Source organism: Tachyglossus aculeatus, chromosome 15, assembly GCF_015852505.1.
Source record: "Tachyglossus aculeatus isolate mTacAcu1 chromosome 15, mTacAcu1.pri, whole genome shotgun sequence".
Classification (NCBI taxonomy): Eukaryota; Metazoa; Chordata; class Mammalia; order Monotremata; family Tachyglossidae; genus Tachyglossus; species Tachyglossus aculeatus.
This window is the reverse complement of record NC_052080.1, coordinates 14,743,808-14,796,490: the sequence shown is the minus strand read 5'-3', so window position 1 is coordinate 14,796,490 and position 52,683 is coordinate 14,743,808. Positions and strand designations below refer to the sequence as shown.

The 52,683-nt window shown below is 48.2% G+C and overlaps 1 protein-coding gene across 2 annotated transcripts; it reads left to right on the top strand.

Annotated features, from left to right (window-relative positions):
- The first annotated feature begins 240 nt into the window (after nucleotides 1-240).
- On the top strand, nucleotides 241-43,603 carry MGAT4A (alpha-1,3-mannosyl-glycoprotein 4-beta-N-acetylglucosaminyltransferase A). Of its 2 annotated transcripts, none has more exons than XM_038757210.1 (16): nucleotides 241-266; nucleotides 4,872-5,129; nucleotides 7,320-7,487; nucleotides 10,614-10,754; nucleotides 13,228-13,361; nucleotides 18,294-18,340; nucleotides 19,352-19,465; nucleotides 19,943-20,018; nucleotides 23,059-23,173; nucleotides 30,674-30,804; nucleotides 31,506-31,613; nucleotides 34,495-34,688; nucleotides 37,905-37,983; nucleotides 41,144-41,210; nucleotides 41,424-41,536; nucleotides 42,956-43,603. In XM_038757210.1, the coding sequence occupies exons 2-16, from the start codon at nucleotides 5,036-5,038 to the stop codon at nucleotides 42,980-42,982; spliced, it is 1,608 nt and encodes a 535-aa protein (XP_038613138.1). In that variant the 5' UTR covers nucleotides 241-266; nucleotides 4,872-5,035; the 3' UTR covers nucleotides 42,983-43,603. The 2 variants fall into 2 exon arrangements, with proteins under 2 accessions (XP_038613138.1, XP_038613137.1); XM_038757209.1 differs by lacking the exon at nucleotides 241-266 and adding an exon at nucleotides 1,353-1,427.
- The last annotated feature ends 9,080 nt before the right edge of the window (nucleotides 43,604-52,683 follow it).

Sequence of the window (52,683 nt, the reverse complement as noted above, 5' to 3'; positions counted from 1 at the left end):
GGCGGCGGGCCAATGGCGGGGCGGGCGCGTGACTGATGGGGCCAAGAGCCAATGGCGGGGCGGGGGCAGGGGGGCGTGACGAATGGGGCGGCGGACCAATGGCGAGGCGAGGTGGGGGCCGTGACGGATGGGGCGGCGGGCCAATGGGTGCGCGGCGTCCGGCGCGGGGGGCGGGGCCCGAGGCGGGGTTCCGCCCGCTGAGGCGAGGCCTGGCCTGACGGCGGAGGCGGCGGCGGCGGAGCGGAGCCCGGAGCGGGCCCGGTGCGGTGAGTGTGCGGGGCCCGCGGGGACAGGCGGGCGGCGGTGCTTTCCTTCGACCCTCCGGGCCCCGCCCCCAGGGGGAAAAGCTGCCCCGATGACGTCATCCCACCGATGGCCCCTGGCCCCGCCCCATGACGTCACCGCCACATAGGGCCACCAGCCGCGCTCCCGACGGCACCGCCCCCGCCGGTCACGTGCTCCGCGCGGGCACGCGCTCCCAGTGGCCCCGCCCCCCAACGATCCATCGCCCCCTCGGGCGACGTGCTCCGAGTGGCCACGCCCCCAACGTTCGCGTGCTCCGGGCGGGCACGCCCCCATTGGTCCATCGCCCCCTCTGGCCACGTGCACCGGATGGACACGCCCCTAATGGTCACGTGCTCCGGACGGGCACAAGCCCCAACGACCCCACGCTCCCATTGGCCACGCCTCCAACTACCACGTGCTCGGAATGTCCACGCCCCCAGTGGACATGCGCGTCCGATGGCCCCGCCTCCAACGGTCACGTGCTCTGGGCGGGCATGCCCCCATTGGTCCATCTCCCCCTCTGGCCACGTGCTCCTAGTGGCCACGCCCCCAACAGGCACGTGCTCCGGACGGGCACGCCCCCATTGGTACATCGCCCCCTCTGGCCACGTGCACCGAACGGACACGCCCCTAACGGTCACTCGGTCACGCCCCCAACGGCCCCGCGCTCCCATTGGTCACGCCTCCAGCTACCACGTGCTCGGAATGTCCACGCCCCCGGTGGGCATGCGCGCCCGATGGCCCCGCCTCAAGGGGGAACGCGCGCCCAGCGACCACGCCCCCATTGGCCCAATCGCCCGATCTGACCACGCCCACAACGGCCGCGTGCTCCGAACGGCCACGCCCCCCACGGCCCCTCGCTCCCATTGGTCCGCTGCCCTTCACCGGCCACGCCCCCAACGGCCCCTCGCTCCCATTGGTCCGCTGCCCTTCACCGGCCACGCCCCCAGCGGCCTCGCGCTCCCATTGGCCACGCCCCCGATGACCACGTGCTCCGAATGACCACGCCCCCAATGGGCATGCGCGTCACGTGGCCACGCCCCCAATGACCACGTGCCCAGCACTGTACTAAACGCTGCTACCGACACCCATGAAGGACGTCGTCCCCTGCTGTGCTCCCCCTTTTCACCCCCATTTTCCAGGTGAGGTCACTGAGGCCCAGAGAAGAATAATACCAACAATGATGATGCATTTCTTAAGCGCTTACTACGTGCCAAGCACTGTGCTAAGCGCCGGGGGAGACACAGGGTCATCGGGTCGTCCCACGCAAGGCTCCCCCTTTTCACCCCCATTTTCCAGAGGAGGTCACTGAGGCCCAGAGAAGAATAATGCTTGTAACCTCCCCAGCGCGTAGAACGGTGCTTTGCACAGAGTAAGCGCTTAATAAATGCCATTATTATTATCATTATTATTCTCTGGGCCTCAGTTCCCTCATCTGGAACTATCCCTCATCTATTCTATTTATTTTATTTGGTTAATATGTTTTGTTTTGTTGTCTGTCTCCCCCTTCTAGACTGTGAGCCCGCTGTTGGGTAGGGACCATCTCTAGATGTTGCCAACTTGGACTTCCCAAGCGCTTAATACAGTGCTCTGCACACAGTAAGCGCTCAATAAATACGATTGATTGATTGATTGATCCGGAAAATGGGGATTAAAGACTGTGAGCCCCCACCCCCCGTGGGACAACCTGATCACCTTGTAACCTCCCTGGCACTTAGAACAGTGCTTTGCACATACTAAGTGCTTAATAAATGCCATCATGATTAGTATTATTATTATTATTTCCCAAGCGCTCAGTACAGTGCACTGCCCACAGTAAATGCTCAATAAATACGATTGATTATTGATTGATCTGGAAAATGGGGATTAAATGCTGTGAGCCCCCGGTGGGACAACTGATCGCCTTGTAACCTCCCCAGCACTTAGAACAGTGCTTTGCACATAGCACTTAATAAATGCCATCATTATTATTATTATTATTTCCCAAGTGCTCAGTACAGTGCTCTGCCCACAGTAAGCGCTCAATGAACACAATTGATTGATTGATCTGGAAAATGGGGATTAAAGACTGTGAGCCCCCCGTGGGACAACCTGATCGCCTTGTAACCTCCACAGCGCTTAGAACAGGGCTTTGCACATAGTAAGCGCTTAATAAATGCCATAATTATTATTATTATTATTTCCCATATTATATATTCCCATATATAATATCATTTCCCCTATTATATGTTGCTAACTTGTACTTCCCAAGCGCTTAGTACAGTGCTCTGCACACAGTAAGTGCGCAATAAATATGATTGATTGATTTCCCAAGCACTCTGTCAATCAATCAATCATTCGTATTTATTGAGCACTTACTGTGTGCAGAGCACTGTACGAAGCGCTTGGGAAGTCCAAGTTGGCAACATCTAGAGACGGACCCTACCCAACAGCGGGCTCACAGTCTAGATGGGGGAGACAGAGAACAAAACCAAACATATTAACAAAATGAAATAAATAGAATGGATATGTACAAGTAAAATAAATAAATAGAGTAATAAGTCTGTACAAACATATCAATCAATCAATCAATCATATTTATTGAGCACTTACTGTGTGCAGAGCACTGTACTAAGCGCTTGGGAAGTCCAGGTTGGCAACATCTAGAGATGGTTCCGACCCAACAGCGGGCTCACAGTCTAGAAGGGGGAGATAGACAACAAAACCAAACATACTAACAAAATAAAATAAATAGAATAGATATGTACAAGTAAAAGAAATAAATAAATAGAGTAATAAATCTGTACAAACATCAATCAATCATATTTATTGAGCGCTTACTGTGTGCAGAGCACTGTACTAAGCACTTGCGAAGTCCAAGTTGGCAACATATAGAGACGGTCCCGACCCAACAGCGGGCTCACAGTCTAAAAGGGGGAGACGGAGAACAAAACCCAACATATTAACAAAATAAAATAAATAGAATAGATATGTACAAGTAAAATAAATAGAGTAATAAATCTGTAGAAACATATATCAATCAATCAATCGTGTTTATTGAGCACTTACTGTGTGCAGAGCACTGTACTAAGCGCTTGGGAAGTACAAGTTGGCAACATATAGAGACGGTCCCGACCCAACAGCGAGCTCACAGTCTAGAAGGGGGAGACAGAGAACAAAACCAAACATACTAACAAAATAAAATAAATAGAATAGATATGTACAAGTAAAAGAAATAGAGTAATAGATCTGTACAAACATCAATCAATCATATTTATTAAGCGCTTACTGTGTGCAGAGCACTGTACTAAGCACTTGCGAAGTCCAAGTGGGCAACATATAGAGACAGTCCCTACTCAACAGCGGGCTTACAGTCTAGAAGGGGGAGACAGACAACAAAACCAAACATATTAACAAAATAAAATAAATAGAATAGATATGTACAAGTAAAATAAATAAATAAATAGAGTAATAAATCTGTACAAACATATCAATCAATCAGTCATATTTATTGAGAACTTACTGTGTGCAGAGCACTGTACTAAGCGCTTGGGAAGTCCAAGTTGGCAACATCTAGAGGCGGTCCCTACCCAGCAGCGGGCTCACAGTCTAGAAGGGGGAGACGGAGAACAAAACCAAACATATTAACAAAATAAAATAAATAGAATAGATATGGACAAGTAAAATAAATAGAGTAATAAATCCGTACAAACATATATCAATCAATCAATTGTATTTATTGAGCACTTACTGTGTGCAGAGCACTGTACTAAGCGCTTGGGAAGTACAAGTTGGCAACATCTAGAGATGGTCCCTACCGGACAGTGGGCTCACAGTCTAGAAAGGGGAGACAGACAACAAAACCAAACATATTAATAAAATAAATAGAAAATGGATATGTACAAGTAAAATAAATAAATAAATAGAGTAATAAATCTGTACAAACATATGAATCAATCAATCGTATTTATTGAGCACTTACTGTGTGCAGAGCACTGTACTAAGCGCTTGGCAACATATAGAGACGGTCCCTACCCACCAGTGGGCTCACAGTCTAGAAGGGGGAGACAGAGAACAAAACCCACCATATTAACAAAATAAAATAAATAGAATGGATATGTACAAGTAAAATAAATAGAGTAATAAATCTGTACAAACATCAATCAATCAATCATATTTATTGAGCGCTTACTGTGTGCAGAGCACTGTACTAAGCGCTTGGGAAGTCCAAGTTGGCAACATAGAGAGACGGTCCCTACCCGACAGTAGGTATATATACAGTAAGCGCTCAATAAATACGATTGAATGAATGACCCAAGGAGATCTCCCTCCCGGATCAGGTGCTGAATGGATTTTCTCTATTTATTTATTTATTTATTTATTTATTTATTTTACTTGTCCATTTCTATCCTATTTATTTTATTTTGTTGGTATGTTTGGTTCTGTTCTCCGTCTCCCCCTTTTCGACTGTGAGCCCACTGTTGGGTAGGGACGGTCTCTATATGTTGCCAATTTGTACTTCCCAAGCGCTTAGTCCAGTGCTCTGCACATAGTAAGCGCTCAATAAATACGATTGATTGATTGATTGATTGATTCTCCCCGCGCAGGAAGAAGAGCGGGCCCCGCCTTCGGCTCCGGGCATCCCGGGAAGCCACGCCGGGATGGGGATTCCTCCCGCGCGGGACCGTCCGGACTGAGGGCGTCCCGCAAGCGGCCCGACCCCGATGTCGTCGCCCCCGGCCGCCGCCCGGCGTGAGATGCTGGGGCTGAGATGAGGCTGCGAAATGGCCCCGTGGCCGCCGCCTTGGTCTTCGTCACCTCCTTCCTCAGTTTCTCCTGGTACACCGCCTGGCAGAACGGGAAAGGTGAGGAAGGTGCTTGGCACACAGTAAGCGCTTAATAAATGCCATTTCTAGACTGTGACCCCGTTGTTGGGTAGGGCCCGTCTCTATGTGTTGCCAACTTGTCCTTCCCAAGCGCTTAGTACAGTGCTCTGCACACAGGAAGCGCTCAATAAATATGATTGAATGACTGAATGAATAATTATTATTATCATTATTATTATAAATACGATTGAATGACTGAATGAATCATTACTATTATTATCATTATTATTATTAGAGGGAGACGATCCCTATCCGACGACGGGCTCACGGTCCATGAGAGGGGAGACAGACGGCAAGACATCAAACAGTAATCTAGGTTGGATCCACGGAGCCATTTAGGTAGCGCCCTTTTCACGGCCCGGCCAAAAGAGCCCCGGATTGGGCATCGGAGGCCGCGGATTTCGATCCCGGCTCCGCCTCTGGCCCGTCGCGCGGCCTCGTGTTTCAGGCTCATTCACTCATTCACTCATTCAGTCGTATTTATTGAGCACTTACTGTGTGCAGGGCACTGTACTAAGCGCTTGGGGAAGGACAAGCTGGCAGCTCGGAATCCCCCGCGGGAGATTTCCGTGGCGGGGAAAGGCGTGCCTCGGCGGTTCCACGGAATCCAGCATCTCGTAATAATAATAATAATGATGGCATTTATTAAGCGCCTACTATGTGCAAAGCACCGTTCTAAGCGCCGGGGAGGTTACAAGGTGATCAGGTTGTCCCACGGGGGGCTCACGGTCTTCATCCCCATTTGACAGATGAGGGAACTGAGGCCCAGAGAATAATAATAATAATGATGATGGCATTTATTAAGCGCTTACTATGTGCAAAGCACCGTTCTAAGCGCCGAGGAGGTTACAAGGGGATCAGGTTGTCCCACGGGGGGATCCCAGTCTTCATCCCAATTTAACAGATGAGGGAACTGAGGCCCAGAGAATAATAATAATAATAATGTTGGCATTTATTAAGCGCTTACTATGTGCAAAGCACAGCTCTAAGCACTGGGGAGGTTACAAGGTGATCAGGTTGTCCCACGGGGGGCTCCCAGTCTTCATCCCCATTTGACAGATGAGGGAACTGAGGCCCAGAGAATAATAATAATAATAATGTTGGCGTTTATTAAGCGCTTACTATGTGCAAAGCACCGTTCTAAGCGCTGGGGAGGTTCCAAGGTGATCAGGTTGTCCCACGGTGGGCTCCCAGTCTTCATCCCCATTTGACAGATGAGGGAACTGAGGCCCAGAGAATAATAATAATAATAATAATGTTGGCATTTATTAAGCGCTTACTATGTGCAAAGCACTGTTCTAAGCTCCGGGGAGGTTACAAGGTGATCAGGTTGTCCCACGGGGGGCTCCCAGTCTTCATCCCCATTTGACAGATGAGGGAACTGAGGCCCAGAGAATAATAATAATAATAATAATAATGTTGGCATTTATTAAGTGCTTACTATGTGCAAAGCACTGTTCTAAGCTCCGGGGAGGTTACAAGGTGATCAGGTTGTCCCACGGGGGGCTCACAGTCTTAATCCCCATTTGACAGATGAGGGAACTGAGGCCCAGAGAATAATAATAATAATAATAATGTTGGCATTTATTAAGCGCTTACTATGTGCAAAGCACCTTTCTAAGCGCCGGGGAGGTCCCAAGGTGATCAGGTTGTCCCATGGGGGGCTCCCAGTCTTCATCCCCATTTGACAGATGAGGGAACTGAGGCCCAGAGAATAATAATAATAATAATAATATTGGCGTTTATTAAGCGCTTACTATGTGCAAAGCACCGTTCTAAGCGCCGGGGAGGTTCCAAGGTGATCAGGTTGTCCCACGGGGGGGCTCCCAGTCTTCATCCCCATTTGACAGATGAGGGAACTGAGGCCCAGAGAATAATAATAATAATAATAGTGATGGCATTTATTAAGCGCTTACCATGTGCAAAGCACCTTTCTAAGCTCCGGGGAGGTCCCAAGGTGATCAGGTTGTCCCACGGGGGGCTCCCAGTCTTCATCCCCATTTGACAGATGAGGGAACTGAGGCCCAGAGAATAATAATAATGATAATAATGTTGGCATTTATTAAGCACTTACATTGTGCTTAATGCCCACCGCTTCTCATCCCGCCGCCCCGGCTTATGGACGGCTCAAAACGGCGCCGCCGCCGCCGGCGGGCTTATTTCCCGCAGAAAGGCTGGTGGCTTACCGACGGGAATTCCACGCCCTGAAGGAACGGCTGCGGATAGCGGAGCACAGGACGCTGCAGCGCTCGGCGGAGCTCAACGCCATCTCGGAGCAGCTGCGGAGAGCCGTGGCAGAGGCCAACGGCAGCCGCGGTGCCCTGAACGGCGTTTCGGGTGAGAAAATCCGCGCGTCAGGCAGAAACTCCTCACCCTGGGCTTCCAGGCTGTCCATCCCCTGGCCCCCTCCTCCCTCACCTCCCTTCTGTCCTTCTCCAGCCCAGCCCGCACCCTCCGCTCCTCCACCGCTAATCTCCTCCCCGTGCCTCGTTCTCGCCCGTCCCGCCATCGACCCCCGGCCCACGTCATCCCCCGGGCCTCGAATGCCCCCAATCCCTCCGCCCATCCGCCAATTTCGCTCTCTTCCTCCCTTCAAGGCCCTGCTGAGAGCTCACCTCCTCCAGGAGGCCTTCCCAGACTGAGCCCCTTCTTTCCTCTCCCCCTCGTCCCCCTCTCCATCCCCGTCTTACCTCCTTCCCTTCCCCACAGCACCTGTATATATGGATATATGGTTGTACATATTTATTACTCTGTTTATTTATTTATTTATTTATTTTACTTGTACATTTCTCTCCTACTTATTTTATTTTGTTGGTATGTTTCGTTCTGTTCTCTGTCTCCCCCTTTTAGACTGTGAGCCCACTGTTGGGTAGGGACTGTCTCTATGTGATGCCAATTTGTACTTCCCAAGCGCTTAGTACAGTGCTCTGCACATAGTAAGCGCTCAATAAATACGATTGATTGATTGATTGATTGATTGAGCCCCTTCCTTCCTCTCCCCCTCGTCCCCCTCTCCATCCCCCCATCTTACCTCCTTCCCTTCCCCACAGCACCTGTATATATGTATATATGCTTGTACATATTTATTACTCTATTTTACTTGTACATATCTATCCTATTTATTTCATTTTGTTAGTATCATCATCATCATCATCAATCGTATTTATTGAGCGCTTACTATGTGCAGAGCACTGGACTAAGCCCAAATTGGCAACACATAGAGACAGTCCCTACCCACCAGTGGGCTCACGGTCTAAAAGGGGGAGACAGAGAACAAAACCAAACATACCAACAAAATAAAATAAATAGAATAGGTATGTACAAATAAAATAAATTAATAAATAAATAGAGTAATAAATATGTACAAACATATATACATATATACCTCTTCCTGTGTATGCTCCTGTGTATACAAGTTTCTTCCTGTGTCTGTCAATGCCACTAGATCACACACTCCTTGAAGACCCAGACCTTTATCTATTCACTCTATTCTACTCTCCTGAGCACTTAGGTCTCCACACAAAGTAAGCGCTCAATGAATATCATTGACTGACTTAATGCTCGTGAACTGTACTTTGCCTACTTAGTATGTTTGGTTTTGTTCTCCGTCTCCCCCTTTTAGACTGTGAGCCCACTGTTGGGTAGGGACTGTCTCTAGATGTTGCCAATTTGGACTTCCCAAGCGCTTAGTACAGTGCTCTGCACATCGTAAGCGCTCAATAAATACGATTGATGATGATGATGATGATGGAAATAACGCGGCGCCGGCTTCCCCTCCGGCCCGGAAAGCTCGTCTTGGGCGGCCGGCGCGCCGCGTCCCCTCCCGAGCCCTTAGTCCGCTGCTCCGCGCACGGCGTGGCGATTGAATCGGACGAACGGTACCGTCGGAAGCGATAGAATAATAATAACGGCGTTTATTAAGCGCTTACTATGCACCGTTCGTTCCTTCAGTCGTATTTATTGAGCGCCTGCGGTGTGCAGAGCACTGGGCTAAGCGCTTGGGAAGTCCAAGTTGGCAACATAGAGAGCCCGACAGCGGGATCACCATCTAGGAGGGACTTGGGAGGATACAAGGCGATCAGGTTGTCCCACGGGGGGTTCACGGTCTTAATCCCCATTTTACAGATGAGGGAACTGAGGCCCAGAGAAGTGAAGCGACTCGCCCAAGTCACACAGCTGACAGTTGGCGGAGGTGGGATTTGAACCCATAATAATAATAATGATGGCATTTGTTAAGCGCTTACTAGGTGCAAAGCACTGTTCTAAGCGCTGGGGAGGATACAGGGTGATCAGGTTGTCCCACGGAGGGTGTCGCGGTCTTAATCCCCATTTGACAGATGAGGGAACTGAGGCCCAGAGAAGTGAAGCGACTCGCCCAAGTCACACAGCTGACAGTTGGCGGAGTCGGGATTTGAACCCATAATAATAATAATAATGATGATGGCATTTGTTAAGCGCTTACTAGGTGCAAAGCACTGTTCTAAGCGCTGGGGAGGTTACAAGGTGATCAGGTTGTCCCACGGCGGGGTTCGCAGTCTTACTCCTCATTTTATAGATGAGGTAACTGAGGCCCAGAGAAGTGAAGCGACTTGCCCAATTGGCGGAGTCGGGATTTGAACCCACGCCCCGTGACTCCAAAGCCCGGGCTCTTTCCACTGAGCCACGCTGCTTCTCCCGGCGTGGAGAGGAAAGTGCCGAGATTTATTTGGAAAGACGCTCGTCGGGATTTCCTGGTAAATCTCGGAAGCCCCGAGGGCTTTCAGACTGTGAGCCCCCCGTGGGCCAACCTGATCACCTTGTAACCTCCCCAGCGCTTAGAACAGTGCTTTGCACATAGTAAGCGCTTAACAAATGCCATCATCATTATTATTATTACATGTAACGAAGCAGGATTAACGTTCCATTAATTGGGGACGATTCATTCGCTCCGTCGTGTCTGAGCGCTTACTGCATCCAAAGCACTGTACTAAGCGCTGGGGAGAGTAATAATAATAATAATAATAATGATGGCATTTATTAAGCGCTTACTATGTGCAAAGCACTGTACACCATTACAATCAGAGAAGCAGCGTGGCTCGACGGAAAGAGCCCGGGCTTTGGAGTCAGAGGTCGTGGGTTCAAATCCCGGCTCCGCCAACTGGGCAAGTCGCTTCACTTCTCCGGGCCTCAGTTCCCCCATCTATAAAATGGGGATTTTAAGACCGCGAACCACATCTACAGACGGTCCCTACCCGACGGCGGGCTCACAGTCTCGAAGGGGGAGACCGACAACAAAACGAAACAGATTAGCAAAATCAAAGAAATGGAATAGTAAATCTGTGCGAGTAAAATAGAGTAATATTCTCGACCGATGGGAATGTTCCATTAACAAAATCAAAGAAATGGAATAATAAATCTGTGCAAGTAAAATAGAGTAATATTCTCGACCGATGGGAATGTTCCCCGCCGCTTTCTGTGTCGCAGACGATACCTTGAAACTTTTGAAGGAGCTGACGAGCAAAAGATCCCTTCAGGTGCCAAACATTTATTATCACCTGCCTCATTTATTGAAGAATGAAGGGACCCTCCGACCGGGCGTGCAGATCGGCTTCGGGAGGACGGGCGGTAAGTTCGCACTCTCGTACGTGTGGGCGCGGGGTGGGCGTTAGCTCCGTAATAAGCAGCGTGGCTCAGCGGAAAGAGCCCGGGCTTTGGAGTCCGAGGTCACGGGTTCAAATCCCGGCTCCGCCGCTTGTCGGCTGGGTGACTTTGGGCCTGTCACTTGACTTCTCTGGGCCTCAGTTCCCTCATCTGGAAAATGAGGATGAAGAGCGTGAGCCCGTCGTGGGACAACCTGATCGCTTTGCAACCTCCCCGGCGCTTAGAACAGTGCTTTGCACATAGTAAGCGCTTAATAAATGCCATCATAAAATCCCGGCTTAGCCACTTGTCAGCTGTGTGACTTTGGCCCGGTCACTTCACTTCTCTGGGCCTCAGTTCCCTCATCTGGAAAATGAGGATGAAGAGTGTGAGCCCCCCGTGGGACAACCCGATCGCTTTGTAACCTCCCCGGCGCTTAGAACAGTGCTTTACACATAGTAAGCGCTTCATAAATGCCACCATAAAATCCCGGCTCCGCCACTTGTCAGCTGTGTGACTTTGGGCCAGTCACTTGACTGCTCTGGGCCTCAGTTCCCCCATCTGGAAAATGAGGATGAAGAGTGTGAGCCCCCCGTGGGACAACCTGATCGCTTTGCAACCTCTCCGGTGCTTAGAACAGTGCTTTGCACATAGTAAGCGCTTCATAAATGCCACCATAAAATCCTGGCTTCGCCACTTGTCAGCTCTGTGACTTTGGGCCAGTCACTTCACTTCTCTGGGCCTCAGTTCCCTCATCTGGAAAATGGGGATGAAGAGTGTGAGCCCCCTGTGGGACAACCTGATCGCCTTGTTACCGCCCCGGCCCTTAGAACAGTGCTTTGCACATAGTAAGCGCTTAATAAATGCCATCATAAAATCCCGGCTTCGCCACTTGTCAGCTGTGTGACTTTGGGCCAGTCACTTGACTTCTCTGGGCCTCAGTTCCCTCATCTGGAAAATGAGGATGAAGAGTGTGAGCCCGTCGTGGGACAACCCGATCGCTTTGTAACCTCCCCGGCGCTTAGAACAGTGCTTTGCACATAGTAAGCGCTTCATAAATGCCATCATAAAATCCTGGCTCCGCCACTTGTCAGCTGTGTGACTTTGGGCCAGTCACTTGACTTCTCTGGGCCTCAGTTCCCTCATCTGGAAAATGAGGATGAAGAGTGTGAGCCCGTCGTGGGACAACCCGATCGCTTTGTAACCTCCCCGGCGCTTAGAACAGTGCTTTGCACATAGTAAGCGCTTCATAAATGCCATCATAAAATCCTGGCTCCGCCACTTGTCAGCTGTGTGACTTTGGGCCAGTCACTTGACTTCTCTGGGCCTCAGTTCCCTCATCTGGAAAATGAGGATGAAGAGTGTGAGCCCGTCGTGGGACAACCCGATCGCTTTGTAACCTCCCCGGCGCTTAGAACAGTGCTTTGCACGTAGTAAGCGCTTAATAAATGCCATCATAAAATCCTGGCTTCGCCACTTGTCAGCTGTATGACTTTGGCCCAGTCACTTCACTTCTCTGGGCCTCAGTTCCCTCATCTGTAAAATGGGGATGAAGAGTGTGAGCCCCTTGTGGGACAACCTGATTGCTTTGTAACCTCCCCGGCGCTTAGGACAGTGCTTTACACATAGTAAGCGCTTAATAAATGCCACCATAAAATCCCGGCTCCGCCACTTGTCAGCTGTGTGACTTTGGGCCAGTCACTTCACTTCTCTGGGCCTCAGTTACCTCATCTGGAAAATGGGGATAAAGACAGTGATCCCCATTTGGGACAACCTGATCACCTTGTAACCTCCCCAGCGCTTAGAACAGTGCTTTGCACATAGTAAGCGCGTAATAAATTGTTAATAACAATAATAATAACGTCGGTATTCGTTAAGCGCTTTCTGTGTGCCCAGCACCGTTCTGTGCAACGCGAACGTGCTTGCCGACTCTGTGATAGTGTCCTCTCCCTAGCGCTCAGCACAGCGCTCTGCACGCAGTAAGCGCTCAAGAAGTACCGTTGATGGACTGATCGATTGGCTCAGTGGGAAGAGGCCGGGCTTGGGAGTCCGAGGTCATGGGTTCTAATGCCGGCACCACCACTCATCAGCTGTGTGGCTTGGGACGAGCCACTTCACTTCCCTGTGCCTCAGTTCCTTCATCTGGAAAACGGGGATGAAGACTGGGAGCCCCCCGTGGGACATATCTATTCTATTTATTTTATTTTGTTAATATGTTTCGTTTTGTCGTCTGTCTCCCCCTTCTAGCCTGTGAGCCCGCCGTCGGGTAGGGACCGTCTCTAGATGTCGCCGACTTGGACTTCCCAAGCGCTTAGTACAGTGTTCTGCACTCAGTAAGCGCTCAATAAATACTATTGAATGAATGAACCCAGTCACCTTGGATCCCTCCCGATCACCTCCGAGATCGTTTACTACCCTGGGTGGCGTCCGCCCTGACGATCCTTTCGTTTCCTTTCAGTTTCAATCGTCATGGGGATTCCCACCGTGAAGAGGAAAGTCAAATCATACCTCACGGAGACTCTCCATTCCCTGATCGATAAATTATCTCCCGAAGAGAAGTTGGATTGCATTATTGTAGTCTATATTGGAGAGGTAAGCGCTCCCTCGTTTTGGGAACTGATTCCTTTTGGTTCTTTTTAGCGAGTTGAGATGATGTGCTTTTATCGGGATCGAATAGATTGAGGCCGAGTGATTTTGAAGACGGATAAAAAACCAGTTCTAAAAATCGGTGAGGTAAGCGCTCACTCGTGTTTGGAGCTGATTTCTTTTGGTTCCTTTTAGCGAGTTAAGAACAGGTGCTTTTATCGGGATGGAATAGATTGAGGACGAGCCATTTTGAAGACGGTTAAAATACCAGTTCTAAAAATCAGTGAGGTAAGCGCTCACTCGTTTTGGGAGCTGATTTCTTTTGGTTCCTTTTAGCGAGTTGAGAACAGGTGCTTTTATTGGGATCGAATAGATTGAGGATGAGCCATTTTGAAGACGGTTAAAATACCAGTTATAAAAATCGGTGAGGTAAGCGCTCACTCGTTTTGGGAGCTGATTTCTTTTGGTTCCTTTTAGCGAGTTGAGAACAGGTGCTTTTATCGGGATCGAATAGATTGAGGCCGAGCGATTTTGAAGATGGATAAAATACCAGGTCTAAAAATCGGTGACGTAAGCGCTCACTCGTTTTTGGAGCTGATTCCTTTTGGTTCCTTTTAGCGAGTTGAGAACAGGTGCTTTTATCGGGATCGAATAGATTGAGGCCGAGAAATTTTGAAGACGGATAAAATACCAGGTCTAAAAATCGGTGAGGTAAGCGCTCCTCGTGTTTGGAACTGATTTCTTTCGGTTCCTTTTAGCGAGTTGAGAACAGGTGCTTTTATTGGGATCGAATAGATTGAGGACGAGCGATTTTGAAGGCGGATAAAATATCAGTTCTAAAAATCGGTAAGCGCGCACTCGTTTTTGGAGTTGATTTCTTTTGGTTCCTTTTAGCGAGTTGAGAAGAGGTGCTTTTATCGGGATCGAATAGATTGAGGCCGAGCAATTTTGAGGACGGATAAAATACCAGTTCTAAAGATTGGTAAGCGCTCACTCGTTTTTGGAGTTGATTCCTTTTGGTTCTTTTTAGCGAGTTGAGAACAGGTGCTTTTATCAGGATCGAATAGATTGAGGACGAGCGATTTTGAAGACAGATAAAATACCAGTTCTAAAAATCGGTGAGGTAAGCGCTCACTCGTGTTTGGATCTGATTCCTTTTGGTTCTTTTTAGCGAGTTGAGAACAGGTGCTTTTATCGGGATCGAATAGATTGAGGCCGAGCGATTTTGAGGCCGGATAAAAAACCAGTTCTAAAAATGGGTGAGGTAAGCGCTCACTCGTTTTTGGAGCTGATTTCTTTTGGTTCCTTTTAGCGAGTTGAGAACAGGTGCTTTTATCGGGATAGAATCGATTGAGGCCGAGCGATTTTGAAGACAGATAAAAAACCAGTTCTAAAAATCGGTGAGGTAAGCGCTCACTCATTTTTGGAGCTGATGTCTTTTGGTTCTTTTTAGCGAGTTGAGAACAGGTGCTTTTATCGGGATCGAATAGATTGAGGCCGAGCAATTTTGAGGACGGATAAAATACCAGTTCTAAAAAGTGGTGAGGTAAGCACTCACTCGTTTTTGGAATTGATTTATTTTGGTTCTTTTTAGCGAGTTGAGAACAGGTGCTTTTATCGGGATCAAATAGATTGAGGACGAGACATTTTGAAGACGGATAAAAAACCAGTTCTAAAAATCAGTGAGGTAAGCGCTCACTTGTGTTTGGAGCTGATTTCTTTTGGTTCTTTTTAGCGAGTTGAGAACAGGTGCTTTTATCGGGATCGAATAGATTGAGGCCGAGCGATTTTGAAGACGGATAAAATACCAGTTCTAAAAATCGGTGACGTAAGCGCTCACTCGTGTTTGGAGCTGATTTCTTTTGTTCCTTTTAGCGAGTTGAGAACAGGTGCTTTTATCGGGATCGAATAGCTTGAGGACGAGCCATTTTGAGGACGGATAAAATACCAGTTCTAAAAATCGGTGAGGTAAGCGCTCACTCGTGTTTGGAGCTGATTTCTTTTGGTTCTTTTTAGTGAGTTGAGAACAGGTGCTTTTATCGGGATCGAATAGATTGAGGCCGAGAGATTTTGAAGACGGATAAAATACCAGTTCTAAAAATCGGTGACATAAGCGCTCACTCGTTTTGGGAACTGATTTCTTTTGGTTCCTTTTAGCGAGTTGAGAACAGGTGCTTTTATCGGGATCGAATAGACTGAGGGCGAGCGAATTTGAAGACGGATAAAATACCAGTTCTAAAAATCGGTGAGGTAAGCACTCACTCGTGTTTGGAGCTGATTTCTTTTGGTTCCTTTTAGCGAGTTGAGAACAGGTGCTTTTATCGGGATCGAATAGATTGAGGACGAGCGATTTTGAAGACGGATAAAAAACCAGTTCTAAAAATCAGTGAGGTAAGCGCTCACTCATTTTTAGAACTGATTTATTTTGGTTCTCTTTAGCGAGTTGAGAACAGGTGCTTTTATCGGGATCGAATAGATTGAGGACGAGCGATTTTGAAGACGGATAAAATACCAGTTCTAAAAATTGGTGACGTAAGCGCTCACTCGTTTTTGGAGCTGATTTCTTTTGGTTCCTTTTAGCGAGTTGAGAAAAGGTGCTTTTATCGGGATCGAATAGATTGAGGCCAAGCCATTTTGAAGACGGATAAAAAACCAGTTCTAAAAATTGGTGAGGTAAGCGCTCACTCGTTTTTGGAGCTGATTTCTTTTGGTTCCTTTTAGCGAGTTGAGAACAGGTGCTTTTATCGGGATCGAATAGATTGAGGCCGAGCGATTTTGAAGACGGATAAGAAACCAGTTCTAAAAATCAGTGAGGTAAGCGCTCACTCGTGTTTGGAGTTGATTTCTTTTGGTTCCTTTTAGCGAGTTGAGAACAGGTGCTTTTATCGGGATCGAATAGATGGAGGCCGAGCGATTTTGAAGACGGATAAAATACCAGTTCTAAAAATCGGTAAGCGCTCACTCGTTTTTGGAGCTGATTCCTTTTGGTTCCTTTTAGCGAGTTGAGAACAGGTGCTTTTATCGGGATCGAATAGATTGAGGCCGAGCGATTTTGAGGACGGATAAAATACCAGGTCTAAAAAGTGTTGAGGTAAGCGCTCACTCGTTTTTGGAATTGATTTATTTTGGTTCTTTTTAGCGAGTTGAGAACAGGTGCTTTTATCGGGATCGAATAGATTGAGGACGAGACATTTTGAAGACGGATAAAATGCCAGTTCTAAAAATCGGTGAGGTAAGCGCTCACTCGTGTTTGGAACTGATTTCTTTCGGTTCCTTTTAAGCGAGTTGAGAACAGGTGCTTTTATCGGGATGGAATAGATTGAGGCCGAGCCATTTTGAAGACGGATAAAATACCAGTTCTAAAAATCGGTAAGCGCTCACTCGTTTTTGGAGCTGATTTCTTTTGGTTCCTTTTAGTGAGTTGAGAACAGGTGCTTTTATCGGGATCGAATAGATTGAGGCCGAGTGATTTTGAAGACGGATAAAATACCAGTTCTAAAAATCGGTGACATAAGCGCTCACTCGTGTTTGGAGCTGATTTCTTTTGGTTCCTTTTAGCGAGTTGAGAACAGGTGCTTTTATCGGGATCGAATAGATTGAGGGCGAGCGATGTTGAAGACGGATAAAATGCCAGTTCTAAAAATCATCTGGCCTCTCCTAATTCAAGCCTTTGAGTTCTTAACTCCTGTATCTTGGTTCCCGTTTTGTCTCTGCTTCCTTTTCTTTTTTTCTGTTTTTTCTTCCTTGGTTTCTTTTTTTTTTCTGCCTTTTTTTCCCGTTTATTCTTCATGTCTTCGCCTTCGGGTCGTACGCCTTCCATTCCTTTTTTTTGTTATGGGATTTTTTTAACACAAATCCTTTCCCGCCCGGGGCTCACGGTTTTCCACGTGCGGGAACCGAGGCGCGGAAAAGCTAAATGGCTTGCCCAAGATCACACGGCAGACCAGGAAGCGCTTAATAAATGCCGTCCCTATTAATAACGATAATAATAACGACGGTATTCGTTAAGCGCTTACTGTGTGCCCAGCCCCGTTCAACGGGAGAGTGCTCGCCGACTCTGTAATAGTGTCCTCTTCCTAGCGCTCAGTACAGCGCTCTGCATGCAGTAGCGCTCAAGAAGTACCGGTGATGGAGTGACCGATTGGCTCAGTGGGAAGAACCCGGGCTTGGGAACCAGAGGTCGTGGGTTCTAATCCCGCCTCCGCCGCTTATCGGCTGTGTGACTTGGGGCGAGTCGCTTCACTTCTCTGTGCCTCAGTTCCCTCATCTGCAAAATGGAGTTAAGACTGTGAGCCCCCCGGGGGACAACCTGATCACCTTGTAACCTCCCGGCGCTCAGAACAGTGCTTTGCACATAGTAAGCGCTTAATAAATGCCATTATTATTATTATTATTTTCTGTGCCTCAGTTCCCTCATCTGTAAAGTGGGGATGAAGAAAACTGTGAGCCCCACGTGGGACAACCTGATCACCTTGCATCCCCCCCAGCGCTTAGAACAGTGCTTGGCACGTAGTAAGCGCTTAACAAATACCAACATTATTATCATTACTTCGCACGGCACTTTGGTACAGATTTGTCGATTTGTCCGTCCCTTGCTCCCATTTGGAAATCGGGATTCCGACTTCCGTTTTCAAAATAGACGCCAACACTCTTGGGTTCAGGTAAAGTTTTAATGATTAAAAATACCACGGCCCACGCATAGTTACAGTATATGATATTTATTTTCCTTGTACCTATTTATTCTATTGATTTTATTTGGTTAATATGTTTTGTTTGGTTGTCTGCCTCCCCCTTCTAGGCTGTCTTGTAGGGACCGTCTCTATATGTTGCCAACTTGCGCTTAGTACAGTGCTCTGCTCACAGTAAGCGCTCAATAAATACGCTTGAATGAATGAATGAATGAATTACAACAATCCTTTCTCCCTTTCGTCTTCCCAGACGGACCTCGATTACGTGAACAGCGTGGTAGCCGTTTTGGAGAAAGAGTAAGTCCCGCGAAACCGGCCGGGGCAGTTGAAACATCGTCATTGCCATTTCTCCGGGCGATCTGTCTTTTCCTTCGGAAAAAAAAAAATCCATTTTTCACGTAGGGAAATGAAAGCCCTCCCCTGACAAGTCTCATTACTGAAATTACAATTACCCGTTACTTAAAACCTGGAAAAAGAAGAGGCAGCTTTTGTGAGACAGGGAGCTATATATATATTTTTAAAGCGTACGCATCCCTTCACTGAGCCGAAGGCAGAAAAGCAATTTTGAACGCATCACGGCCGCCGGACCATCTGGGGCAAAAATACCATTCATTCACTCATTCAGTCGTATTTATTGAGCGCTTACTGCATGCAGAGCACTGTACTAAGTGCTTGGGAAGGACAAGCGCTCTCCCCCTCATCCCCCTCTCCATCCCCCCGTCTTACCTCGTTCCCTTCCCCACAGCACCTGTATATATGTATATATATTTGTACATATTTATTACTCAATTTATTTATTTTACTTGTCCATATCTATTCTATTTATTTTATTTTGTTAATATGTTTGGTTTCGTTCTCTGTCTCCCCCTTCTAGACTGTGAGCCCGCTGTCGGGTAGGGACCGTCTCTACACGTTGCCAACCTGGGCCTTCCAAGCGCTTAGTCCAGTGCTCTGCCCACAGTAAGCGCTCAGTAAATACGATCGATTGATTGATTGATTGATTGACAAGTCGGCAACAGATAGAGACGGTCCCTACCCGACAACTTGACACCTGTCCACATGTTTTGTTGCCTGTCTCCCCCTTCTAGACTGCGAGCCCCTTGTCGGGTAGGGACCGGCTCTATATGTCGCCGACTTGTACTTCCCAAGCGCTCTGCACACAGTAAGCGCTCGATAAATACGATCGATTGATTGATTGATTGATTGACAGCGGGCTCGCGGTCTAGAAGGGGGAGACGGGCGACAAAAAGTCGAGCGACCGGATGAACGGCAGCCCCTGCGGCACTTGACTACCTTTTCTCCCGCTAGATTTTCCACGGAAATCAGTTCTGGCCTGGTAGAAATCATATCACCTCCTGCCGCCTATTATCCCGACTTGACCAACTTAAAGGAGACGTTTGGAGATTCCAAGGAAAGAGTCAAGTGAGTTCTTCGGCCCTTGGCGTTCCTGTCGCCCGTCTTTTGGGTAACTCTCTGGAGACGGGCGCGCGGGGGACGCGTTCAGCAAACACGTTGCGTAGGAGTCTCCCCGGAGCACAGTAGACGGGACTGATAAGTGGAAGGCCGCAGCCTCTCCGGACCGAGTTGGGCGAGTACCGTTCAAAGAAACCGACAGACGAAGGAAAAACCCCGGTCATCATCATCATCAATCGTATTTATTGAGCGCTTACTATGCGCAGAGCACTGTACTAAGCCCTTGGGAAGTACAAATTGGTCGTTGGAGGCCGAGGCGTGCTTTTTTCCACCGCCCTTTCTTCCTCGGTTTTCCGGGCCTCCGCCTTGGGGCCCGTTTTCTCCGTTCCGATGCTGCTTCCGGCAGCTGCGCGGCGATTCCCCGATTCACCGGATACCGGCTCTGACTCCGCACGCCCGGCTGTGACGGTCTCCTTTCCGTTTCAGGTGGAGAACGAAGCAGAATTTGGACTACTGCTTTCTGATGATGTATGCCCAGAAAAGGGGCGTTTATTACATTCAGGTAAATGCTTCGGTTGAGCGTCGTGTGGCCGTAATACCCAAGGGGACGTTTGTTCGGCTCTTACTCCGGGCCAGGCATTTTAAGAGCCAGAAAAGAGAGGATCTAATAATAATAATAATAATAATAATGATGGTGGCTTTTATTAAGCGCTTACTACATGCAAAGCACTGTTCTAAGCGCTAGGCAGTTCCCACCCACGTGGGGTTCCCGGTCTAAAAGGGAGAGCCTTTTAGACTGTGAGCCCACTGTTGGGTAGGGACTGTCTCTATGTGTTGCCAATTTGTACTTCCCAAGCGCTTAGTACAGTGCTCTGCACCTAGTAAGCGCTCAATAAATACGATTGATTGATTGATTGATTGAGAGAGAACAGGTATCGCATCTCCATTTTGACAGACGTGGAAACTGAGGCACCGGGAAGTTAAATGACTTGCTCAGAGTCACACAGATATGTATATATGTTTGTACATATTTATTACTCTATTTTACTTGTACATATCTATTCTATTTATTTTATTTTGTTATCATGTTTGGTTCTGTTCTCCGTCTCCCCCTTTTAGACTGCGAGCCCACTGTTGAGTAGGGACCGTCTCTAGATGTTGCCAACTTGGAGTTCCCAAGCGCTTAGTGCAGTGCTCTGCACACAGTAAGCGCTCAATAAATACGATTGATTGATTGATTAAACGGTGGAGCCGGGATTGGGATCCAGCTCTCCCGACTCCGGAATCCGATAAACACCTGCTATGATGTCCATTCATTCATTCAGCGGTATTTAATGAGCGCTTACTGTGTGCAGAGCGCTGTACTGAGCGCTTGAAAAGTACAATGCGGCAATAATAAAGAGAGACAATCCCTGCCCTCGCTGGCTTCCTGTGACAAAACTAGGAGAAATAAGAGCAAGTCAGAAAGGGAAAATTAACTAGTAGAAAAATCAGATTTAAAAGCCTTTTGAGGTGGAAAGAAGAGTTCTTCCAGGGGGATGGACAAAAAAATCTCCATTACAAGAACGCTTGAAACCCACAAGAGAAAATGCTTGCGCGTCCATTCATTCAGTCATATTTATTGAGCTCTTACTGTGTGCAGAGCACTGTACTAAGCGCTTGAAAAGTACAATACGCCAATAATAGAGAGACAATCCCTGCCCTCGCTGGCTTCCTGTGACAAAACTAGGAGAAATAAGAGCAAGTCAGAAAGGGAAAATTAACTAGTAGAAAAATCAGATTTAAAACACTTCTGAGGTGGAAAGGAGTTTTTCCAGGGGGACGGACAACAAAATCTCCAATACAAGGAACGCTTGAAACCCACAAGAGAAAATGCTTGCGCGTCCATTCATTCAGTCGTATTTACTGAGCGCTTACTGTGTGCAGAGCACTGTACTGAGCGCTTGAAAAGTACCATAGGGCAATAATGAAGAGAGACAATCCCTGCCCACGCTGGCTTCCTTTGACAAAACTAGGAGAATTAAGAGCAAGTCAGAAAGGGAAAATTAAGTAGTAGAAAAATCAGATTTAAAAAACATCTGAGGTGGAAAGAAGAGTTTTTCCAGGGGGACGGACAAAAAAATCTCCATTACCAGGAACGCTTGAAACACACAAGAGAAAATGCTTGCGCGTCCATTCATTCAGTCGTATTTATTGAGCGCTTACTGTGTGCAGAGCGCTGTACTGAGCGCTTGAAAAGTACAACAGGGCAATAATAAAGAGAGGCAATCCCTGCCCACGCTGGCTTCCTTTGACAAAACTAGGAGAAATAAGAACAAGTCAAAAAGGGAAAATTAAGTAGTAGAAAAATCAGATTTAAAAAGCTTCTGAGGTGGAAAGAAGAGTTTTTCCAGGGGGACGGACAAAAAAATCTCCAATACAAGGAACGCTTGAAACCCACAAGAGAAAATGCTTGCGCGTTCATTCATTCAATCGTGTTTATTGAGCGCTTACTGTGTGCAGAGCGCTGTACTGAGTGCTTGAAAAGTACAATAGGGCAATAATGAAGAGAGACAATCCCTGCCCACGCTGGTTTCCTGTGACAAAACTAGGAGAAATAAGAGCAAGTCAAAAAGGGAAAATTAACTAGTAGAAAAATCAGATTTAAAAAGCTTCTGAGGTGGAAAGAAGAGTTTTTCCAGGGGGACGGACAGAAAAATCTCCAATACAAGGAACGCTTGAAACCCACAAGAGAAAATGCTTGCGCGTTCATTCATTCAGTCGTATTTATTGAGCGCTTACTGTGTGCAGAGCACTGTACTGAGCGCTTGGAAAGGACAGTTCGGCAACGGATAGAGACGATCCCGACCCCACGACGGGCTCGTCTAGAAGTGGGGAGACAGACAACGAAACAAGTAGACAGGCTCAGTCGGTGGTATCTTTTGAGCGCTTTCGGAGGGCCGAGCGCTGTACTAAGCGCTTGGGAGAGGACCAAGAATAGAGCTGTCTGGACACGTTCCCTGCCCAAAGCGAGCCACCATCATCATCATCATCCTCAATCGTATTTATTGAGCGCTTGCTGTGTGCAGAACACTGTACTAAGCGCTTGGGAAGTACAAATTGGCAACATATAGAGACAGTCCCTACCCAACAGTGGGCTCACAGTCTAAAAGGGAGAAGAAATCCTGGGAATTTTCAATTCCCTCTTTTCGATTCTCCTCTCGTCCTGGAATATATGTATATATGTTTGTACATATTTATTACTCTATTTTACTTGTACATATCTATTCTATTTCATTTTGTTAATAATTTGGTTTTGTTGTCTGTCTCCCCCTTCTAGACTGTGAACCCACTGGTGGGTAGGGACCGTCTCTAGATGTTGCCAAGCGCTTAGTCCAGTGCTCTGCCCACAGTAAGCGCTCAATAAATACGATTGATTGATTGATTGACCGATTGGAATTTTTGGCCCCGGTGTTTCCCGCGCTTCTTAAACCCTAATGTGTAATTTTTGTTTGATGCGCGTCGAAGTATTTCTCTTTTTTCAATCTATCCCTCTTTTTTCCTGCCTCTTTCTCCCCGCCGCGCGTCGCCGCGTTAATTCAGCGATTCCCTTTTCCCCGCAGCTGGAAGATGACATCGTTGTCAAGCAGAATTACTTCAGCACGATAAAGAATTTTGCCCTTCAGGTCTCCTCTGAAGACTGGATGATTTTAGAGTTTTCCCAGCTGGGATTCATTGGTAAGAAAACCGCCAAGCCAGGGAGTTTTTCCACAGTGCAACCCTCAAACTCGTAAATCGTTTAACTTTCGCTGTCGTCATCCTCACCTTCGTGCTGAAAATCAATCAGTCGTATTTATTGAGCGCTTACTGTGCGCAGAGCACTGGACTAAGCGCTTGGTGGGAAGGACAAGTTGGCAGCATATACGGAAAGGCACGTGAGCGGCTTTTCGAAGCTTTTGGAGCGAACTACGCTCCGTGGAAAGTGGGAAAAAAAATCCAAAGTGAGTTTTGGGTAGCCCTTTGAAGAGCGCTACGCTAAAGTTATACCGTGTTTTTCACTTAATTGGATCTAATTAACCAGCCAGAAGGGTGTTTTTGAAACTCACGTGGCGAAGGACATCCTGAAACCGAAGAAAATCCGGAAAGGCGGATTCAAATCCCTTTTCTTTCTCGTTTTGCGATATTTATTGGGCGCTTGCTACGGGGCAAACCCCGTCCTGAGCCCCGGGGTTAGATACGAGGTAATCAGGACGGATTCCATCATCATCATCATCATCAGTCGTATTTATTGAGCGCTTACTGTGTGCAGAGCACTGTACTAAGCGCTTGGGAAGTACAAATTGGCAACATATAGAGCCGGTCCCTACCCAACAGTGGGCTCACAGCACTTAGAACAGTGCTTTGCACATCGTAAATTACTCTATTATTACTCTAAATTACTCTACTACTCTATTAATTTATTTTACTTGTACATATCTATTCTATTTATTTTATTTTGTGAGTATGTCTGGTTTTGTTCTCCGTCTCCCCCTTTTAGACTGTGAGCCCGCTGCTGGGTAGGGACCGTCTCTAGATGTTGCCAACTTGGACTTCCCAAGCACTTAGTGCAGTGCTCTGCACACAGTAAGCGCTCAATAAATACGATTGATGATGATGACTCCCAGGCCCGTGCCCTAACCCCATGCAGCAGACAAATGGCAGCAAACCATGTGACTCCCAGGCCCATGCCCAGACTGTGAGCCCACCGTTGGGTAGGGACTGTCTCTATATGTTGCCAACTTGTACTTCCCAAGCGCTTAGTACAGTGCTCTGCACATAGTAAGCGCTCAATAAATACGATTGATGATGATGACTCCCAGGCCCGTGCCCTAACCCCATGCAGCAGACAAATGGCAGCAAACCATGTGACTCCCAGGCCCATGCCCAGACTGTGAGCCCACCGTTGGGTAGGGACTGTCTCTATATGTTGCCAACTTGTACTTCCCAAGCGCTTAGTACAGTGCTCTGCACATAGTAAGCGCTCAATAAATACGATTGATGATGATGACTCCCAGGCCCGTGCCCTAACCCCATGCAGCAGACAAATGGCAGCAAACCATGTGACTCCCAGGCCCATGCCCAGACTGTGAGCCCACCGTTGGGTAGGGACTGTCTCTATATGTTGCCAACTTGTACTTTCCAAGCGCTTAGTACAGTGCTCTGCACATAGTAAGCGCTCAATAAATACGATTGATGATGATGACTCCCAGGCCCGTGCCCTAACCCCATGCAGCAGACAAATGGCAGCAAACCATGTGACTCCCAGGCCCATGCCCAGACTGTGAGCCCACCATTGGGTAGGGACTGTCTTTATATGTTGCCAACTTGTACTTCCCAAGCGCTTAGTACAGTGCTCTGCACACAGTAAGCGCTCAATAAATACGATTGATGATGATGACTCCCAGGCCCGTGCCCTAACCCCATGCAGCAGACAAATGGCAGCAAACCTTGTGACTCCCAGGCCCTAACCCCATCCCTGTGCAGCAGACAAATGGCAGCAAACCTTGTGACTCCCAGGCCCATGCCCAGACTGTGAGCCCACTGTTGGGTAGGGACTGTCTCTATATGTTGCCAACTTGTACTTCCCAAGCGCTTAGTACAGTGCTCTGCACACGGTAAGCGCTCAGTAAATACGATTGATGATGATGACTCCCAGGCCCGTGCCCTAACCCCATGCAGCAGACAAATGGCAGCAAACCTTGTGACTCCCAGGCCCTAACCCCATCCCTGTGCAGCAGACAAATGGCAGCAAACCTTGTGACTCCCAGGCCCATGCCCAGACTGTGAGCCCACTGTTGGGTAGGGACTGTCTCTATATGTTGCCAACTTGTACTTCCCAAGCGCTTAGTACAGTGCTCTGCACACGGTAAGCGCTCAGTAAATACGATTGATGATGATTACTCCCAGGCCCGTGCCCTAACCCCATGCAGCAGACAAATGGCAGCAAACCTTGTGACTCCCAGGCCCATACCCCAACCCTATGCAGCAGACAAATGGCAGCCAACCTTGTGACTCCCGGGCCCGTGCCCCATCCCTATGCAGCAGAAACCTTGTGACTACCTTTTAGACTGTGAGCCCACCGTTGGGTAGGGACTGTCTCTATATGTTGCCAACTTGTACTTCCCAAGCGCTTAGTACAGTGCTCTGCACAGAGTAAGCGCTCAATAAATTTGATTGATGATGATGACTCCCAGGCCCGTGCCCTAACCCCATGCAGCAGACAAATGGCAGCAAACCTTGTGACTCCCAGGCCCGTAGCCCAGCCCCATGTAGCAGACAAATGGTAGCCAACCTTGTGACTCCCAGGCCCATGCCCCATCCCTATGCAGCAGAAACCTTGTGACTACCTTTTAGACTGTGAGCCCACTGTTGGGTAGGGACTGTATATGTTGCCAACTTGTAGTTCCCAAGCGCTTAGTACAGTGCTCTGCACAGAGTAAGCGCTCAATAAATATGATTGATGATGATGACCACCAGGCCCATGCCCTAACCCCATGCAGCAGACAAATGGCAGCAAACCTTGTGACTCCCAGGCCCATGCCCCATCCCTATGCAGCAGAATACTTGTGACTACCTTTTAGACTGTGAGCCCACTGTTGGGTAGGGACTGTCTCTGTGTGTTGCCAACTTGGACTTCCCAAGCGCTTAGTACAGTGCTCTGCACACAGTAAGCCAAGATTGCCAAGATCCGCCCTTTCCTCTCCTTCCCAACCACTACCCTGCTCATTCAAGCTCTCATCCTATCCCGTCTGGACTACCGCATCAGCCTTCTCTCTGATCTCCCATCCTCGTGTCTCTCTCCACTTCAATCCATACTTCATGCTGCTGCCCGGATTATCTTTGTCCAGAAACGCTCTGGGCATATCACTCCCCTCCTCAAAAATCTCCAGTGGCTACCAATCAATCTGTGCATCAGGCAGAAACTCCTCACCCTGGGCTTCCAGGCTGTCCATCACCTCGCCCCCTCCTGCCTCATCTCCCTTCTCTCCTTCTGCTGCCCAGCCCGCACCCTCCGCTCCTCTGCCACTAATCTCCTCACCGTTAGGCCTCGCTCTCGCCTGTCCCGCCATCGACCCCCGGCCCACGTCATCCCCCGGGCCCGGAATGCCCCCAATCCCTCTGCCCATCTGCCAAGCTAGCTCTCTTCCTCCCTTCAAGGCCCTGCTGAGAGCTCACCTCCTCCAGGAGGCCTTCCCAGACTGAGCCCCTTCCTTCCTCTCCCCCTCGTCCCCCTCTCCATCCTCCCCATCTTACCTCCTTCCCTTCCCCACAGCACCTGTATATATGTATATATGTTTGTACATATTTTTTTACTCTTTTTATTTATTTTTTTATTTTATTTGTACATGTCTATTCTATTTATTTTATTTTGTTAGTATATTTGGTTTTGTTCTCTGTCTCCCCCTTTTAGACTGTGAGCCCACTGTTGGGTAGGGACTGTCTCTATATGTTGCCAATTTGTACTTCCCAAGTGCTTAGTACAGTGCTCTGCACATAGTAAGCGCTCAATAAATACGATTGATGATGATGATGATGATGATGAGTAAGCGCTCAATAAATACGATTGATGATGATGACTCCCAGGCCCGTGCCCTAACCCCATGCAGCAGACAAATGGCAGCAAACCTTGTGACTCCCAGGCCCATGCCCAGACTGTGAGCCCACTGTTGGGTAGGGACTGTCTCTATATGTTGCCCACTTGGACTTCCCAAGCGCTCAGTACAGTGCTCTGCACACAGTAAGCGCTCAATAAATACGATTGATTGATTGTAATATATGCCATTATTACTATTAAACCGTCCGTGTCCCGCATTCGTCGCGGTCGGGGAATATGTCTCCCAACTCGGTTCCGTCGGTCTCTCCCCCAAGTGCTCGGTGCGGTGCTCCGCGCACGGGAAGCGCTCAGGAAATACGATGGGTCTGAGCGGGAGGGAAGACGAGTGGCGAGTCCCCATTCTGCAGCCGAGGAAACCGAGGCACAGGGAGGCTGAGTGACTTGCCCGAGGTCGCACAGCAGGTCGGTGGTGGAGCCGGATCAGAACCCAGGTCAATCAATCAATCAATCATATTTATTGAGCGCTTACTGTGTGCAGAGCACTGTACTAAGCGCTTGGGAAGTCCAAGTTGGCAACCAGGGCCTCTGGTTCTCAGGGCCAGGACACCCTGATGCGTCTCGTCGGCCGCACGTGTCGTCTGGCGTATCCGCCCTTGCGCTCAGAACGGATTTGCGCTCAATAAATACGATTGATTGATTGATTGACTGATTAACAAATCCTATTACAAAAAACCCCGTAATAATCAGGCGTTATTCCTCAAAAAGTGCCATTGGCTCCTTTGGAGGAAGGCTTCTCCCCATTTTCCTTCCCGTGCTCTGTGCAAAATCGGTCTGCTTTGGGGAATAAGGTGTACCTTGTACTTCCCAAGTGCTTAGTACAGTGCTCTGCACACAGTAAGTGCTCAATAAATACGATTGCTTGATTGATTAACAAATCCTATTACAAAGAAACCCGCAATAATCAGGCGCTATTCCTCAAAAAGTGCCGTTGGCTCCTTTGAAAGAAGGCTTCTCCCCATTTTCCTTCCCGAGCTCTGTGCAAAATCGGTCTGCTTTTGGGAATAAGGTGTACCTCGTACTTCCCAAGCGCTTAGTACAGTGCTCTGCACACAGTAAGCGCTCAATAAATACGATTGATTGATTGATTAGCAAATCCTATTACAAAAAACCCCGCAATAATCAGGCGTTATTCCTCAAAAAGTGCCATTGGCTCCTTTGAAGGAAGGCTTCTCCCCATTTTCCTTCTCGTGCTCTGTGCAAAATCGGTCTGCTTTGGGGAATAAGGTGTAACTTGTACTTCCCAAGTGCTTACTACAGTGCTCTGCACACAGTAAGCGCTCAATAAATATGATTGCTTGATTGATTAACAAATCCTATTACAAAAAAACCCGCAATAATCAGGCGTTATTCCTCAAAAAGTGCCGTTGGCTCCTTTGAAAGAAGGCTTCTCCCCATTTTCCTTCCCGAGCTCTGTGCAAAATCGGTCTGCTTTTGGGAATAAGGTGTACCTTGTACTTCCCAAGCGCTTAGTACAGTGCTCTGCACACAGTAAGTGCTCAATAAATACGATTGATTGATTGATTAACAAATCCTATTACAAAAAAACCTGCAATAATCAGGCGTTATTCCTCAAAAAGTGCCGTTTGCTCCTTTGAAGGAAGGCTTTTCCCCATTTTCCTTCTCGTGCTCTGTGCAAAATCGGTCTGCTTTTGGGAATAAGGTGTACCTTGTACTTCCCAAGCGCTTAGTACAGTGCTGTGCACACAGTAAGTGCTCAATAAATACGATTGATTGATTGATTAACAAATCCTATTACAAAAAAACCCACAATAATCAGGCATTATTCCTCAAAAAGTGCCGTTGGCTCCTTTGAAAGAAGGCTTCTCCCCATTTTCCTTCCCGAGCTCTGTGCAAAATCGGTCTGCTTTTGGGAATAAGGTGTACCTCGTACTTCCCAAGCGCTTAGTACAGTGCTCTGCACACAGTAAGCGCTCAATAAATACGATTGATTGATTGATTAACAAATCCTATTACAAAAAAACCCGCAATAATCAGGCGTTATTCCTCAAAAAGTGCCGTTGGCTCCTTTGAAGGAAGGCTTTTCCCCACTTTCCTTCTCGTGCTCTGTGCAAAATCGGTCTGCTTTGGGGAATAAGGTGTACCTTGTACTTCCCAAGCGCTTAGTACAGTGCTCTGCACACAGTAAGCGCTCAATAAATGCGATTGATTGATTGATTGATTGATTGATTGATAAGGTGATTGGAAAGAGGGGAACGTGGGCCGGTCAGAAGTGACCAGAAAGAGGTGAAGAGGAAGACTGTGAGCCCGCTATTGGGAAGGGACCGTCTCTCTATGTTGCCAACTTGTACTTCCCAAGCGCTTAGTACAGTGCTCGGCACACTGCAAGTGCTCAATAAAGACGATTGAATGAATGAAAAAGAAAAGGAAAAGGCGAATGAGGGGAAAAAGGAGAGAAAGGGAAAAGGAGGAAAAAGGGAATAGAGGGAAAGGAGCCAGAAGGATGAGCAAAGAAGTAATAATAATCATTATTATTATTGATAATAATCAGTCAAGCAGAGAAGCAGCGTGGCTCAGTGGAAAGAGCCTGTGCTTTGGAGTCGGAGGTCACGGGTTCGAATCCCGGCTCCGCCACTTGTCAGCTGGGGGAACTCTGGGCAAATCACTTCACTTCTCTGGGCCTCAGTTCCCTCATCTGGAAAATGGGGATTGACTGTGAGCCCCCCGTGGGACAACCTGATCACCTTGTGTGTCCCCCCCAGCGCTCAGAACAATGCTTTGCACATAGTAAGCGCTTAATAAATGCTACCATTATTATCGTTATTATTATTCTCTGGGCCTCAGTGACCTCATCTGTCAAATGGGGATTAAGCCTGTGAGCCCCACGTGGGCCAACTTGATTACTTTGTGTCTCCCCTAATCAATCAATCAATCAATCGTATTTATTGAGCGCTTACTTTGTGCAGAGCACTCTACTAAGCGCTTGGGAAGTCCAAGTTGGCAACATAGAGAGCCGGGTCCCTACCCAACAGCGGACTCACAGTCTAGAAGGGGGAGACAGAGAACAAGACAAAACATAGTAACAAAATAAAATAGAATGTGTACAAATAAAATAAATAGAGTAATAAATAAATAAATAAATAGAGTAATAAATAGAGTAATAATAAATGAATAGAGTAATAAATAAATAGAGTAGTAATAAATGAATAGAGTAATAAATAAATAGAGCAATAATAAATGAATAGAGTAATAGTTCTAATTAATAATAATAATAATGATGGCATTTGTTAAGCGCTTACTATGTGCAAAGCACTGTTCTAAGCACTGGGGAGGTTACAAGGTGATCAGGTTGTCCCACGGGGGGCTCCCAGTCTTAGTCCCCATTTTACAGTCGAGGCAACTGAGGCCCAGAGAAGTGAAGTGAGGGAACTGAGGCCCAGAGAAGCTAAGTGACTAGCCCAAAGTCACCCAGCTGACAACTGGCGGAGCCGGGATTTGAACCCACGACCTCTGACTCCGAAGCCCGGGCTCTTTCCGCCGAGCCCCGCCGCTTCTCTAATTTATTTATTCTCTAATAATAATTACTCTAATTATTACTAGCGTTCTAACGCAGGGTGTCTCTACAGGAAAGATGTTTCAAGCTCCGGACATCACACTGATCGTCGAGTTCATATTTATGTTTTACAAGGAGAAACCCATCGACTGGCTCCTGGATCACATTCTCTGGGTGAAAGTCTGCCACCCCGAGAAAGACGCGGTGAGTTTGCTGCTTAAAGGATAATAATAATAATAATAATAATAATAATAATGGTATTTGCCACCATCCATAAATGCCATTATTATTATTATTATTATTATTATTTGTTAAGCGCTAAGCACCGGGGAGGTTCCAAGGTGATCAGCTTGTCCCACGGGGGGCTCCCGGTCTTCATCCCCATTTTCCAGAGGAGGGAACTGAGGCCCGGGGAAGTGAAGCGACTCGCCCGAAGTCACACAGCGGACGGTCGGCGGAGCCGGGATTTGAACCCGGGACCTCCGACTCCAAAGCCCGGGCTCTTTCCCACTGAGCCACGCTGCTCCACGCCTCACGTCCGGCGCTCCGGGCGCTTAGTAGAGACGCCCGAGGGAGCGCCGGTCTCCTGGCAAACCTCTCGGGCCGGGAACCTCTCGGCACATAGTAAGCGCTGATCAAATACCATCATTATCATTATTATTATAAGAGAGTTGGTAGACACGTTCCCTGCCAAAGACCCGGCCGTTTTATCGGGAAGGAAGGGGGAATCGCACGGAATCTTAGCGCGAATCGGAAAACGCGGCTGTCAATCAATCAATCAGTCAGTCGTATTTCTTGAGCGCAGAGCACTGTACTAAGCGCTCGGGAAGTCCAAGTTGGCAACATCGAGAGACGGTCCCGTCCCAACAGCGGGCTCACCGTCTGTCCTTTGTGTTCCCTTTAAGAAACACTGCGACCGCCAGAAAGCGAACCTGCGGATCCGTTTCCGGCCTTCCCTCTTCCAGCACGTCGGCCTGCACTCTTCCCTCCCCGGAAAAATCCAGAAGCTTACGGTCGGTAGCCGCTGCCGCCCCCCGCGTCCCGATCCCGGTGGTCTCGGCTCCCTTTCCGTGGGAAAATCGTCCCTCTTCCCCCCTCGGCCAGTTCGGCTCCACCCGTTCTCGGTCGGCGTCGAGGGAAGCGCCGCCGCCTTGAAACCCGGATTCCCTCGCGATGGGAACGTCGGCCGGCCCGGTGGGAATGCCCGCCGCGGTGTGGGGAGGAAATATATTATATTATATATTATATTATATTATATTATATTATATTATATATTATATATGTTGTTATATATATTATATTATATTATATTATATTATATGGGAGGAAATATATTATATATTATATTATATTATATATATTATTATATATATTATATTATATTATATGGGAGGAAATATATTATATATTATATTATATTATTATATTATATATTATATTATATAATATATTATATATTATTATATATTATATTATACTATTATATTATATATATTATTATATATATTATATTATATTATATGGGAGGAAATATATTATATATTATATTTTATATTATATTATATATTATATATTATTTTATATTATATTATACTATTATATTATATATATTATTATATATTATATTATATTATATTATATTGTATTATATTATATTATATGGGAGGAAATATATATTATATTATATTATATTATTATATTATATATTATATTATATTATATTATATATATTATATATTATTATATATTATATTATACTATATTATATTATGTGGGAGGAAATATATTATATATTATATTATTATATTATATTATATAATATATTATTATATATTATATTATATTATATTATTATAATAATAATAGCGATGGTATCCGTTAAGCGCTCACTCTGTGCTAAGCGCTGGGCAGGGTGAGCAGGGGGTTTTTACAAGGAGAAACCCATCGCCTGTAACACGGAAAAGCAGCGGCGGCTCAGTGGGAAAAAGCCCGGGCTTTGGAGTCCGAGGTCGCGGGTTCAAATTCCGCCTCCGCCACCTGTCAGCTGGGTGGCTGTGTATATGTTTGTACATATTTATTACTCTATTTATTTATTTATTCTACTTGGACATATCCATCCTATTTATTTTATTTTGTTAGTGTGTTGGGTTTTTGTTCTCCGTCTCCCCCTTTTAGACTGTGAGCCCACTGGTGGGTAGGGACTGTCTCTAGATGTTGCCAATTTGGACTTCCCAAGCGCTTAGTACAGTGCTCTGCACAGAGTAAGCACTCAATAAATACGATTGATGATGATGATGGTGAGCCACTTCACTTCTCTGTGCCCCAGTTCCCTCATCTGTAAAATGGGGATAATAATAATAATGATAATAATGGCATTTATTAAGCACTTACTACGTGCAAAGCACTGTTCTAAGCGCTGGGGAGTGTACAAGGTGATCAGGTTGTCCCACGTGGGGCTCACAGTCTTCATCCCCATTTTACAGATAAGGGAACTGAGGTGCAGAGAAGCGAAGTGACTCGCCCAAAGTCACCCAGCTGACAAGCGGCGGAGCCGGCCGGGATTTGAACCCATAACCCGTCCGGCTCCAAAGCCCGGGCTCTTTTTTTTTTTTCCCATGGCATTTATCATTCATTCATTCATTCATTCAATCGTATTTATTGAGCGCTTACTGAGTGCAGAGCACTGTATTAAGCGCTTACTACGTTCAAAGCACCGTTCTAAGCGCTGGGGAGGTTACAGGGTGATCAGGTTGTCCCCTGGGGGGGCTCCCGGCCTTCACCCCCATTTTCCAGATGAGGGAACTGAGGCCCAGACAAGTGAAGTGACTCACCCAAAGTCACACAGCCGACAAGCGGTGGAGCCGGCCGGGATTTGAACCCATAACCCGTCCGGCTCCAAAGCCCGGGCTCTTTTTTTCTCATGGCATTTATTATTCATTCATTCATTTGATCGTATTTATTGAGCGCTTACTGAGTGCAGAGCACTGTATTAAGCGCTTACCATGTTCAAAGCACCGTTCTAAGCGCTGGGGAGGTTACAGGGTGATCAGGTTGTCCCCCGGGGGGGCTCCCGACCTTCACCCCCATTTTCCAGACGAGGGAACTGAGGCCCAGACAAGTGAAGTGACTCGTCCAAAGTCACCCAGCCGACAAGCGGCGGAGCCGGCCGGGATTTGAACCCATAACCCGTCCGGCTCCAAAGCCCGGGCTCTTTTTTTTTCATGGCATTTATTATTCATTCATTCATTCGATCGTATTTATTGAGCGCTTACTGAGTGCAGAGCACTGTATTAAGCGCTTACCATGTTCAAAGCACCGTTCTAAGCGCTGGGGAGGTTACAGGGTGATGGGAAGCAGCGTGGCTCAGTGGAAAGAGCCCGGGCTTTGGAGTCAGAGGTCATGGGTTTGAATCCCGGCTCCGCCACATGCCTGCTGTGTAGCCTTGGGCAAGTCACTTCACTTCTCTGAGCCTCAGTTACCTCATCTGTAAAATGGGGATGAAGACTGTGAGCCCCACGTGGGACAACCTGATCACTTTGTATCCCCCAAGCGCTTAGAACAGTGCTTGGCACATAGTAAGCGCTTAACAAATGCCAACATTATTATTATTATTATTATTATGAGGTTGTCCCCCGTGGGGGCTCCCGGCCTTCACCCCCATTTTCCAGACGAGGGAACTGAGGCCCGGACAAGCGAAGCGACTCGCCCAGAGCCACCCAGCCGACAAGCGGCGGAGCCGGGATTGGAACCCAGGACCTCGGACTCCAAAGCCCGGGCTCTTCCCACCGAGCCGCGCGGCGAATATGGGTGGGGGGGGGGGGGGGTTCTCCGGCCTTCCGTGAAACGGGGGCCGGGATGGACGCTGAAGGGAGGCGCGCCTCGATTTCCCCTCAGGACAAAGACTTCCTGAAACCCCTGCTCCACAAGATCCACCTCAACCCGCCGGCGGAAGTGTCGTCGTCTCTCAAAGTCTACCAGGGGCACACCCTCGAGAGAACCTACATGGGGGAGGATTTCTTCTGGGCCGTCACCCCCTCGGCCGGGGACTACATCTTATTCCGATTCGACAAGCCCGTCCACGTGGAGAGGTCAGTCGCCATTCCGGTCCGGCCTAAAGGAAAAGAAACCCGAGGACCTCCCTCCCTTCCCCGCGGCACCTGGATAGACGTTTCCACCTATTTCTTACCCTATTTACTTGTCCACAGCGATTCTATTTATTTTATTTTCTTAGCATGCTCGGTTTTAGGCTGTGAGCCCACCGTCGGGTCTATAAGTTGCCAACTTGGCCTTCCCAAGCGCTCAGGACGGAGCTCTGCACGCAGTAAGCGCTCAATAAATACGATTGATTGATTGAGCTCCGGTCCCTAAAGCCCATCAGGTCGCTGGAGGAGGTTTCCGCTTTTTTTTTTTTTTTTAAAGTGGCGTTTATTAAGCTCCTGCTACGGGTGGGGCGCCTTTCTGAGCGCCGGGGCGGACCCGGTCCCCGTCCGAATCGGAGGAGGACGGAATCCCCCTTTCCCAGATGAGGAAACCGAGGCCCGGAGAAGGGAAGGGGCGGATCACCAGGCTGACAGGCGGCGGAGCCGGGATTAGGACCCGTCATCTTCCGGCCCGGCGGCCCGGGCTCTAGCCCCTACTCCGGGCTGCTCCAGCGCTTCCGGGGGGCGGAACGCTGTACTAAGCGCTCGGGAGAGGCCGAGAGAGCGACGTAGAGGACGCCTCCCCTGCCCACAACCAGCCATCTACAGGTTAAGCGCGACCGGCGATAAATCGATAAACACCATCGATCGATGGGTTGACTGGACGAGGCCCTTCCTCTTTGCCCCCCGGCAGTCCCGGGAACACACGCTGGCTGAATTCTTTGATGAAAATAGTAATAATCATACTACCGATGATGGTATGTGTTGAGCCCCCCCCCTCGTGGGACCAACTGATCACCTTGTAACCTCCCCAGCGCTTAGAACAGTGCTTTGCTCATAGTAAGCGCTTAAGAAATGCCATTATTGTCATTGTGATTGGTATTCGGTCAGTCGTATTTGTCGAGCGCTTACTGTGTGCAGAGCACTGTACTAAGCACTTGGGAAGTCCGAGTTGGCAACGTCTAGAGACGGTCCCTACCCGACAGCGGCTTCACAGTCTAGAAGGGGGAGACAGGGAACAAAACGAAACATATTAGCCAAATAAAATAAATAGAATAAATACGTACAAGTCAAATAAATAGAGTAATAAATACGTACAAACATATATACATATATACAGATGTATGTATGTATATATATAAACATATATATATGTATAAACATGTATACTACGTGCCAAGCACTGTTCTGAACACTGGGGAAGATACAAGGTGATCAGGTTGTCCCACATGGGGCACAAGGTCTCAATCCCCATTATATATATATGTATATATATGTATGTATCTATCTATGTATGTATCTATCTATCAATATCTCTCTCTATATATATATATACACGTAAATATACGACATATTACATTACATATTAATTACATCCCCATTACATATATATATATATATATTATATTACATTACATATGTTATATATATATAAACATACACATACATACACGTGGGGCACACGGTCTCAATCCCCATTATATCTATCTATCTATCTATCTATCTATCTATCTATCTATCTATCTCTATCTATCTATCTCTATCTATCTATCTATCTCTCTCTGTCTCTATACATATACACGTAAATATACATGACATATTACATTACATCCCCATTACATATATATATATATATATATATGTATACATAAACATACATATAAGTACGTATATAAATGTATAGACATATATACTATGTGCCAAGCACTGTTCTGAATGCTGGGGAAGATACAAGGTGATCAGGTTGTCCCATATGGGGCACATGGTCTCAATCCCCATTATATATATATATATATATAGATATATAGATATATAGATATCTATATATATATAGATATATATATAGATATATATATCTATATATATATACACACACATAAATATACATATTGCATATTACATCCCCATTACATGCATATATGTATATATATAAACATACATACATTATATATATATATATATATATATATATATATATATATATATATATATATATATATATAATAAATATATATACTACGTGCCAAGGACTGTTCTGAATGCTGGGGAAGATACAAGGTGATCAGGTTGTCCCACGTGGGGCACATGGTCTCAATCCCCATTATATATATATATATATATATATATATATATATATATATATATATACACACATAAATATACATATTGCATATTACATCCCCATTACATGTATATATGTACATATAAAAACATATATATATAAAAACATATATATAAAAACATATATATATATATAAACATATATATATAAAAACATATATATATATATATATATATACACTACGTGCCAAGCACTGTTCTGAACGCTGGGGAAGATACAAGGTGATCAGGTTGTCCCCCGTGAGGCTCACGGTCTCAATCCCCATTTTCCAGATGAGGGAACCGAGGCCCAGGGAAGTGAAGGGACTCGCCCAAAGTCACCCAGCTGCCAAGGGGCGGAGCCGGGATTAGAACCCGGGACCTCCGGACTCCCAAGCCCGGGCTCTTCCCGCTGAGCCGCGCCGTTTCTTCCGTCCTTCACCTTTCAGTTGTAGTGGGGGGGTCAAAAGTGACTCGATATCTAATAACTCGGGTATTTGTGAAGCGCTTAGCGCGTGCCAGGCGCTGTACTGAGCGCCCGGGGTGGATCCAAGCCGATGGGGTTGGACCAGTCCATGTCCCACGGGGGACTCCCAGTCTTAATCCCGTTTTTACAGGCGAGGCACGGAGAAGTGAAGTGACTCGCCCGAGATCATCGTCTGGTGCTCTCCCAGGCGCTTAGTACAGTGTTCGGTCCACGGCCGACCCTCCTCCCGCCTCTCCCGCCGCCGTCGACACCCTCCCTATCCCGGAAATTCACAACCCGAGCGTCCCTCTTGGATTCCTCGATTCCTTCGCCGCCCGCGTTGGGTGCGGAGACTCCGGCCCCCGTCCACCTCGACGCCGGCGATCCGGGCCGCGCCGTCATCGTGGACTGTTTTTTCCATCCGCGGAAAAAACGGGAATTGAGACCGCGAGCCCCACAGGGGGGACACCCCGGCGCTCAGGACAGGGCTCGGCACGAGGGAAGCGCTCAACAAATAGCACCCTCCTCGCTACGATTAACAGTTTCCCTCAGCCGCGGAAGCCTGGGCGCCGTATTTACCTTTTCCTTTCCCGTTTCAGGTACTTGTTCCATAGCGGCAACCCGGACCATCCCGGTGATATCCTAGCAAATACAACCGTCGAGGTTTTGCCCTTGAAGGTAGGATCAGGTGGCGTCTCCCCCACCGTCTAGACCGTCAGCCCGTGGTGGGCAGGTCGGACCGTCCCCCCCAGCGCTCCGCGCCCTGGAAGCGCTCAGTAAATACCATCGGAAAGAGGCTTCTTCCTCAGCCCTCCAGGCCCGAAGCGCGTGGAGGGCGGGGAACGTGTCCATCAACTGGGGCTGGGCCCTCCCCAGCGCTTAGTACAGTGCTCTGCGCGCAGAAAGTCAAGAAACACCACCGGCCGATCAGCGTCGCCGATGAGGTTGGCGATCCTAATAATAATAATAATGCTGGCATTTATTAAGCGCTTACTATGTGCGCTGTTCTAAGCGCCGGGGAGGTTACAAGGTGGTCAGATTGTCCCTCGGGGGGCTCACGGTCTTTATTATTATTATCATTATTATTATTATTATTATTATTATTATTATTATTATTATTATTATTATTCTAAAGCCGACTGAGTTAACGAACGAATAAATGAAAGGTGAGTGACGGGGAACGGCCTGATTCGATGATGATAACTGGGATTCGTAAAGCATTTCCCGCATCCCAAGCCGTACTGAGCATTACGAGAACTAGAAGTCAGCCGGGTCTGCTGTAGTGGACTCTCCCGAGGGCTTAGTACAGTGCTGGGCGCCTAGCAAGTACTCAAGAAACACCACTGACGGATTGATTGAGCTGGAGAGCCCAACCCATCTTATAGACTGCGAGCCCACTGTTGGGTAGGGACCGTCTCTATATGTTGCCAACTTGGACTTCCCAAGCGCTTAGTACAGCGCTCTGCTCACAGTAAGCGCTCAATAAATACGATTGATTGATGGATTTCCCTCGCACATCGGAAGAGAAATGTGGAAATTCAGCTTGGGGGGGAAATAATGGCGGCGTTTACGCCGTCACCGACCGGGAGAAACGTCCAGTTAGCGTGGCAGACTTGGCTCACGGGGAAATCCTTCGTTCCTCTTCGCTCGGCGCGTTTTCCGGCCTCTCCCTTCGGTTCCCGAAGCCGGGGCTTCGGGATACGATCGGAGGGAATTGTCCTTTGGTTTTCCTTAAGATTGGAGCGGCGTGGCCCAGCGGAAAGAGCCCGGGCTTGGGGGTCAGAGGTCGTGGATTCTAATGTAATTGGTGGGGAGAACTTGTACTTCCCAAGCGCTTAGTACAGTGCTCTGCACACAGTAAGCGCTCAATAAATACGATTGATTGAGTGGGTGACTCTGGGCAAGTCGCTCCACTTCTCCGCGCCTCAGTCTGTCAAATGGGGAGAAAGGCCGTGAGCCCCCCGTGGGACCACCTCATCACCTTTGGGTAGGGACCGCCTCTATACGTTGCCAACTTGTACTTCCCAAGCGCTTAGTACAGTGCTCTGCACACAGTAAGCGCTCAATAAATACGATTGAATGAATGAATGAACGAACCTTGGATCTCCCCCAGTGCTTAGAACAGTGCTTGGCGCTTAGGAAGCGCTTTCTAGACGGTGAGCCCACTGTTGGGTAGGGACCGCCTCTATATGTTGCCAACTTGGACTTCCCAAGCGCTTAGTACAGTGCTCTGCACACAGGAAGCGCTCAGTAAATACGATTGATTGATTGATTAACAGATACCGTCATCATTATTTTGTATTACTGTTAAATCGGGAGTCAAGTTTAGGTTTTTTCTGGTTTACATCCGTGGTAAAAATAACACGTAAAATCAATCAATCGTATTTATTGAGCGCTTACTGTGTGCAGAGCACTGGACTAAGCGCTTGGGAAGTACAAGTTGGCAACACATAGAGACGGTCCCGACCCAACAGCGGGCTCACAGTCTACAATCAATCAATCAATCGTCTTTATTGAGCGCTTACTGTGTGCAGAGCACTGGACTAAGCGCTTGGGGAGTCCAAGTTGGGAACATATAGAGACGGTCCCGACCCAACAGCGGGCTCACAGTCTAGAATCAATCAATCAATCAATTGTATTTATTGAGCGCTTACTGTGTGCAGAGCACTGGACTAAGCGCTTGGGAAGTCCAAGTTGGCAACACATAGAGACGGTCCCAACCCAACAGCGGGCTCACAGTGTAGAATCAATCAATCAATCAATCAATCAATTGTATTTATTGAGCACTTACTGCGTGCAGAGCACTGTACTAAGCGCTTGGGGAGTCCAAGTTGGCAACATATAGAGACGGTCCCTACCCAACAGCGGGCTCACAGTCTAGAAAGTGCACAGTGAGGAAGATGGGAAACTCCTCAGATGCAAACTCACTGGTCCCCCACTTCTTTGTGATTTGAAACAGAAATCGTTTCATTAAAGCAGTATACAACATCTTCCATCATCATCAATCGTATTTATTGAGTGCTTACTGTGTGCAGAGCACTGGACTAAGCGCTTGGGAAGTCCAAGTCGGCAGCATATAGAGACGGTCCCTACCCAACAGCGGGCTCCCAGTCTAGAAGGGGGAGACAGACAACAAAACCAAACATACTAACAAAATAAAATAAATAGAATAGATAATGGAGTAATAAAAACAATCAATCAATCGTATTTATTGAGCGCTTACTGTGTGCAGAGCACTGTACTAAGCGCTTGGGGAGTCCAAGTTGGCAACATATAGAGACGGTCCCTACCCAACAGCGGGCTCACAGTCTAGAAGGGGAGACAGACAACAAAACGAAACATGTTAACAAAATAAAATAAATAGAATAGATTTGTACAAGTAAAATGGAGTAATAAAACCAATCAATCATATTTATTGAGCACTTACTGTGTGCAGAGCACTGTACTAAGCGCTTGGGAAGTCCAAGTTGGCAACATAGAGAGACAGTCCCTACCCAACTGTGGGCTCACAGTCTAAAAGGGGGAGACAGGGAACAAAACCAAACATACTAACAAACTAAAATAAATAGAATAGATATGTACAAGTAAAATGGAGTAATAAAACCAATCAATCGTATTTATTGAGCACCTACTATGTGCAGAGCACTGTACTAAGCGCTTGGGAAGTCCCAAGTTGGCAACATATAGAGACAGTCCCTACCGAACAGTGGGCTCACGGTCTAAAAGGGGGAGACGGAGCACAAAACCAAACATACTAACAAACTAAAATAAATAGAATAGATATGGACAAGTAAAATTAAAGCAATTTACATCCTCTTCCGTTCCCGCTCCGCCTCAGGGTGAAGAAACGGACATCAACCCGGAAACCAAAGCTGGCCGCTTAGAGGACGGCTATTTCCGAATAGGTACCTCCGCTCCCGAGGAAGTTGGCCCCGGAATTGCCAGCGTGGCGGGCGGTCGGTGCGGCGGGCGTCCGGCTCGGAGCCAATCAATCCATCGGTCGTATTTATTGAGCGCTTACCGCGTGCAGAGCACTGTACTGAGCGCTTGGGGAGTCCAAGTTGGCGACATAGAGAGTCCTAACCGCCCCCCCCCCCGATCTTTTCCTTCTTCCGAAGGGCGATTCGAGAGCGGCGTGGCCAGAGGGACCGTCCCCCCCAGCCTCAATCCGCTGGCGGCCGTCCGGCTCTCCGTCGTTCAGAACGCGGCCATGTGGGCCATCCTCAGCGAGGTGAGGCGGCGAGGGATCAATCAGTCGTACTTATTGAGCGCTCACTGTGTGCAGAGCACTGGGCTAAGCGCTTGAGGAAGGCCGCGGCGGAAGAAACTGACCCGGGTGGCCGGGGGCGCGTCACTTGGCTTCTCCGGGCGTCGCTTCTTCTTCCTCCTTCTTCCTTCGGTCGTGTTTACTGAGCGCTTACTGTGCGCTAAGCGCTTGGGAAGTCCAAGTTGGCAACATAGTCGTTCAGTCGTATTTATTGAGCGCTTACTGTGGGCAGAGCACTGTGCTAAGCGCTTGGAAAGTCCAAGTTGGCAACAGATTCAGTCAATCGTATTTATCGAGCGCTTACTGTGGGCAGAGCACTGTGCCAAGCGCTTGGGAAGTCCAAGTTGGCAACATATTCGTTCAATCGTATTTATCGAGCGCTTACTGTGGGCAGAGCACTGTGCCAAGCGCTTGGGAAGTCCAAGTTGGCAGCATATTCATTCAATCGTTTTTATCGAGCGCTTACTGTGGGCAGAGCACTGTGTTAAGCGCTTGGGAAGTCCAAGTTGGCAACATATTCATTCAGTCGTATTTATTGAGTGCTTACTGTGGGCAGAGCACTGTGCTAAGCGCTTGGGAAGTCCAGGTTGGCAACATATTCATTCAATCGTATTTATTGAGCGCTTACTGTGGGCAGAGCACTGTGCTAAGCGCTTGGGAAGTCCAAGTTGGCAACAGATTCATTCAATCGTATTTATCGAGCGCTTACTGTGGGCAGAGCACTGTGCTAAGCGCTTGGGAAGTCCAAGTTGGCAACAGATTCATTCAGTCGTATTTATCGAGCGCTTACTGTGTGCAGAGCACTGTGCTAAGCACTTGGGAAGTCCAAGTTGGCAACACCCAGAGCGGGCTCACAGTCTAGAAGCGGGAGACAGACAACAAAACACAACATATGAACAAAATAAAATAAATAGAATATGTGCAAGTAAAATAAATAGAGTAAGAAATACGTAAAAACATTCATTCATTCATTGCGGGGATGAAGAAAGGGAGTGGGAGAAGAGGAAGTCCGGGAAGACCTCTCGGAGGAGACGGGCTTCGCAGCCGGGGAGAGTCGTCGTGCGTCGCCCTTGCGCTTGGATTTCCATCCTTCGTCCCGCCTCGCTTCCGGCCACCTCCGCGACTTCTTTATTTCGAGTAATATCTGTCGTCCCCCCTCGACTGTCCGGTCACCGCGGGCGGGGAACGTGTCCGTTCCGCCGCCCTCTCCCAAGCGCCCGGGACGGCGCTCCGCGCACGGAGAGCGCTCAGTAGATACCCCCGAGAGAGCGAGCGACCGCACGGTTCGGTCGGCGTCGGGCGTGATCCCGAGACCCGGGGGTGACGGCGGAGATGTCGAGCCGGCGGCGGTTCACCGGGTGGTTTTTCCATTCCGTGTTTCAGATTCACATTAAAAAGATCCCGAACTGATCCGGGGCGGGGGCCTCTTCAGGAGCCAAGGTGACGGTTTTCCCCGGAAGACCCCTGCAGCCCCGAAGACCGAACGAGAGAGCCCGTCCGGAGGCGCGAGGGTCACGCCTCGGAGAATCCCGCCTTCTTCCCCTTTGCCATTTCACCGGAGACGAACCGGAGCCGGAGGGGGAAGGCCCGGGACGCGGTCATTTTCAGCCGGGCCCCGGGGACGCTCTCCGGCCCGGAGCGGGACTCGTTCCCGGCGCCCTCGCCCCCCCGGGAAGCCGCCCCGCCGCGCTCCCGAGAAGACGCCGGTCTCGTGAAGCGCGTCGGATGAGGGGGGATCCGGAGGCGATGGATTCCCCCCCCCCCGACCCACCCTCTTTCGGCGGTCGCCGGGAAGTGATCCGGGGACGTGCCGGACGTATCGGGGAGACTGACTTCCCGGAGAACGCCGGAGAGACGTCATCGGCGGCTCCCTTTTGGAAAAACGGGCCGGCCGGCTCTTCCCTCGGTGCGCTGTCCGGTCCCGCGGCGACGCAGATGTTCCAGGCGGGCGCCGCTCTCCGAGCATCCCGCCGTCACCGAGGCGGACGGATTCCTTGACCGGAGAAGTCCCGGACCGCCCGGGAGGCCGACGGGGCGCGTTTTCGGAAGACGCCCGTCCGGCCCACGTCTTCCAGGGTTCGCCAGGCTCGCGTCGCCGACGGCTCCCGGGCTTCGTCCCGTGGCGGGAAGCCCCGCGAGAGGGAACGGGAGTCGACGTGATGAGCAAACGGGCGTTCCCTCCGCGCTCCCGGGAGAGGACGACGGCACCAAACCCCAACCCATCCCAGGTACGTAATCCGCCGGGTCACCTGGAACGCCAGAAAGCGTCCCTCCTTTTTTAAGCTCTGGAAATGGCTCCGCCAGGCCTACGCACCGGCCCTTTCCCGTTTCCGTTCTCTGGGATTCGTCCAGCGTTTCCTCTCCGCCCTCCAGATCGACGTCTGTCGGTCGGTGTCGATGTCCGTCTCCCCCCCGGACCGGGAGCCGGCTGTGGGCAGGGATCTTTTCTCTTTATTGCTGTATGGTACGTTCCCAAGCGCTGTGCGGAGGGGACAAGGGAATAATAAGCAGACACATTCCCCGTCCAAATCGAGCTGCCTGTTTTCATCCACCTCGCTTCCTAAATCCCTTCGGGTTCAGTGGAAGAAAAATCTGAAATCCGGGAACCGTTTTCTAAGGCGGGTGACAAATAAGGATTAGTTCCCGTTTCCTTAGGTGGCGTTGTATTTTTTTTATTGGGTGCATCATCTCCTCTCCCGAGAGACTGTTCCCGGTACTCGTTTATGTCCGTTTGATACTTTTTAATTATATACAACCCCTGGATCGTGAGCCGGCTGTGGGCAGGGATCATTTCTCTTTATTGCTGTATCGTACGTTCCCAATCGCTGTGCGGACGGGACAAGGGAATAATAAGCAGACACATTCCCCGTCCAAATCGAGCTGCCCGTTTTCATCCACCTCGCTTCCTAAATCCCTTCGGGCTCAGCGGAAGAAAAATCTGAAATCCGGGAACCGTTTTCTAAGGCGGGCGACAAATGAGGATTAGTTCCCATTTCCTTAGGTGGCGATGGCTTTTTTTATTGGGTACATCATCTCCTCTCCCGAGAGACTGTTCCCGGTACTCGTTTATGTCCGTTTGATACTTTTTAATTATATACAATGCCCGGACCGTAAGCCGGCTGTGGGCAGGGATCATTTCTCTTTATTGCTGTATGGTACGTTCCCAAGCGCTGTGCGGAGGGGACAAGGGAATAATAAGCAGACACATTCCCCGTCCAAATCGAGCTGCCTGTTTTCATCCACCTCGCTTCCTAAATCCCTTGGGGTTCAGCGGAAGAAAAATCTGAAATCCGGGAACCGTTTCCTAAGGCGGGCGACAAATGAGAATTAGTTCCCGTTTCCTTAGGTGGCGATGGTTTTTTTATTTGGGTACGTCATCTCCTCTCCCAAGAGACTGTTCCTGGTATTCGTTTATGTCCGTTTGATACTTTTTAATTATATACAACCCCCGGACCGTGAGCCGGCTGTGGGCAGGGATCATTTCTCTTTATTGCTGTATCGTACGTTCCCAAGCGCTGTGCGGAGGGGACAGGGGAATAATAAGCAGACACATTCCCTGCCCAAAGCGAGCTGCCGGAAAAGCTGCCCGTTTTCATCCACCTCGCTTCCTAAATCCCTTGGGGTTCAGCGGAAGAAAAATCTGAAATCCGGGAACCGTTTTCTAAGGCGGGCGACAAATGAGGATTAGTTCCCATTTCCTTAGGTGGCGATGGTTTTTTTATTTGGGTACGTCATCTCCTATCCCGAGAGACTGTTCCCGGTACTCGTTTATGTCCGTTTGATACTTTTTAATTATATACAACCCCTGGATCGTGAGCCGGCTGTGGGCAGGGATCATTTCTCTTTATTGCTGTATCGTACCTTCCCAGGCGCTATGCGGAGGGGACAAGGGAATAATAAGCAGACACATTCCCCGTCCAAATCGAGCTGCCCGTTTTCATCCACCTCGCTTCCTCAATCCCTTCGGGTTCAGCGGAAGAAAAATCTGAAATCCGGGAACCGTTTCCTAAGGCGGGCGACAAATGAGGATTAGTTCCCGTTTCCTTAGGTGGTGATGGTTTTTTTATTTGGGTACGTCATCTCCTCTCCCGAGAGACTGTTCCCGGTACTCATTTAGGTCGGTTTGATACTTTTTAATTATATACAACCCCCAGATCGTGAGCTGTCTGTGGGCAGGGATCTTTTCTCTTTATTGCTGTATGGTACGTTCCCAAGCGCTGTGTGGAGGGGACAAGGGAATAATAAGCAGACACGTTCCCTGCCCAAAGCGAGCTGCCGGAAAAGCTGCCCGTTTTCATCCACCTCGCTTCCTAAATCCCTTCGGGTTCAGCGGAAGAAAAATCTGAAATCCGGGAACCGTTTTCTAAGGCGGGCGACAAATAAGGATTAGTTCCCATTTCCTTAGGTGGCGATGGTTTTTTTATTTGGGTACGTCATTTCCTCTCCCGAGAGACTGTTCCCGGTCCTCGTTTATGTCCGTTTGATACTTTTTAATTATATACAACCCCCGGACTGTGAGCCGGCTGGGAGCAGGGATCATTTCTCTTTATTGCTGTATCGTACCTTCCCAAGCGCTGTGCGGAGGGGACAAGGGAATAATAAGCAGACACATTCCCCGTCCAAATCGAGCTGCCCGTTTTCATCCACCTCGCTTCCTAAATCCCTTCGGGTTCAGCGGAAGAAAAATCTGAAATCCGGGAACTGTTTCCTAAGGCGGGCGACAAATGAGGATCAGTTCCCGTTTCCTTAGGTGGCGATGGTTTTATTTATTGGGTGCGCCATCTCCTCTCCCAAGAGACTGTTCCCGGTACTCGTTTATGTCCGTTTGATACTTTTTAATTATATACAACCCCCGGACCGTGAGCCGGCTGTGGGCAGGGATCATTTCTCTTTATTGCTGTATCATACATTCCCAAGCGCTGTGCGGAGGGGACAAGGCTCACATCATCATCAATCATCATCATCATCACATCATGCTTGGCGAGTATAAAATCAAGACGTAGCATGTTTCCTGCCCACAGGGGACTTACATTCGAATGTACTACTCTATTTCTTTATTTTACTTGTACATATCTATTCTATTTATTTTATTTTGTTAGTATGTTTGGTTTTGTTCTCCGTCTCCCCCTTTTAGACTGGGAGCCCGCTGTTGGGTAGGGACTGTCTCTATATGTTGCCAATTTGTACTTCCCAAGCGCCTAGTACAGTGCTCTGCACACAGTAAGCGCTCAATAAATACGATTGATGATGATGATGAATGGGGGGAGTCGCGTGTCAAGGCGGCTAGAATAGGCAAAATAAAATTGAAGGCGCGTTTGAATAAACGTCTGTAAAAATGATGAGGAGGGGCCCCTTTTCTAGCCCAATGGGGGCCGTGTCCCGCTGCCCTAAATCTGTCCTTTTTTATTAATAATAATGATGGCATTTATTAAGCGCTTACTATGTGCAAAGCACCGTTCTAAGTGCTGGGGAGGTCACAAGGTGATGAGGTTGTCCCCTGGGGGGCTCCCAGTCTTCATCCCCGTTTTCCAGATGAGGGAACTGAGGCCCAGAGAAGTGAGTAATAATAATACTGATAGCGTTTATTAAGCGCTTACTATGTGCAAAGCACCGTTCTAAGCGCTGGGGAGGTCACAAGGTGATCAGGTTGTCCCACGGGGGGCTCACAGTCTTCTCCCCCATTTTACAGATAAGGGAACTGAGGCCCAGAGAACTGAATAATAATAATAATAATGATGGCATTTATTAAGCGCTTACTATGTGCAAAGCACCGTCCTAAGCGCTGGGGAGGTGACAAGGTGATCAGGTTGTCCCATGAGGGGGGCTCCCAGTCTTCATCCCCGTTTTCCAGATGAGGGAACTGAGGCCCAGTGAAGTGAATAATAATAATAATAATGATAGCATTTATTAAGCGCTTACTATGTGCCAAGCACCGTTCTAAGCGCTGGGGAGGTGACAAGGTGATCAGGTTGTCCCCCGGGGGGCTCCCGGTCTTCATCCCCATTTGACAGATGAGGGAACTGAGGCCCAGAGAAGTGAGTAATAATAATAATGATGGCATTTATTAAGCGCTTACTATGTGCAAAGCACCGTTCTAAGCGCTGGGGAGGTTACAAGGTGATCAGGTTGTCCCCCGGGGGGCTCCCAGTCTTCATCCCCGTTTTCCAGATGAGGGAACTGAGGCCCAGAGTCACACAGCCGGGACTTGAACCCGTGACCTCTGACTCCAAAGCCCGGGCTCTTCCCACTGAGCCGCGCGTTTTTCACGTATTTCATTTTTCATTCATTTCTTTCTTTCCGTGAACCCTCCCCCCCTCTGCCCTGCTTCGCGTCGTCCCGGTCGCTCCCAAGCCCTGCGCAAAGCGCTCCGCGCCCATCCGGCGCCCAATAAATCCCATCGAACGATGGGAAATTTTTGGAGCGTACCGACGCCGGGATCCCCGCCCCCGGAGGAACTCACCGTCTAATATCGTACCGTCTCGGGGGGGATTTCGTCGGCACGTTCCCCGTCAGGGCGGTCCTCTCGGCTTCCCTGTCTTCCCGCTCCCGCCGGCGCCGCCCTGACGCTTGGATTTCCCCGTTTCCCTGGGCCCGCATCCGCAATTCCCTGATTCCTCCTAACGTCCGTCTCCCCCACCAGACCGTCCGGCTCGCCGTCGGCCGGCCCCGTTCCGCCTTCCTCTCCCGGGAGCTGGGGAAAAGCCGCGGATCCACCGGGACGGATTGTGGAAAGAAGGATGTGTGAAGGCCTCGCTGCGAGGAAGCAGAGAGGGTCGACGGTACGGCGCTCAGTACAGCGCCCGGCACAGAGTAAGCGCTGAACGGATACCGTTATTATCACGGCGGAGGACGAGGGAAAAAGGATGCGAAACAACCGTTTTTTTCCCCCCCCCGTCATCAGTTTCCGTAGAAAAGAGGCGATGGCGCCCGTGACCGGCTTGTCTCCGTGTCAGGTTCACTGGGACGTTTCAATTACCTGTCCTTCCCAAGCGCTTAGTACAGCGCTCTGCGCGCCGCGGGCGCCCAATAAATACGATCGAATGAGCGAATGCCGTTGAGCGTTTCGCCACGGAGACGCCGAGGCCGTGCCGAGTTCGGTTCGATGCTACTTGTCGAGCGCTTCCCATCAATCGATCAATTTATTGAGCGCTTACTGTGTGCAGAGCACTGTACTAAGTGGTTGGCAACACGTAGAGACGGTCCCTGCCCAACAGCGGGCTCACGGTCTAGAAGGGGGAGACAGAGAACCAAACCAAACGTACTAACAAAATAAAATAAATAGAATAGATATGTACAAGTAAAATAAATATGTAAAATATGTCCAAGTCAAATTACTCCGTGCAGAACGCTGTACTAAGCTCTTGGGGAGGTAAAAGACGACAAAGTTTGCGTGTCTAGAAAAGGAAGGGTGGGTAGGGAGACCAGATCATCATCATCATCAATCGTATTTATTGAGCGCTTACTGTGTGCAGAGCACTGTACTAAGCGCTTGGGAAGTCCAAATTGGCAACATATACAGTCCCTACCCACCAGCGGGCTCACAGTCTAAAAGGGGGAGACAGAGAACAAAAGCAAACATACGAACAAAATAAAATAAATAGAATAGATATGTAGTAAATAGAATAGATCTGTACAAGTAAAATAAATATGTAAAATATGTCCAAGTCAAATTACTCCGTGCAGAACGCTGTACTAAGCTCCTGGGGAGGTAAAAGACGACAAAGTTTGCGTGTCTAGAAAAGGAAGGGTGGGTAGGGAGACCAGATCATCATCATCATCATCATCAATCGTATTTATTGAGCGCTTACTATGTGCAGAGCACTGTACTAAGCGCTTGGGAAGTCCAAGTTGGCAACATCTAGAGACAGTCCCTACCCAACAGTGGGCTCACAGTCTAAAAGGGGGAGACAGAGAACAAAACCAAACATACGAACAAAATAAAATAAATAGAATAGATATGGACAAGTAAAATAAATATGTAAAATATGTACAAGTAAAATTACTACGTGCAGAACGCTGTACTAAGCTCTTGGGGAGGTAAAAGATGACAAAGTTTGCGTGTCTGGAAAAGGAAAGGTGGGTAGGGAGACCAGATCATCATCATCATCATCATCAATCGTATTTATTGAGCGCTTACTATGTGCAGAGCACTGTACTAAGCGCTTGGGAAGTCCAAGTTGGCAACATCTAGAGACAGTCCCTACCCAACAGTGGGCTCACAGTCTAAAAGGGCGAGACAGAGAACCAAACCAAATATACTAACAAAATAAAAAAAATAGAATAGATATGTAGTAAATAGAATAGATCTGTACAAGTAAAATAAATATGTAAAATATGTACAAGTCAAATTACTCCGTGCAGAACGCTGTACTAAGCTCTTGGGGAGGTAAAAGACGACAAAATTTGCGTGTCTAGAAAAGGAAGGGTGGGTAGGGAGACCAGATCATCATCATCATCAATCGTATTTATTGAGCGCTTACTGTGTGCAGAGTACTGTACTAAGCGCTTGGGAAGGACAAGTTGGCAACATCTAGGGACAGTCCCTACCCAACAGCGGGCTCACAGTCTAAAAGGGTGACAGAGAACAAAACCAAACATACGAACAAAATAAAATAAATAGAATAGATATGGACAAGTAAAATAAATAAATAGAGTAATAAATATGTACAAACATATATACATATATACCGATGGGGCTCGATGACTTTGGAAGATCGGACGTCGGATGATCAGCCTTTCCGGGGCGGGGGACGAGACCGGGAATGGGGGGGAATCTCTGGGAGAGAAGAAGCATCGTGGTATCTGCCGAGCGCTTACTATGTGCCAGGCACTGTACTAAACGCTCAGATCGGGGCGGACACAAGCCGTGCCCCCCCGCGGGGCTCGCGGTCTCCATCTCCGTTTTACCCGCGAGGTCGCTGAGGCCCAGAGGAGTGCGGCGACTCGCCCAAAGTCACCCGGCAGACAAGCGGCGGAGCCGGGATTAGAACCCAGGACCTCGCCCCACGTCACGCTGCTTCTACCCCAGCAGGCTGTAATATTATTATTACGCCAGCTGCCAAGCATCCCTTTGTCAAACAGAAATCATATATGCGACCCTCCGGAAAACCTCCCTTTCCCGGAAAAATCTTCCTACCTGAGAAACTCTCCGTCTACTAGAGGTTTTTCTACAAAGTCCCAGAGACGCAGCGCGGCTCGGCGGGAAAGAGCCCGGGCTCGGGAGGCCGAGGTTGTGGGTTCGAATCCCGGTTCCGCCGTTCGTCAGCCGTGCGACTTGGGGCCCTGCTGGGGCCTCAGTTTCCTCATCCGTCAAATGGGGATGAAGACCGTGAGCCCCACGGGGGACAACCTGATCACCTCGTATCTAGAACGGTGCTGGGCACGTAATAAGTGCTTAACAAATGCCATTATTATTATTATTATTATTATTATTATTATTATTATTATTATTATTAAGATGTATTTATTAACCCAGCGGTGAGGAGCCGCGGGAATACACTACGTTTGATGCCGGGAGTCGGTTTCCTTCTCTGTCGAAAACGCCGCTGGAATTGAAATCCCGGCTTAGGCCGTGACGGTCGAGCCTCTCCTCCCCGCCCTTCGTGTGCCAGAGCTGTCCACGGGTATTCAAAATAATAATAATGATAATCATAACGGCACTTATTAAGCGCTTACTATGTGCAAAGCACTGTTCTAAGCACTAGGGATTTTCCAAGGCGATCAGGTTGTCCCACGGGGGGCTCACGGTCTTCATCCCCCTTTTCCAGATGAGGGAACTGAGGCTCAGAGAATAATAATGGCATTTCTGAAGCGCTTGCTATGTGCAAAGCACTGTTCTAAGCGCTAGGGATTTTCCAAGGCGATCAGGTTGTCCCACGGGGGGCTCACGGTCTTCATCCCCCTTTTCCAGATGAGGAACTGAGGCCCGGAGAATAATAATAATAATGGCATTTACGAAGCGCTTACTATGTGCAAAGCACTGTTCTAAGCGCTAGGGAGGTGACAAGGCGATCAGGTTGTCCCACGGGGGGCTCAGGGTCTCCATCCCCCTTTTCCAGATAAGGGAACTGAGGCTCAGAGAATAATAATACTACTAATAATGGCATTTACTAAGTGCTTACTATGTGCCAAGCACTGTTCTAAGCGCTAGGGATTTTCCCAGGTGATCAGGTTGTCCCACGGGGGGCTCACGGTCTTCATCCCTAGAAGACCGTGAAGAAGACTTCTTCTAGACCGTGAGCCCACTGTTGGGTAGGGACCGTCTCTATATGCTGCCAACTTGGACTTCCCAAGCGCTTAGTCCAGTGCTCTGCACACAGTAAGCGCTCAATAAATACGATTGAATGAATGAATGAATGAATCCGCCTTTTGGTAACTGAGGCCCATATTTATTTGTACATATTTATTCTATTTATTTTATTTTAATATGGTTTTTTTTGTTGTCTGTCTCCCCCTTCTAGACCGTGAGCCCGCTGTTGGGTAGAGAACATCTCTATATGTTGCCAACTTGTATTCCCAAGCGCTTAGTCCAGTGCTCTGCACACAGTAAGCGCTCAATAAATACGATGGAATGAATGAGTGAATGTTTTTACGTACTTATTACTCTATTTTACTTGCACATATACTATTTATTTTATTTTGTTAATATGTTTTGTTCCCTGTCTCCCCCTTCTAGACTGTGAGCCCGCTGCTGGGTAGGGACCGTCTCTAGATGTTGCCAACTTGGACTTCCCAAGCGCTTAGTCCAGTGCTCTGCACACAGTAAGCGCTCAATAAATACTATTGAATGAATGAATGAATATGTTTCTACATATTTATTACTCCATTTATTTATTTTACTTGTACATATTTATTCTATTTCTTTTATTTTGTTAATATGTTTTGTTTTGTTGTCTGTCTCCCCCTTCTAGCCTGTGAGCCCGCTGTTGGGTAGGGACCGCCTCTAGATGTTGCCAACTTGTACTTTCCAACTGCTTAGTCCAGTGCTCTGCACACAGTAAGCGCTCAATAAATACGATTGAATGAATGAATGAATCTTTTTACGTATTTCTCTATTTTACTTGTACATTTTCTGTTTATTTTATTTTGTTAATATGGTTTGTTTTGTTCTC

Coding starts and splice junctions, on each gene's coding strand:
- MGAT4A (XM_038757210.1), top strand. CDS start 5,036: ATGAGGCTGCGAAATGGCCCCGTGGCCGCCGCCTTGGTCTTCGTCACC. Junction 13,362..18,293: donor TTGTAGTCTATATTGGAGAG/GTAAGCGCTCCC, acceptor TCGTCTTCCCAG/ACGGACCTCGATTACGTGAA. Junction 18,341..19,351: donor GTAGCCGTTTTGGAGAAAGA/GTAAGTCCCGCG, acceptor TTCTCCCGCTAG/ATTTTCCACGGAAATCAGTT.